Raw genomic sequence first — 69,549 nt, forward strand, 5'->3', positions numbered from 1 at the left:
GCTCCATCTCAGGGTTTGGCCCCAGATAGTCATTTGAAGCTCTGTTCTCCCCTTTCCCCCTATCCATATGGATGGTGTCCCCTTCTGTCCAGCGAGGCCACCACCCCGGGGTTCAGGCAGCTGCCCTCTTTTGCCTAGATCTCTGCAGCTCCTGCCAACTGCTGCCCTTGCCTCCAACTTTCCCCTTTCCCCCTCCCTTCTTCTACTGCTAGCCAACTAGAGTTTCTGAATCAGAAATCTGGTCCTGTCACTTCCTTGATTAATATCTTTCAAAGATTTTTTTTTTTTTTTTTTTTTTTTTTTTTTTTTTTTTTTATGATCAAGATGAACAGCCAGACCTTGGCTGAGGACTTAGAAGGCTTTTCACCACTTAACCCCATCTCCTTCACACAGGCCAGCTGTCAGTTCTTCACACATCCCTGCTGGCGCTCACCAAGAGGCCTTCCCACCTGCTGTTCCTTTCTCCTGGAACACTCTTCCTTGCTGTTCTCAAGACTCAGGCTGGCAGAAACTCTGCTCCTTGGGAGGCCATTCCAGGCCCCCTCTCAGAATGAGTTTGGTGCCCCTTGTCTGAGCTCCCACAGTCCTGGGTGCCTCCCTGCCCCTCTCAGAGCAGTCACTGCCTGGGTCTCAACACTTATGCACTCCTGTGACAGGATAATTTATAGAGATGTTCATTGTTTTGCTCCCCTCCCAGTTTCATGCTGATAGCCCAGCCCTTTGGTTTTCCTAGCCTCAGGGAAGTGTGCAGGGCTGAACACAAAAGTTGTTTGAAGTCTGATGGCTCATCCTGACTTTGGAAAAAGCTAACCTTCTGGAAGTGACTGTGCTGGGTATTCCCAAGGGATGGGGAGAAGAGAAGGGCCAGTGAGGGCAGAGAACGGAGGCAGAGCAGCTAGCTGCAGAGTGGGCAGAAGGGGGAATCCTAGGAGTGGTAGGGATGTGTGTCACAGCAGCCCCACCCCTGACTGGTGGCAGGAGCTGTGGAGGACAGAGAGTGGTGCACGGGGTTGGGGGGGGAGGGAGAGGGCACAGAGAAGGAGCCCAGGCACTAGGGTTCTAGCCTCAGTGCTCCAAAGTGGCAGAGGAACAGCTGAGTTGCCAAGCCTCGAACCTTGAGCGACCACATGAACTGAGACAATGGGCATCTCTGTGATCGAGGTTGCCGGAAGACAGGTGCTGCCTCCTCCATGCTTAGCCCCAGTGGGACAACAGGCCCTTGTGCAAGACTCTGGAGGAGGTAGCAAGGGGACTCCAGGGATGGTTGAGATTGCATTTGCTGCCAACTTGTAGGACAGGGCTTAGCGTGGGTCAGATTGGAGCTGACTTAACAAGAATACAGAAATGGAGTGTTTTCTTGAGTTTCTGTACCAAGATTTCTCCCTGGCGCACCTGTCTGTTGTATCTGCACCATGGGGCTGGGACTGTGCCTCATCCTGAACTGAATTGTTGGGACTTAGCGGGGTGCCTGGCACATAGTAAGTGCTCAGAATACATATGCTGACTTCACTTTTCCTTGGTAGCTACAGAGATCTAAAACCTATGTCTGTTTCAGTGATTCCCCTGCAACCCTCAGAATAAAATCCAAACTCCTATCCTGTCCAGCAAGGCCCACTGTGATCAGAACCCGCCCCCCCTCACAGCCTCGTCAAGGCAGCCCATCTCCTCCCCTCACTCCACCCCTACTCTGCACTCTCCTGTCCTCTCCAGCCAAACCACATGATTCATAGCTTCCCAGACTTGCCAGCCTGTTTCAGGCCCGTGCCTCCTTTGGTTACCTGGCCCCTGCCCCTTTCTTCACCTACTAAGTTTTCAATTAGTCTTCAAAGCTGAGCACAAGTGTTTGCTTCCTTAAAGAAGACTTCCCTAATGTCTTCCCCACAAAGGCAGAGGAGACCCCTCCGGCTTTGGAGCCAACTGCTCACATCCAGGTCAGACTCCCTCTTCCCCCTAGCCCTGGCTCCGAGGTAGTGGTTTCTTTAGTGCCCCATACCCTGCCACGTACACTGTAGGCTTTCCAGAAATGCTCACTGTTCACTGAACCTTAGTCCTAACCCTCCGTGGACTCACGATGTGATCTCGAGCGACCTCTCCCCTCTGTGGGCCTCGCTTTTCCTCACTGCCCTATGGGGGTGGGAGTGGAACTCAATGGTCTCTCATGGCCCTTCTTTCTCTCAGCTGGACGGGCAGTGATGGTGCACAGAAGACCATTCACCTGTGTGCCCTGCAGGCCCGCCAAGGGCAGAGCTCGCTCAGGTGTGTAGCTGCACCTGTATCTCCCCATGCAGGGCCACCTGAGAGCAAGTCCTTGCCTATATGGGGGCACGTGAGCAAAGGCGTGCGTGGTCTTCTGGATGTTGATGCTCTCTGTCCACCCAACCCCTCCTCCCCAATCAACCACTGGCCCTGACAGTGAGAAATTCAGCAGGAGCCAGAGATGCCAGTCCAGCAGCAAGTTAATATGCAAGGAATGAGCCTCCTGCAATATGCATGGCCTGAGGCTGGTGTCCCATGGGGCTTTGTCCTTCCCAGGCTTGCGCATGCAATACCCTCCCTCCACCCCCAGGTCTAGACACAGACACGGCCAGCCTGTGGTAAAAAGAGCCAGAGATTTAGCTCCAGGTGTCCCCCACTTGACATCCTATGGGAACCTTAAACTCCACATTCATTCCTTCATCCATGGCTCTTAAGTTCACATCATGTGCCAGGCGGTGGCATATATGTCAGTGAATATCACCCTGTCCTGTGCTCAGAGGTTCACAGTCTAGTGGGGGAGACAGACAACAAACAGGAAACAGGTGCTGTAGTTTCAGAAAAGCAGTACTAAGGAAAGATTAGGCTGATGGGATACAAAATGACTCAGAGGAGCAAAGTGTATGTAAGGAAGGCCTTTCTGAGGGGATGGCTTCAATCAAAAGATGAGGAGCCAGCAAAGCAGATAACTAGGAAAGAATGTTTCAAGCAGAGGGTATAGCACATGCAAAGGCCCTGGGGTAGGAGAAAGCATGAAATGTATTTGAGGAGCAGAAAGGAGGCCACATAGCTGGAGCTCCATCAGTGAGGAGAGAGTGGCAGGGGACACATCAGAGCTTTGGACACAGTAGGGAGCCTTAACTTTATTCTGAGAGCAAGGGAATGCCCCTAGAAGTTTCTGGGCACAGGGAAACCAAATCTATCCCTTCTCTCTGTGCCTCTTCTCCTTGGTATCCTTTTTTTTTTTTTTATTTTTTTTTTTTTTAGAGATTTTATTATTTGACAGAGAGAGTGCACAGTAGGGGGAACAGCAGAGGGAGAGGGAGAAGCAGGCTCCCCGCTGAGCAGGGAGCCCAATGCAGGACTCAATCTGGGGACTCTGGGATCATGACCTGAGCCGAAGGCAGACACTTAGCGACTGAGCCACCTAGGCGCCCTCTTGGTATCCTTCTTAAGGACTATGTCTTCCTCATCATCATATCATCGGTTCCCAGCACAGGGCTTGGCATGAGCTGGCATCAGACAATGTTGGCTGAATGAATGAATGAATGGCCGATTCAGGCTGTCCTGGCTCAAGGTTTGAATGAGTGAGTGGCTCAGAGTAGATAAGCTGGGCCACTGGGGAGTCCTCCGGCAGCTCAGATGGGAGTCATCTGAGCAAGATTAATATATTTAGGTGCCCTGCCCACTGAAAAGAATCTGGTGTTCTTCATACATAATTCATAATAGAAATAATACTATTCTGTGAAGCATAATACTTACAAGCATGCTGAAATGGAAACAACTTCTTTTTGGGGATTTTTCAATTGCAAAATTCTGGATTAGTTCATCGAAGCAGAATTTCTTCTGTGTGTGTGTGTGTGTGTGTGTGTGTGTGTGTGTGTGTGTTGCTGCCGGCTTGCAGGTGCCCCAAGCTCGATTATCTGACCCTTGGGTCAACCATGCTAGAAGACAGGCCTGACCCAATGGTCCCCTCAGTGATATGGTCTTGGCTTTGAGCTCAGGACAACGTCAAATGCCAAAGTGGCCCCAGTGGCCCAGGCCTGATAGCAAGTGGCCCACTGAAGCACTGTTGGCAGTTCCTCAAGGCTGCGCCCGATGTGGCAGGGGCTCAGTGCAAGAACCCATGCAACCCCCTGGGCCACCAAGGCTTTGAAGCCCCTGCCCATCTCTGGCCCTCTGAAAACTGTACAAAGTAACCAAGGCACCGAGAGACTTCTCAGAGGAAGAATCTAGGGCTCAGAAAGGTTGTTTAACTTGCAGTCACTCAGCAAGTGGAGATCAAGTTGCAATTTAAGCATGAGACTGGCCCCCAAGCTGACTTTATTCTCCTCCTCCTCTGGGTGGGCCAGACAAGGCAAGAGCACCAAGAGGCACAGCCTATTTGATCTGATTCCCAGAGATGAAAAGAATGAACTGTGACGCTGAACCCAGCTCAGCCTTGCGGTAGGCTCTATGGTGGGCTTAGCCTCTTTGGATGCCCAGCTGATCTCTAACCTCAAAGCACTCCTAAGCCATTCCCAGGGCTTACCCTTGTCTCCAGGTCTCCATGTGGGTCCCACAGCGTTATATAGACACAGTGCTAGAGAGCTAGAGGGGCTCCAAAAGCTTGAACAGAAGCTCTGGGCTTGGGCTCTGGGTCCCAGGATTCACTCTCACTTCTTACTTACTCCCACAGTGGCGGACTTCACAGTTTCTATCCATCATTCAATGCCAACCACACCTGCTCTGCTTATGGACCCTGTAGGGAATTAGACTCAGTCCCCGAGGGGGAGGAAGGTTGACCTCCCTTCCCCACCTCAATGCGCTCCCTGGAGACAGGGCTCTGGAAACTCAAACAAAGCAGATCAGAGATTCTCAGGGAGAATGGGAAGGCGGGTGGCTCAGGGCAGCACCCCCACGTGCAGTCCAGTTTCCCCAAGGCAACCCCGGAATAAGCTCTGCCTCCACTGGGCTCTAGCACACTCCACCCCCCGCAACCCCCAGTGGGTGGGAAGTGACAAATGAGCCTGAGGAAGCGGAGAAGGGGAGGCAGCGATCAATAGCATTAACATGATGCCCAAATTAAATATTGACTTTCCTGGTTGACTCTAGGGATGCCTGGATTGATGGCTGGGGCTCTGCCATGCACCGCAGGGAATGGGGACATACCAGCCTGGAGCAAGCCCAGTGGGGAGGCTTGGGGGAAGGGCTCCTCACTGCTCTCCCTGACCAGGCAGAGAGGGCTGCAGAGAGCCCTGGGCACATGCCTGTATCTCCATCTTGTACCCTGGGAACTCCCCGGGAATCCAAAGTTTCCTCCTCCCAGAGGTCTTAGAGCTGAGGTTTTGTTGAACACCCACCTCTACCCTCCATCTGCTCTGCAGGACTTGCCGCTGGCCTGCAGCCCAATAAATGAGTAGAATCAATCTCCATGATGATATCCATTCCCAGGTCTCAGGACCCTGCCTTCCTGAATGGCAGAGCTGGTTATTTTTGGTCTGTCATTATGTAGGAACTTGGGGACAGGGTAAGGATGACCTCTTCATTGTATGGAAATAGTCTATCATCCTTGCCAGCTAATTTACCTTCACACCCTACAGCAGACCCTAAGCTTCCTGTCCCTTTTCGTGGCCCCACTGCAAGACTGCAAGAGTTGTCTATACCGTCTTCATTTCTTTACCTCCTGCTCACTCTACAGCCTACTCCAATATGGCCTCTTGCCGCATCCAAGACCCTAGTACAGCTCTGGTTCCACTTCCGTGAGTCTGACCACCTACTTCCTACTTGAAATTCCCCTTTAACTACCTCCAAGGTATTTCCAGGTTAACACACTCAAAGCCAAAGTCATAATGTGTCTCCCCCAAAGCTGGTTCTCTTCTGGTGCTCCAAATCTAATGGCACAATTGTCCATAATAAGAAAGAAGCCCATGAGTTGTCCTTGGCTCCTTCCCATACTGCCTTATCAGGGGCCGACAACTCCACCCACTACATACATATAAATTCCATGCCCCCTCTACTCTAAGTTCCCTTCGTGGATGGTCCCCTCACTGGTCTCTCTGCATCCATCCTTACTCTTCGTTAATAACCCACCCCCATCCATTTCCCATCCACTCAGTGCAATCCTGTTAATAAATAAATCCGAGATCGTGCCAGTCACCGGCTCGACACCCTTCTTGACTTCCCACTAGCCTGCATGCCAAAGCCCTTGTGGGAGGCTCCCCTGTCCTGGACATTAAGATATATGTTGAGGGCCTGAGAAGATAGGGGTCTTCCTGGGGTTGGTGGCCTTGGAGAAGTGCAGGGAAGAAAAATAGGAGGTGCTAGGGACTGGCCCTAAAAAGCCCAACTGTGAGACCCCATGAACTGCCATGGTAGGCAAGAAGCCTTGAGGGAACTAAGTCCAGAGAGGCAGAAGTTCACAGCATCCTGCACCCAGGGTCTCCCTCAGGCCTCCTTGGTCACCTAATTTCTTTTTAATTGGTGCCTAATGGAAACGAATTAAACCCTACTGAGTTTTATTATATCTGTTCAAGTGCCAGTCCTAACCTGCCTCCCTTCTCCCAGGGTCTGGGGCTGCAGGTAGAAGGAAGGAAGACAGGCTGTGGGGTGAGGGAAAGGTCTCCTTGGGACAGCCCCCTTCTTGTCCATCTATCCTCCCTGAATACCTAGATTCTAGGAACACTGACTTAGGACCCACTTCACTGTGGTACTGTGCTGAGACTCTTCCCTGCGTCACCTTCTTGAACCCTCACCATGACCCAGTGAAGCAAGTGGTACTTGTGACCTCCTTTCAACAGATGACACTAAACTGACTTGTCCAAGGTCACTGTCTTTATTCTGTCTAGAGCTGTGCCATCCAGTATGGTAGCCACTAGCCACATATGGTTACTGAAGACTCAGAATGTCACCAGGCTGAATTGAGATGTGCTGTTCGTGTGAAACAAACACTAGATTTCAAAGACTTAAGTATGAAAAAGAACATAAAGTATGTCGTTGGTAATTTATGGAGTATGTGTTGAAAAATGATGTTTTCTATATATTGGACTACATATATTATTTTTTAAAAATCTTGAGTGCCTGGGTGGCTTAGTTTGTTAAGCATCTCCCTTTGGCTCAGGTCGTGATCCCCGGGTCCTGGGACTGAGTCCCCCATCAGGCTCCCTGCTCAGCAAGGAACCTGCTTCTCCTTCTGCCTGATGCTCCCCTTGCTTGTGCTCTCTCTCTCTTTGACAAATAGGTAATAAAATCTTTAAAAACAAATAAACAAACAAAATATATCTCACCTTTCTCTTTTTAAAAATGGCTACTAGAGAATTTGAAATTTACAATTGCATATGTAAATTTCATTTTCTTGTTGGACATTGTCCCAGGGTCTGTTCTTACAAAGGTAGGGCTGGTCTGCTCACCCATGACCCTGCCATGGCCCAGAAGGCAAGGGAAGCTGCAGCTGAACTTGGCTGAGCCTCTGGGGCTGTTCTATTTCTTGGGAGGCGGCATGTCCCTTTCAGCACCCTGGACAGCACCCCGGCTCCCCTCTGGGCCTGGTACTGTGTACATGTCACCGGCAAATGCTCCCCAGGAATAATACCAGCGAGGAAGGCTGGGTAGGGATTATCGATATCTCCATTCTGCAGATTAGGAAACCAACACTGGTTTATGCATTCCCTCTGTTCAGTCAGTAAAGATCTGCTGATGCCTACTCTGGAGCCCTCGACTGAGCTCACAAACACGAACCACATCAACATAAATATCACCAGTTCTGTGAGCAATGTGACAGTGAAAGTGTGTGCCAGGGCTGAGATGGGGAGATCAGGGATGGCTTCATAGATGGGCCACTTGGGCTGGATCTAGAAGGGTGAAGGGATTTGCCAGTGCGAGCAGGAGGGAGTTCTCTGTGCCTAGGCACAGAGGTGAGAGGTTAGGAGAGGTAGACAAGGGTCACATCACCCAGAGCCTTGCATTCTAGGCTAATTCTAGGATCTCCAGGAGGCTTCTGGGCAGGGCAATGGGCAGGCCAGATGGACAAAATCCTGGAGACAGGAGGCAGAGAGAATAAGGAGGATGATGAGCAGAGAGATTCAAGTACAGGAAAGAAACGACAGGTTGATTGCTATCAGCCCTAAAAGAAGGGCTAACAGCCTACAGATAAGGAAACTCAAGGCTGGTAGGGCCTGGTCACACCTGCCGCTGCTAGGCAGTGCCTGGGGGAGTGAGGACTGTGGGGCCAAGAAGCACAGAGCCTCAGCCCAGGAAAGCTCACAGATGTGAGTCTCCTGCCTCAGGAGCTTCTTCGCTGCAGCTGTGGTTGCTGCTTGAGCAGAATCAACAAGGTGAATACTAAGCTGCCTTAATCCAGATGCACATCAAGAAACCACACGAGGGGAGGGGAAAGTGCACGGCAGCTCAGCCCCAGAGAAACCCCTGGTGGCCAGTGAAGCCCAGGGCCAGGAAGAAAGGAGATAGGAATATAGGAAAGACACTGAGAAGGCACTAGGTGGTAGCTCAAAGGAAAGCCTGGCCCATGGCTGTGGGCAGGGGGTGGTGTTTGGCACTGCTGGTCCAAGGTCAAGACCAGGGCCTTTGTTTATGCCAACCGCTTCCATCACAGCACCCCAACCTCTACCTGGGCCATACACAGCCCTTCCTTGAGGAGATTCTGATTGGAATTTAAAAGAAAGTTTCATCCTCTCTGGGGGCAAAGCCAGTGACGGGAGCTAGGAAGCCTAGTTGGGGGCAGTGAGGATGCTTGCCTAAAAGAATGAAGCTGACACAGAGCAGCTATAAGGGACAGAACATCTGGAAGCACTCTCACCCTGGGTCCCAAGACCTATGGACAGCCACACATGCCCACCGCTATCTTCCCTGCAGCTTGCAACTCCTGAGTGAACAAAGTTCCCTTTTATGCAGGCTGGCTGGGATCAAAAGTCTGCCCCTCACAGCCACAGGCCCCAGTATAGTCACTTACAAGATCTATGTTTGGGAAAGTCATGTCCCCTCTCTGAGCCCTGATTTTCTTATCTGTCAAATGGGGGAGTCACGGTACCTACCTTGAAGTCTCAAATGAGGTCGTTCCTGAGAGAACCTTGTGCCCTGTGCGTGCCTGGGCTGCCGGGGGCGGGGGTGGCAGGGAGGCCTGGAAAAGCCCAGGGCCTAGAGGCACAGGTCTGAGGGCTCTGCTGCTGCTCCTCTGACCAGGCCCACAGCAGGAAAGATTCAGAGAAGACTGGGGGAGCCTGGACCTTGTGGCCAGCCCCTCCTCCAGAGGCTTTTAGCTGTGACCCCTGCCGCAGCAGCCAGTCCCTTCCCCCTTCTCCCCCCCTTCCCCCTAGGCTCCCACAGCACCTAACCCCTCCCTCTGAAGGGTCAACCATCCTGAGACTGGGTCCCTGGAGAGTGGCCCAGGAGTGCCTGTGCTGCTGAATGACCAGGCCAGCAGCCACCCCTGCGGCCCCTGCTCACAATGCTGCCTGACCATCGGAGCACCAATGCCCACCCTCTAAGACATTTCCATGTGCCAATCCTACAACTCTTCTTCCTGGGTGCCACCATCCACTCCGGTGTGAGAGGAATACACCCCAGCACAAGCCTCCCACCCCGGACCTCGGGCCCCTCCCCTCTACACCCACCCTGAGCCCTAGACCCTGAGGCTCCATGGCCATCCAGCGCCCTGCCGCGCCCCCAGCCAGGAAGCTCAGGTCCCAGGGAGCTGAGCTCTAGCTTCCTGTCCTGTCAGGGGGAGGCTGATAAAGATGGAGGCAGGCGGCTCCACTGCCCACCGAGCCTGGGCTGCAACTCCCAGCTCTGACTCTGATAGTGGCCTTGAGCAAGTCACTTCCCAATTCTGACCTCGTATTCCCACCCACAGACCTAAAACCTTCCAGTTATTCTGAGGGATCAGGGGTTGTGTGTCCGAAGCTCCTAGCACAGAGCACAGCTCGAGACCAAGTGCCAAGAGATAATAGATAAAAGCCTTTAGAAGTGTCTCCCACGCCAGGCACTCGCTCAGTGCTTTGCTCGGGTTAAGATGCCTCATCCTCTCAACAACCCTGTGAGGTGGGTACTATTACCAGCCCTATTTCACAGAAACCAAGGTCACTAAGCTCTGTCTTGGCTCCAGCCCTGGCAGTCTGGCCTGTGAGTCCCAGGGAATAGCAACCATGACCATCACAGCCAAGGGGGAAGGCCAGCTGCCAGGGGCCCCCTCCCACATTCCCAATCTGCTTACCCCAACCCAGGCCCTGACAGGAGACAGGATGTGCCCAAGGTCACCCAGGGCGTCAGGGGCAAAGACAGAGTCAGAGCCCAGGTGCCCCCTCCCAGTCAGGGTAGGCCTGACCCCATTATACAATTTGAAAAGACCCAGTGAGGTGAACCAAGGAGACAGGGGAATAAAATTGGGGTCCCAGGGCTGGGCCTTCAGCCGCGGGAAGCAAACAGCTCAGCAGCAAAATCCACAGAGTGAAGTTTATTCCCGACAAAGTTTCCCTCCCCCCTCCCCAGCCCGGGACAGGGACAGACAGCTGGGGTGATGATGGGGGGCCTCTGAGAAACAGGGAAGGGCCCTGGCCCCCCCCCAGGCCATGCCGTGTCTGGCTCCCCCAGCCTGGCTGAGTCCACTGCGCCTCCCTGCCCAGCCCTCGGGAGAGGGGAGGGGGCGCCGGCTCCTGGGTGGTTCCAAAGTGGAGTGTGAAAATAGAGAGATATATATATTTATACGCAGTGGGCAGTCCGGTGTGCACTCACACCTCTGTCTGGAAGTCACCATCAGGTGGCTCTGCGGGCTCCCAGGCGGCTGCTCGGTGCAGGCCCAGCCGTTCTCGGGGCTTGGGGGGAAGTGAGCCCAACGTCATCGACTTGAAGGTGCTCCAGCTCTGGTGTCTCCGCTGTTGGGACAGGCCGGGATGCTCCCCAGGACTGGGCTTTTCCTGTGAGAGGCAGTGGGAAGGACCCTTGGAGATGGGCCCATACCCTCTCGCTCGTCATTGGGCAGGACAAGTGGAGGAGGCCCAGAGAGGGCCAGAAAAGCCCAAAGTTTCCCAGCATCCAGGCGCCTGAGTAGAGTTCCGACCCAGATCTGCTTGGCTCCAGGGCTGGAGGAATGAGCCCTGTGCACTGAGAGGCCCCTAGGGTCATGTCTTCTGTGTTCCCATCCTCCTCGAGATCCTGCCGGAGCCCCAGCAAGGCTCCCCATGCCCAGGCAGCCCCAGAACTTTCACTTATGCCATGGGTAGGCCCTTGGTGGGGCGGGCTGAAGTTGCCCAGGAAGGGGAGGAGGGCTGGGAGGGAAGAAGCTCCTCAGAGCCCGCCTGACCCTGACTCTGACCCAGCCTGGGGACTTATACTAGACATGCTCCACTCGGCTGTCCCACCTGAGGACGCACTCCACCGCTTCTCCCTCTGCAACGGGGGCCACGGGTCCAGGTCTGACCCTGGGGGGCCCTGTGTCGGGATGGGCCCGGAGCTGTGGACAGGGAACACTCAGGAGGAGCCCTCACCTTGGCTGTGGACTGGCTGCGGTAACGGTCGAAAGTGTGGAATTTCTGGTTGAGCTCGTGGTAGAGTTCCGAGTGCCGCTTCCGGGTGTGCATCACCTTCTGGGAGCCACAGGGGGTCAGAGGAGGGGGAAGGGACTGCACCGGGCGGCACGGTGAACTAGCCCCTACCCCTGCTCCCCAGCATCCTGGCACTCCACATCTCTGCCTGCCGCTGGCCCCCTAGGACAAGGCCCCGCTCTCCCTCAACTTCTCAGCTCTGAGCTTGGGCTCGGATTGGGGGATGGTAGGAAGATGCCCACGGAAGCCATGTGCTTGGGGTCCTTGGGTCAGGCTCTGCAGTGAGACTTTGGCTCATGTTAGGAATGGACCCTCTGGGGACAGACACCATGGACAGATGCCCCCCAACACACTCACATGCACACACTCACACACACTCACACATACACATGCACCACTTACCTCAAAGTCCAGGTCTGAATATCGTAACTTCTTTCGCTGGGAGGGAGCAACAAGGAGACAGTGAAGGAGAAGAAAGTGTTTTAACGGCACGCGGGGGCTTTAGAGCAGGAGCCCTGGTACTCCACATCTGCCCTCACACCCCCCTGCCAGCCCGGGGCCCAGGAGCCAGGAGCTCTTACGGGGAGCCCTTGGGACTAGAGCAACAGGACAGAGGCCTAGGGGATGAGGAGCTGAGGTGTGACCCCACCGCAGCCTCGTACTCCCACCGCTCCTGCAAGGCCCGCACACACCCAGACCTGCAGGCAGACACACCCCAGACACCCCAGCCCAGTGTCACCGAGACATGGATTTTTACATGGGATCACAAAGCAGACCATCCTCCTCTGGGCCCCAGACTCTACCTTTCACCCCATCTTGCCCCATTCTCTGCCAGCTGCAGGCACCCCCACTCTTGGAACCTTCCACTTGCCCCGTGAACACAAGGACTCAGTATTCAGTTCTTCCTTGGACCCCGCCTTGCTGACAAACCAGGTCTTACCCCCCTGGCCTCTGCACCCCTCCAGCCCCTCGCTTGCCCAAGAGCACGTTCAAGGCCCTATGGATCTATGCAGTGTACAATGCTGTTCAAGGATGAGGCCTTAGAGTCTTAGTGTTGGCACCAGGAGGACTCATGAGAGTAGGTAAACTGTCCCGGGTTACCCTGGGGAAACTGGGGTCTGGGGAGGGGAAGGGACTTCCCCCAAGGCCCTCAGGGATGATGCTAAGACCACCAGCTAAGATTTCCTAAGTCCTGGGCCCAGCAGACATGATCATCGCTACTGGCCTCCATGACACCACGCCCTCCTGGTCTTCCCACCATCCCTGGCTTCCCCCGCATGAGGCCCTCCATGCTCAGCCCTAGACCTTCTCGTGACCTTGACCAAGCACCACCACGTGTGTGCCCTCCCCGTTCTGGCCACGTCTCTCTTTCTGGAGGCAGCAGGACATCTCTTCCTGTCCCCTGTTGCCCACAGGCACCACACACACAGCTGTGCCCAACTAAAAAAACTCCAAATTCCCCACCCTAAACCCATTCCTCCGCCTCCACTCCACTGCAGTTGTCTGCACCAGAATCCTGGACGTCATCCTTGACCCCTCAAGACACCGCCACATTTATTGCTACCTCCCACACACAGAGCCCAAAACTGGCCCCTCCTCCGTGGCCCAGCCCTGGGCAGGTGTCCACAGAACAAAACCTGCCGTGATGCCGACCGAGCTCCTCCCTGGCTCTGGTGTCGTTTTGTCTTTGTTATGCCTTCCTGTTTCTGCCATCTGCAGCAGGAGCGGGCACCAAATGTTCAAGAAACATTTTTGGGAGAGAAACTAAACTTGCAAACCTCTAGCTGCTAACTTAATTTCCTTTGTGCGGAGGATGAGGAGAGATGTCGGAGGCCAAACACGAGCAGCCTACGGTGTCTGAGCTGTGACTCCGGCCCGTCCTTATCTGTGTTTCCATCATCCCTCCGGAGTTCTAGAATGTCCTAGAGTTCTACAGTGGCTCACTGCTTGTCACCTGCTTGTTCCCAGTAATTCCCTGAGGAAGCTGGAGGGAAGGTGGGGCATCCACAGAAAACACACAGGCAGGGAGACAAAGGGGCTTTTCTCAGGAAGAGAGGCTTTTCTCAGGGGCTTTTTTCAGGAAGGGTCAAGGACCAGAGGCCTAGGGCCAGTGCCTGAGGCTGATTTCAGGGATGTTAACAGCATCAGTTTCCAATTATCTAGCACTTTCTACTTGCTCCACACAGAGACAAACGTTTATACCACTCAGTTAGTCCTCAGAACAACTCTACAAAGAGGCTGCCCTCTTTACAAATAAGGAGACTGAGGCTCAGAGAGAGATGACACTCGGGACCTCACGGCTGATTGGTAGTGCCTGGATCCAAACTCAAACCTGCCAGACTCAGCGACCTGGGCTCCCAGTCCCTGATGTGGCTTCCCTAACAACCCAACACTGCACCCCTCCAAGGAAGACCCATCCTAATTGGTCACCCCAAAGGAGGAACTGAAGCAATCAGGAAAGCATGAAAGGTGCGCCCTCCGCACACGGAGTCCCAGCCCATCTGAGTCCAGAGAAGCCAGGATTCCCTTGTACCGGTGGGAGCACACACCGAGGAAGAAAGGCATGGTGTACACACTCCCAGCCACTTGGTACAAAGGAGCCGCTTGGCAGGGGGCAGTGCCTGCTGTCCCTCCCTGGCTGCTACCTGCTACTTAGACGTCATCTGGGGCACATGGGGGCAGGCCTCCTCCAACCCACCCCACGCCCTACGGCCCCTCACCTCCAAGGAGCCCAGCTTCATGGTGGAGCCTGGCACAGTACGGGGCATGGTCCGGCTGCGCTCCCCTGGCTCAGGTATTTGGCGGGCACTGGGCGTCGGTGGGGGTGGCTGGAAGGTCATCCCGTAGGGGTTCTGTAGGGACCCATAGGCAGGGCCCAGCCCCAGGCCTGAGTGGTCCACAGACAGGAAGCTGGGGTAGCCTTCAGGGTGGGGCAGCGTCTTGGCAGCGCGCCGAGGGGTGCCCTCGGGCCGGGCCCTTGGGGGTTCTTCGCCAGCTCCGCCCCCGCTGCCGGGCTGCAGGCTCAGAGTCCGCCGGGGCAGCACCATGTAGTCCCCCTCGGAGCCCGGCTCGGGCCGCAGCCATGTGAGGTCCAGCTGCCGCAGGCCACCTTCACCACACATGTACACGGGGTTGGCCTCCTGCGGGGGCGGGGGCTCCCCCAGCCCTGGCGAGGCCGCCATGGGCACCAGGATATTCCCGGGAAGCGGTGAGAAGCTGAGGCCGCCCTCAGGACCCACGAGGCAGGACTTGGGCTCCTCATCCTCGTCCAAGGACAGGCGGGAGAGTGTGCCCGTGATGGTAGATGGGTTGCAAGTGTTGACCTCCTTGAACAGAACTGAGGGCAGGAGTGGGAGAGAGGTAAGTCCTAAGGAGGAGGGGTCCCCGATGCCCTGGCCCAGGTTGAGTGGGTTCCAAGCCCCTGAGCTTGGACTGAGTCCAAGGAGAGGAAACTGGGTCCTGGAGAGATGGCTAGGCAGGAAGCGCTCTCTCACATACCAGATGGGTTATGAAGAGGGGTCAGACCGGCCCAGGGCCCCACAGCAAGGCAGGGCAAGGGATGAAGCCAAGACCTAGCTCCCACAGGTCAGCTCCCAGTGCAAGTCCTGACCTCTGACCCCCATAGCCCCAAGACTGTCAAAATGGCCTTGCTCCTTTCCCTGCCTTGGCCTGGTAGCTCCTCCCCAGGAGCCAGAAGTGGAAAGTGGATTCTGGTACGAAGCATGGAAATGATACAACGTGACAACCACTGCATACCAACCATCCTGCTGGGCATTTGATGTCCCCTAATTCAGTTAAGGCTCCAAGAAGTAAGCCCTTTGCCCAAAGTCACACAGTAAGTGGTGTTCACAGCTTTGACTCCAACTTCAGGCTCTCTAACTAAACTCCACAACAAGACCGTTAACAGGCCCTCCCTTCCTGCCCACTCTCAGGGGCCATTCTCGGTTCTCAGGCAGACTCACCTGTCTGACAGGCCAGATCCACATCCTTTTCAAAGTCTGACTATAGGCAGAGAGGAACAGAGCAGATGGGCGGAGAGAGGATCCATGTATCAGGGTGGGGGGAGAGGGGACTCGCCCCTCCCCAGCCACCCAGAGGGGCTGCCCTTGGCACACTGCCTGACAGAGCCCAGAGGGGCCCCAGACAGGGTCTTCTCCAGCCTCACCCAACAGGTGGGAAAACTGAGAGGGGAAAAGACCTGCCCGATGCCACCAAGCTGTCAGTGACTGGGCCTGACTCAGACCGGGTCTCTGTTCCCTCCCTGTCTCTCATCCCCGGGCAGGAGGACAGGAGCGGGGAGCATCCTCAGAACCCACCCACAGCCTGCTTTGCTCGGCCTCCTCGCTCACCAGGATCTGCAGCTGCCCGTTCTTACAGGAGTCCGGGGAGTCTTCACTTTCATCCGCCCGGCACACGCCCATCTGGCACTTCACCACGTCCTGGACCTGGGGGCAGCGGGCGCCCGCTGGGCTTCAGGCCACCACAGGCCCCCTGGCCACAGTTGGCTGTGCCTCCCACCCCAGGCACCCAGGTGGGTGTGGAAGAAAAGAAGTACACCCAGGGTAGGGGAAGGTCAGAGGGGAGAAGGAGCCTCAAAGGCCCAAAGGCCAAGGTCAAGACCTCCTCAGGAAACCGACTTCCGCACCCAGCTAGGAGCGACCCCCTCCCCAAACCTTGGGGCTTGGCTCCGCCCCGTCCGCACAGGTGAGGCGGATGGGAAGGGGCGGGGAGAAGCCCAGCCCCACCTCCCGGCGCAGGAAGCAGTGCACCGCAGTGATGACGAAACCCTGCGCGGAGTTGAAGACCGCGAAGAGAGCCTGGAAGAGGACGGAGCGCCGGTCTGTCATGGCCAGGACGGCCGACATCCAGGTGAGCGCCAGCAGCGGCAGCACCACGCAGGAGCTCCAGAGCGAGGCCCTGAGAACGGCAGCAGAGGGCCCATCAGAGTGACCCTCCGGGGACGGGGTTGCTGAGTCCAGGTCCGCACTCGGCCTGGGGCCCGTAAAACGCCCAAGATTGGCAGAGGGCCAAACTCCAAGACCTCAGCCATGTCCCCAAGCAGACAGAGGCCAGGAGCCCACGGCAGAGAGACAGAGACCAGAGACAGAGCGAAGGGCTGCAGCGGGTGCCAGAGCGCGGCGGAGGAGAGGTGGGAGGGGTGGAGAAGGCGGGCTCAGCCAGAGCCAGGGCCAGCGTCCGGGCATGGAGACCGAGCAAGTGGACAAAGCTGGATGGGAGAAAAGACCGGGAGGGAGGCAAATGCAGATGCTGTTGACTTTCAGCCCCAATCTGCGCGGAATCACAGGCCTGGGATGCACCCCCAGAGATTCCAGGAGAGGCGGGAGGGGGCCGGACGCGGAGAGACAGCAGACGCAGGAGGGAGAGAGCATGAGACAGGCCGACACAGAGATCCAGCAGTCAGAGCACGGAGGACATGAGCGCACACATCTTTGGGGATGGGCCCAGGCCCGGGGCAGCAGAGCCTCTTCCCCCTCAAGGAGGCTGTGCCGGGCTCTAGGGTGGGGGTGGGGGGGGGTGCTCAGAGCCCTGGGCAGAAAGTGCATAGCTGGGGCTGGCCGGAAAAGCTGGGGTCATGACCAAACCCACACACACACACCCCACTCCTTGAGCAGGGATGGCCAAGGAAAGAGGCAGACGCGCCCTGGCATCCCTGCCCCAGAGCCAGCCCACCCTCACCAGCTAGGGCCCACGTGGGCACAGCAGGGCAAGATTGCCCTACTGGGCCAGGTGCCACGCCCAGCCTACTCTGCCTCGTGAACACCCCGGCAGGAGAGTCAGGCAGGGGTGGGAACAGCCCCGGACAAGGCAGAGAGATGGGCAGGGGGCCAAGACCTGTCCTAGGAAGAAAAGCTGGGGGCTATTCAGCCTGGCAGGGGGCGGGCACAGTGGTCTCCACAGCCCCCGGGGGCGCAGCCAAGACTCAGAAAGGGCCTAATCACAGTCATAAGAGCTACCATTGATTAACCACCAATCCTCTGCCAGGCCCTACACTGAACAATTTACATACATTAGTTCACACTGTGATCAAAACAACGCCAGTAAACAGGCATGGGGATTATTATCCCAATTTACAGATGAGGAAACTGGAGTGTGCCCAACTGGGAGAGAGAGACAGAGCTGGAATGCAGACCCAGCCTGGCCGCCTCCAAAGCCCAGACTTTTAACTGCTAGTTCTGAGAGACTGGGTCAGGGAGGCAGACGGAAGCCCGAGGGAGAGGGAGCTTTCTACCACGCACAGCTTCCCAGAGATGGTGCCAGCTGCTTCCAGAAGCCGTGAGCTTCCCTGACCCAGGAGGTGTGCAAGATAAGGCTGGACCCCCACTGGTCAGGGAAGCTCCGATGGATTTCTGGCCCTGGGTAGGAGGAGGTTGGGCCCAAGGCCCCTGTGGATTCATTCATTCATTCACTCATTCTGCTCTTAAGTGGCTCTGATTTTAGGATTCTCCGCCTCCGGGGGTTATGTTGGTGAAATAGTTCTCCGTCTGTTAGATTCTCTGTCCCCCCAACTGATTGTGAGATTCAATGCCTCTAAAATTCTAAACCTCAGATTCTGTGACAAATGATAAGACTATGATTCACTCATTCTAACATTCTTAGCTTCTGATTGTCTTACTCTAAGATTCTATCATTCTAAGGTTCTATGAGCTCAAGAATTCTAAGGGCCTAAGATTCTAAAAGCCTCTGTAGGTTGGGGGGGTGTAAGGAGGGCTCTGCAGCTGTGCCTGGATAATACATAAGCTGGGAGTGGGGGGCAGGGGTGGGAGCAAGGGGTGGGCACAGGAACCCAGCATTTTCCAAGAGGCACAGACATTCATTCCCCGTTGCCCTTTGCTGCATCAGTGCCAAGCCCTTGAGAGTGTGTGGCAGTTGGCAGGGCAGGGCAAGCTTTTCAGGGCACTGGGCTGATATCCCTCCTCCCCCCAACCATGGGCACTGCCCCCCATTTCTTTTGCCCCCGCCCGCCCCCACCCCCTCCCCCCCGGGGGGCACAACTAACATGGCGTTCCTGGCCGAGGCTGAGCTGAGCAGGGGGCTGGGGACCGCTCCACACGCTGAGCAGGGGAGGAGCAGGCTGGCCCAGGGGCACCGCTCCGACCTCGGGGGCGGCACAGACACGGGAGAGGGGGGAAGACACATGGGAAGCGGGAGGAGACGGGGCAGCATGAGCCCCAAGTGGGGTGGGAGGGGGAGGGCAGACGAGAGAGAAAGAGGTGGGTTAGGGTGGGCGAGGGGATGCAGTGGAGCACTCCAGGTGCCCACCTTGCCTGCACCCTTGATGCACCAAGGTCAGGGAGCCCCGGCTGCATCGGCAAGCCCTGAGTCTCCGAGAGGCCCGGCCTGCCCTCCCTGCACCGTTTCCCACAAGGCCAAGTCGCAGCCCCCTTACCCGGCCCTCTGCTTCTTGGACTTGTCGGAGATGCCATCACGTGCCATGAGTTTGTTGAAGACGATGATCCCAATGAGCATATTCACCTGGGGGCCCAGTGAGGGGTGGGGGGAGAGACGGGATCACCAGGTGCCCTCCTGGTAGGGAAACCCCCAGGTGGGAGCTGGAGTGCAGGGAGAAGGTAGAGCCCCTAAGGCCACACCCTTCCCGGGATGCTAACGGGGCACATACCAGGACAATGACAGCTGCAGGGCCCACAAAGGCATAGAGCAGGCCGCCCTCCAGGGAGAGCCAGCAGCTGGGGTGGAGGGAAAAGAGGGGGCGTCAGACACACCACCGCTCAGTGCCCCCTGGGCTGTCGGTGGGGCAGAGCCTCCAGCTGGGTGACAGTGAGCCTTGGGCTCCTGCTGAGCCTGTTTCCGCTCTAACAAAGACCCAGCCCTGAGCCCACCATGGTCTGACCCCTGAGCTAAACAGTTCTTAGCGATTATCCCCAATCCCAGCATATCCTTCTACAGTCAGGGATACAGAGGCTCAGAGGCAACATTTTGCCCCAGGCACAGCAGGCAGGGGCTAGGACCGCGGCCTGAGTATACCCCACGCCCAGTGTGATGCGCAAACAGGTCCACTCATCGCCCTGCTGCCCACCGCAGGAAGCCCACGTACTAGCTGGATGTACCGTATCCTTTGGTGCGGGTAAAGCCGACAGACACAGCCACCACCAGGGCCGGCAGACCTGGAGGAGCAGGGGAGGGCCACAGAGAGATGGCTGCGGGTTCTCGGCGTCCTCTCAGCCTCCCAGCCCCAACACAGCTGACCCTGAGCCCAGAGAGCAGGGCCAGGGCCAAAGCTGACCCCGTCCCGTTGCTCCTGCCCCCAAAGCCCAGCAACAGAGGCACAGGCCCTGCTCACCCCAGCCCAGGCAGAGGAAGCGCTTGCGAACGAGGCGGGTACGCATCCGTCCAATGACAGCCAGGTAGGACTGCCAGGCCTCCGTGAGCACCCAGCAGAAGGAGGAGAGGAAGAAGAAGTGCAAGAAGGCGGCAGTCATGGTGCAGACACCCTGCAGGGAGACGGGAGGGAGTGAGTGGCCCTGAGCAGCCACCAGGGCGGGAGGTGCCCGGCTTCCCACATCCACCACTGGGCGCTGCCATGGCCGCCCACCCGAGTTCCACCCCCCCCCCACAGAGCCCTGTCAGGCACCCCCGCCTCTCTGCACCCACACACAGCACGACACGGGCCTGGTGACATGCACACAGCACTCGACATCCGGGAGGCGGGCGGGCAGGCCACCCACACGCAGACAGGGCTGGCAGGGAGGGGACAGACAGGAGCCACTGCCACGTCACAGCCAGACGGGCCTGCGCCTGGTGCTTCGTAGAGCCGGTCAAGGGGGCAGAGAGGACAGCCAGCCAAGGTCACCCACAGGCAGGTGGCATGAAAAGCCCTGCTTGGGCTCCCGCAGACCCAAGGCGGCCCAATGCATGAGCACGGGAGCTCAGCTCACAGACGTGCTCCCAGAGGCACAGGGACAGTCACCCTGCAGGTACATACCCCTCTCCAATGGCCCCACGTGCACTCACACACACTCCTTCCCACTCAGTCCCTCCCCCAGCACAGGGCTTGGGTGTTCACAAACCGCTGCCACACACTGTCCCCAGCAAGCGCTCTCTGCCCTCAGCCCTTTCACTCCTCCCTCACCCTGGCACCCGTGACCTGCACCTGCCTTGCTCAGCACCCGGGACTGGCCCACGAGGATCAGGATGTTGGAAGCCAGGATGGACAGGCAGAAGTTCAGCAAGATGATGGAGCGCTCGGATTTTATGAACCTGAGAAGGCACAGCAGGCAGGGACAGAGGAGCTAGCCACCGCGCCCAAGTCAGGGCTGGCCACCCCCCACCGCCTCACCCCGCCCAGCGTCCCACCTACCTCCAGAAGGCTGCGTAGATGGCAAGGAGGGTGAGCAGCGCCATGCAGGACACGGCACAGCCGATCACGAGGGGGACTGAAGGGGAGCCTGCCAGCTCCAGGGTCTAGGGAAGATGAGTAGGTGGTCCATGAGGGCACAGGGCTGGGCAGCTGCAGGGGAGCCCGCCCCCTCCCCACACCCTGTCTGGCACCAACGGGCTCCTACACCTTCACCCACACTCACACACGGGATGGAACTCCCCGCAGCATCTATGTGTGTACGGGCAGACACAGTCACACACGCGGACATGCATTTAGGCTGGGTCACCCACGCTCTACTACATACAACCAGACATGTACATGTGTGTACACACATGAAGTTGCCCCCAGGCACATGTCATCCCTGTGAGCACCCTCCCAGTGGCACGGACTTATGTGTGAAGTTCCCCAAGTGCATCTGCTTGGACCCATGTGCAGGATCACCCAGGTCCCCGCCGACACCGCCACATATGGTTCCTGGCAACCCGGGAGCATCCCCTGCCACCCATCCAGCCCAGGCAACTCCCTCCTGCTCACCAGGTCCTTGGGCGGCTGGGCCAACACAGCAAAGGTGGACAGGTGCTGGCACTGGCAGCGAGTGTGGGCTGCTTGTGTCTCCAGCGTCTGGCAGCTCTCGGTGTCCCAGTCCCCTGAGCTGGCATCTCTGGAGTCAGGGGAGAGGTGGAGTGATACCCAGCCCAATTCTGCAGCCCCACCCCCGGAGCTAGAGGAAATCCAGGGTGAGGCCAGTGGCTGGGAGCCCCAGGATGAACCCTGGACCCCTCCAGCCAAAGACAGCCCCAGCGAACTCTCTTGCCTTCCAGGTGAGACAGCCCCCTGACAGAGAGGTGCCAGAGCTGCACCCCCGACCCCAGCAGAGCCCCCACCCAACTCACGCTCTGGAGTAGTCCCAGCTGGCGCAGTGGGGATCCGTGGTGCCCTGGGAGCAGAAGTCACGAGTGTAGCATGGGGTGGGGAGCCCCCCCAGACTACTACCCATCCTGCCACAGCAGACCCCCCACAGGCCAGAGGTTCAGCCTGCCATCGGACAGGGCTTTGGCTACCTGCGATGGGGTACCCCGAGGTTACTGTCTGGACCCCCACTCACGTTGATGATGTAGGAGAGCTCCACTGTGATTAGGGGCTCAGCTGGTGGCTGGGTGGGTGGCCGCACTGTCACTGTCATCACCCTGGATGTGACGGCTAGTGGGGGTCTGGGGACAGGTACTGAGGTCAGCTCGTGCCAATGGGGCCCAGACCCAGGCAAAAAACCCCGGAGGTGCTCTAGATCAGGGGCAGGGGGCCACCAGGGAGCCATAGCCCGGGAAAGGCCTAGAGTTCAGTGGGGCCCGGGACTTCATATGAGCTCTAGAGCTCAGTCCAACAGCCCCAGTCCCCATAAAGCCGCTGGGAGCCCCTATGTCCCTAGCCAGGCAACAGTGACCAAGGTCCAGGAGGCTTCGGAGGGAGCTCCCCGTGGCCAGCACAGGCTCAGTCCTTCTCTCACCTGCGAGTCCACAGCCATCCTTCCCCGGGGACTCACCTCGGGGGAGGCAGGATGAGGCCGAGCGTGCGGTAGAGCACAGCACCGATCACAAAGTAGGAGGACGACTCCTCGGGGTCTGCCGGCAGGAGGCGCTGGTGGGAGTGGCCGGGGCCAGGGGGCACGGTTCCTGGGCCCCTCCCCCTGCCAGGGCTGCCCGCTGGGCCAGAGGCAGCTGGCTTCCCCGGGGAGGAGAGGCTGAGCACCTCCTTGGGTAGGAAAAGGCGGTCCTCCGAGTGCCGCACCCAGTCCTTCATGCCCCTGCGGCCGCGCATGGGGAATGTGATGTCACTGGACACTGCCGAGACCGGTTCACGCTGAATGCTGATCACTGCGACCGGCACCAGAGATGGAGGGACAGAGGCGGCCGGGAGAGTCACAGGAGAAGAAACAGAAAGGGGAGAGACAGATGCCAGGAAGGCAGACGCAGACACCAAGGTTGGTACAAACACGCGGGTGGGGGACACACGCACAGAGAAACAACCGGGTCGGGGTAGGGAGAAGGGGAGAAAAGACAGGGACAGAGATACAAAGAAGGGGTTAAATGAAGGAAAGAGAGGACCCAGAGAGACAGAAAAGTAGCAAGAGCCCCGCAGAAACCATCCCTCCCCCAGAGCAGCCTGGGTTCTGCCTTCTCCAGCCCGGGCTCCCTAGCCTGCCTCCTGGTACCCAGGTTGTCTGTGACAATCAGAGAGCTCTGGAAGGCCTTGAGGGCATCGCCCACCAGGTGAATGAAGTCCTCCACGACACGCAGCAGGTGCACAGAGCCAGGGGATACCTGGAGACAGAGAATATATAAGGGTCCCAGGCAGGGGTGGGTCCTGGGTGGGGTGGGGGGAGGGGGGCTGCAAGCCCCGCCCCTCACCTGCTGAGCGTCATCCCACTTCTCCTTGTTCTCTGCGTCCACCATGAAGCTCACCACCTGGAAGAAGCGCTGGGGGCAAAAGCCACAGGAGTCAGGAGGTACCAGCCTCAGGGACAGTGGCTTCCCCTGCCACCCCAAACACACACTCTGCCATGGGGTCCCAACCCCCCACTTTAGTCTAGGGTGCCCTCCTTTCTTTTGGTGGGGCAGGGTGGCACCTGCACGTCGTCTGCCGAGGGCACATAGGTGGCCCTCTTGAAGGTGTCCGTGACGTTCCGGAGAATGTCCACGGAGAAGAGCAGGTCCCCGCTGTAGTAAGTGCGCCGGGCCAGCAGCTCCTGCAGGCTGCGCACCACCTGTGACATGCCCTCGCCCGCCAGCATGCGCTGCCCCTTGGCCAGGTGCTCCCGAAGCTGCAGGGGACAAGCAGGCTGCTGTCACCAGGGGGTCAGGAGCTGGGACCGGCCACGGGCCCATCCCACTCAGGTCCACCCACTGCTTGCATCCAAGAGGGAGAGAGAGGGGGAAAAGGTCAGAGAGAGCTGCTCAAAGGGGCTCATAGGAGACAGAGTCCAAGAAAAAGACCTAAAGATACTTGAAAAAGACAGAAATAGAAATAGCTAGAAAATGGAGGTGCTCAGATGTGCACAGAAAAGATGACAAGCATGGCACAGGGATGAGGCACCTCCCCATCTCAGAGGGGTCAGGCATGCTCCCAAGCGTAACGCACCCTCACTATCACTCTCTCTCTCAAACACGAGCTCTGAGTGCAAACACACAGGTACCAAATACAGTCAGACACATGCAACACAGAGGCCACATTCGCTATCCACATTCTTACCCCCCCAGCAGGCCCTCCTGGGCTGGGCACTGGGGACACAAAAATAAATCCAACTTTGTGCCTGCCTTTAAGGAGCCCTCAGTCTAAGGGGACACAGACACTTCGATGAACATTCACGACACCTCATGACCAGGAGGCTCGGGGGACCAGAGGAGCACAGAAGGAGGTGCCAGGAACAAGGGAAGACACTTGATGGTTGGGCCTTAAGATGTGAGTAGGAGTGTTCTGGGCAAGGAGGGGCACAACCAGGCAGAGGTACAGCCAGACAGCATATGTCTGCCAAGGCACATGGGCCAGAGCAGGAGGCAAGCTCCCTCCACCCCCAGCCTGAGCCTGGGACAGATCCTGTGCACCACCCAGCCCCACAGGGCACACTCACAGACAGGTACAGGTAGCGGTATTCGTGGGAGATGCAGCGGGCGAAGCTGGGCAGACCCCAGTATGCCACGCCTTGGGCACTGAGGAGACAGCGGCGGCTGGCAGACCCTGCAGGGGGGATAGGACGGGACACGGGGTTGGGCATGGGGGCTGGACTCCTACCCACTTCACTCCACACCCGAGCACCTAGGCTCAAACGGGCAGGGGGTGGGAGCAGCAAAAGGGGGTGAGCAGGAAGGGCAGGGGTGGGGGCTTTGGGGAGAGCCACCGCAGCCCTCACCTGAGGCGTTGGGGGGGCACTTGTTGTAAATGATCTCGCCAGCAGCTGCCTTCTTCCATGTCATCAGCATCACATACTCGTCCCTGCACATCTCGTGGAAGGCTGTGGGGGCAGTGTAGGGGCTCAGCCAGGCCCACAGGCTTGCCCCTCAGCCTCCCGGGGGGCCTGCGACCAATACCTGGACACCTCTTCTCGCTGCAAGGCTTCACCTCCTCTCCAGTGCCCTCACAGGGGTAGCCCTGTGCACCTGAGGCCTGGCACATGCGAAAGCGGCGCTGCCAGCCCGTGTCGCACGTCTTGGAGCACAGGCTCCATGCATTCCACGGCCCCCACTTGCCATCCGCGGCTGCGGGAGGAGGAGGGGCATGAGTGGCCCCAGTCGCCCCCCCGGAGGCGGGGTTGCCACCTGCCCCCGGCCCTGGCAGTGAGCACTCACCCGGGCATTCGAGGTTGCTGCACTCGCGGGTGTCTGTGAGTGCCCCTGTACACGTGGCCCAGGCTGGGCCTGCCACACTGCACTTCCGGCTGCGCTGCTGGGTCCCATTGGCACAGGAGGTGGAGCATGGGCCCCAGGGACCCCATTCTAGCCACTGGCCTTCCACTGCATGGGGAGACACAAGCAGGGGTGGCCGTTGAGCAAGGGGCGTGGCGAACAGTGGGGGCAAGGAGGAGGCAGATCCTGCTAAGCATTCCAATTTGAACCAGGCCAGACCCAGGGGAGAGGGGTGGATGCAGGGGGGCTGCAGTGAATAGGTGGTGCCTGGGCCTGGGCCTGCCTGCCTGTCACCAGCTCCAGGAACACAGGATCCCTCTGCACTCAGCACCAAGGTGGCACCTGCCCTCTCCTGGTTAGGGAAATGGGCCCCAGGGATACCTCTGGATCTCTGCCCACTCTTAAGCCCATATTTGTGTCGCCTCACAGCCAGGCTAGCCATGAGCACCAAAGGGTGACGAACAGCAAGGGTATCCCGGGACTTAGGGAAAGGGGCAGCCTTCTTTCCATGGAGTTGCAGTGTGCCAACTCCAAGTCTGGGCCGGGCCACATCACCTCCCACGCTGGCCAGTACACTTCGCCAGTCTCCCCATGCTTGGTTCAAGTTCATGGGCCCCTAGGGGCAGGGCACTGGACCTGACTGCCTCCCCTCGGTCTCCCGACCCCCACCCGGCTGGGCAGCGCCCGCCTGGCAGCCCACGGGCGCTACTGACCCGGGCAGGCAGCCATACTGCAGAGCTTAGTCTGCAGCTCGGGACCCTCGCAGGCCTTGCCGCCGTGCTGGGGGGGCACGCAGGTCCGCATCCGGCTCCGGGACCCCCGCCCGCAGCTGCGGGAGCACAGGCTCCAGGAGCCCCACTCCTCCCACACGCCGTGCACTGCAAGGAAGCACGTGGCCGGTGGCTGGGCAGCACCTTGGCCCCGCCCACTGCCCATCCGCCCACTGCCCATCCGCCCACCAATCAGGAGCTCTGGCAGCTCTGCGACAGCTCCTCATTGGCTCTACAATGGGCCCCAGGACTCCGCCCTTGGAGGAGGGGAGTCAAAGACTCAGGCTTCTAGTCCCAACTCACACAGGATACCTCCTGCGACTAGGAGACTAGGACTGACCCAGGAGAGGAGGAGCAGGGGCTCCTCCTCTCCTGGGGGCACAGGAGAGCCCAGGAAAAGTCTCCATATCCGTCCCAGCCTATCCCACCCCAGCCCTCCCGATCCCCAGACCCAAAGCAAGAATCCAACATGACAGGCCTGGGGCAAGAGTAGTGCCCCTCCCGAACCCAAGCGCATGGACACACAAAGAGACACAAACCTCTACACGGACACTGACACAGAGAGCTCACACTCTGGAACACAGCTTGGCCCCAGCCTTCCGCAAGCTCTTGCCACACCCCGGGTGCCAAGACCCCTTCCCAGATAGCCCTATTCTAAATCCCTGGCCAGGAGCTGGTCATGGCCTAGGCACCGCCGCGCTCCCTCGGGGAACAAGGAACAGGACTGGCGGAAGCGGTTCCCCACCTCCCCCTGGCGGACCACCTGTCGCAGGCAGGCGCATGCAACATTCTCAGTATTCCATGCTGGACTGAGGAGGCTCCCTGGGGACTGGGATGGGGAGTCAGAGGAGAGAGGGGATGGTCAGGCAAGGTTTCATTTAGAAAAAAAAAAAAAAGAAGAAGAAGAAGTGGCATTTGTCTTAGATCTTAAAGGGCAGGCTGAATTGTAACAGCCCAGGTGGGGATAGGATGAGAATAAGCCAATGCTGGGAGACCAGAGAGTGCAAGAGGCACTGGTATGGCCAGAGCGCAGGGAACACAGAGGGCAATGAGGGTAAAAAGATGAGCCTTGATTACCGGGACACAGGCATCAGGAGAGTGCGGGGCCCAGAACGGAGCCCACCAGTGTGGGCCCTGGTCTGATTTACCTGTGTCCCCAGTGCCCTGTGTAGGGCTGGGCATGGTGTGGGGGACAATCAAGTTTGCTGAATTAAAAAAGGAGGCGACCCACCATCTTTGGCAGATAAATCTGCCCGAGCCCCAGGCCGGACCTACCCCTGCAGGCCGAGCGGGTGGGAGGACGGGCATACCTGGGCAGGTGGCCGAATTGTTGCAGGGCCGGGTCTCCCGCAGGGGCCCGCTGCACAGGGTCCCATAGGGGGAAGACACACAGGAGCGGGTCCGCACCTGCAGACCCTGCCCACACGTCAGAGAACACACGCTCCACGGGGACCACTCCTCGGCCGCCGGGTCGCCTACGAGAGAGGGACAGCGTCGGCGGCAGGGGGCACCTCCCAAGCACTCAGCCTCCTAGGGATCCTCCTGCCCTGACCCCAGGGGACAGGCTCATAAGGAGGCCGCCCAGCCCTACCCACAGGCCTCACGTGGCAGAGATGTGACTGAGCTCTAGGACACAGACACAGACGGGCACACGCCAAGCACACATGCCACCAGACGCCACACCATCGGGCCCCCGCCGCAGAGGAAGGGAGGCGGGCCCGAGTTACCTGTCTGTGCCATGTATAGCCCAGGCTCATCTGCAGACCTTGGCCACTGGGTTTTCACCTTGGGTTCCTCTTCCGGCTCCTCACCTGGAACACGGAGAGGGTGGCAGGGGCTCAGCAAAGGGAGCTCTGTCCTGCCAGAGAGGCGCAAAGAGGGTGGCCTGGCTTGCCCTCAGCCCGAGGGTCTGGAACCGACAACAGGCGATGCAAGTCATGGCCCCTGCCCTGCCCCCCCACCATTTAACAGACAAGGCAGCTCAGAAGGCCACGCGGGACTCGCCCACAGCCTTACACCTCCTCTCGCCTCAGCTGGACTGAGGGAGACCGGAGAGGAGTGGCTGCTCACATCAACAGGCTCCAGGAGGCTTCAGGACCATGTGCTACCCACACCTAGCTCCCCCAATCCTCCTCCGGGACGCAGGGACCACCGTCTCTGTTTAAAGATGAGGACACTGAGGACCAGAGAAGGGACGTGACTTGTCTAAGAGCACACAGCTGACGGAGCCTGAGGCCCAGGTGGTTTCCCCTCGGAGTCCTCAGGCTGACAAACAGACCACCGCCACCACCCCACCCCCACCGCCACCAGTCCCTGGGACATGATTCATACCAAGCCAGGGGCTGAGTGTTAGGCTTGGATTATTCTCCCATGCGGCCCTGGACTGGGACCCGTAGGCCCAGGTCAGAATGCTGCTCCGCCAAGACCCCAGGGCCTCAGGCAGGGGCCTACAACCCCCAGTAAACCCTCCTCCCCACTTCCCCTGCAGTTGGGAGAACAGCAGGTGCTCTTGGAGGCTGCTGCCAACTCGGCCCCAGCCTCACCAGGCTCTCAGCTGACCACCCTGATTTATGTGTCTGGTCTGGGCCTTGGAAGCCGGAGGAGGGGCCGGGAGCTCCCATTCTCCAAAGCTGGCCCCTCCTGCTCAGACATGAGCTCATCTAGGCCCTCTCCCACAGGCTAGGCAGCGCGGATGGGGGCTGACACAAACACAGAGGGGCAAGACCCAGCCCCTGTAGAGGCTACTGAGCAGGAAGGAGCAGCATTTGGGATAAGACTCAGCCCAAGCTGTCACTGGACTAGAAGGTACTGCTGGCCCCAGCCCCAGACCCTCCTCTATATCCCAAAGCCAGGTCAGCACCAAGAAGGCCTGGTGTCTGAAGAAACCCAGGAGGGCTATTCTCTTCCTGCCCCCTGCTGCCCAGTCCAGGCTCTGCGTCTGAGAGAAAGCTCTATATCCAACCAGGCAGGAAGAGGGCCACATTGAGCAAACCCACTGGGCAGGGGGCCTTGAAGTGCCACTCAGCCCAGCTTCTGGTCTCATCAGCTCCGGGGCCCCTACCTCCATTTCAGCCACAAGTACCAGAACTCTATCTACACCTTCCCCAAAACTTCTCCACCAGCTCAGAAACCTGGGCCCCCAGGACAACTCTGGAGTCAGACAATCCTGGATCCCAACTGCGGCATGGCCCTGACTTGCTGTGTGACCTTGGGCAAGTGTCTTTGCCTCTCTGACTCTGTTTTCACCTCCTTAGAACAGTTCTCGGAATACCGCCTCCCTTGAAGGCTGACTTGAGGACTCCCTGAGAGGGGGCCATGAAGCCTTTAGCACCCTGCTTGGCATGGGGTGAGCACTCCAGAAGGCAGGACCCATCTGGCTTATTTTTACCATCTTCCCTCCCCTCATGACCTGCCTCTCTTCTGCACCCTCGCTTGCCACCCTTTCGGCCCCCGGGCCTCCTCCCTTCAAACAGCATCTGTGACTCCTTCCGGCCTCACTTTGCGCCCTGCCTCCAGTGGGACCACAGAGAAGGTGCCCGTGCCATGCTTGCGCACTCCCAAATTCCCTCACCCAGCCCTTCCACCACACCCGCTCAGCCAGTCCCCAGCCCGGGAGCCTTGTGACAAGCCGCCTTCTCCACGCCCACCCCCAGGCTGCTGAAGAAATCCACAGCTGTGCCAACTGGCACCAGGACAGATTCAGGGCTGCATATCCGCCCGGGCGCCTGGGGCTTCTCAGCAGCACTCCCCAGCTCCCTGCCTTCCCCTTTCCCACCTTAGCTGTGCCAGACCTTGACCTCTCTCCTTGAGCTCATCTCTGCCCCCATGCTCTCTCCAAGGAGTTCCTTTACAGAGAAAGCAGGCGCTGTGACCTAGGAACCCCTCTCCCAACCCTGGGCCCTGACTTTTTGTCCTACCCCTCCAACTCCCAAATTCCCTGCAGTCCCTCTTACAAAGGCCAGCCCCCCACCCTGGCCTGGCCCAGCATTCCCCGCTCCTACCCCATCCCACCCACCGTCCAGGAGGGCTCCACCTGTGACCCTCTGGCTCAGCATTTGGTCAGCGCGGGCTTCTCACGGCAGCCCCCAAATGGACCTCCATTCTGGGAGAGCCGCACTTCAACCCTCCTTCCTCTACTAGCCACTGTCCCCCACCCCATTCCTCCTCCCCATCCGTAAGTGTTCCACAGCTGGCACTCTGGTTTCTCACCTGCCACTCTCATGCTGGCGCAAATGTCACCTCGCCTGGTAATCCACCGCAGTCTGGCTTCTGACCACATCTTTATGCTGAAACTGTTCCTGACAAAGGCATCAGCGCCCTCCTTATTGCTCAGTCCTATGGCCGCTCTCTTCGTCCTTGACCCCATGCCAGCATGGGGCCCCATCGACTCTTCCTGCCTGGGAACACTCCCCTCTTCCCCGACTCTCCTGGTTCTCTCCTACCTGTCCGGCCTCCGTCCGTCCTAGTCTCCCTGACCGCTCTGTCTTCCTGCTGCTTCCCACATGGGGCAGCCATGCTTTGTCGGGTTTCCACTGCACCCCCCAGGTTTGACTTAGCCCCTCTGAGTGGCTGCTCCCTGGGCACCCCTGCAGCACCCCCACGCTGGGCTTCGCTCCCCTGTTGCCTCCTGCCTCCTGAACAGGTCTCCTGAGGAGGGATCCTCCAATTCAGCCCATCCAGAATCGGACCACCGTTTCTTCTCAAATATCTACCTGCTGGTTTCCCACCTTTTCACCTCGAAAGCTCCTACCTGAGATTCAAAACCCAGCTCATGCGGCCTCTCATATGTGAAGCCTTCCTCATCCCCCAGCCCTGGGCAGCGTCAGCTGAACCCTCCACTGTGGGCCCTGTCCCCATGGAGGATTTCGCCTTCCAACTATCCGAACCTCCCTGCGCCTGTGGACCCCTTTGAAGGAAGGTCATGGAAGCCGTCTCCCCGAGCACAGTGCACGCTGGCCCCGGAGCAGGCCCAGAAGCATACTAATGAACACGCTGCTCCCAGCTTCTCCCCCCAACCCCACAGGGGTCGCTGGAAATGGTCCCTTGTAAGCCTTGAGTATCAGCCCCGCCCAGCACTCCTCTGCTTAGACCAGCCCCCAACCTGACACCCATGTCCTAGTAAATACTGCAGATGCTGCCCACCCTATCACCAATCCAGCTGAGAATCCCCTCATTCAGCTCCTGCTTTGGCGTCTAGACCATCCCTCTGGGGCCAGCAAACCCGGACGCAATGAGAGAGCTGTCTGACCCGCTTGCTGTGGACCCCCACCACTGTCCAGGGTCTCCACGGCCTCTACAAACCGGGCACCAACCCTTTGCTGGCCAGCCCCAAGAAAGAACCAGAGGTGACAGTGGTGGTTTCTAGAATGCACTCGATTTGACAATCAGAACATGTCCCAGGCCCAGCTCTTGAGTCCCTCTTGTGGCCTCCTGCGCTGGACCAGAGAAGGGAGGGGACAACCCTTAGGCCACGGGGCCTACGTGGATTGCCCTCCCTTGCATCCCCACCCCACTTCCCTCCGAAGGGAAGCCAGCAATTCATGTCCCCACAGGTGAGAGGCAGTTCTAACCGGAAGGGGAGGAACACAGGTAAGACCAGAGAAGTCACTACCCAAACCGTGTTTACTCAGCCTATACCGTGGGCAGGCCCAGCCGGCTCGGGGCCCACCACTGGGGGAATCTAAGAGGCCGCTGAGCCAACAGCACAAGAAGGGGTCCAGGAGGAGGTATGAGTGCCCTCCCGGAACTCCCAAGTGTCTCATCCATGGAGCAGCACGAGCTTGGAGGATCCGGGGCTCAGATGCTCACAGTCCTGCAATCTGTGAGCTTTGTCATCCAGGAGCCCGCCCTGGGCAGGAGGGACCTACTGCCCAGAACCCACATCCCTACTCAACCCCTGATGGGCTCTTAACTGTTGTGTTTGGTTCTGAATGAGGCAACGTTTACTACACAACCCCTCCCGGCCAGTCGCTGTGCACCTGTGGACCCTCGCCTCATCTCATGCTCACGAGCGTGGGTTCTCCCATGTTATTGACCAGGACCGCGGCTCTGAGGTCCCATGCCACAGAGAGCCTGAGTGCCATTCGAACCCAGGCCCGCCTGACTCCTCTGGCAGCCACGCTCTTTCTTCTGAACCATGCTGGTTCTAACACAATGAAGTCCAACTGGGACCTCTTCAGAGATGCCTTTCTTAATTCCCAAGGGACCTCGAGTCACTTCTGTCCACCTGCTCGCTCCCCAAAGCCCTCACACTTGCTACTGTGATCCAGTCTTCACACCACCTTCTAATTGTTCCTTTGCACATCCACTCCCCACCTTCGAGCCTGATTCTCTTCTGTAGCCTCCAAAGTGATCCTCTGGGAGCCCAGCTCAAACCACCCCCACCGCTAAGGAATCTTCTGTGGCTCTGTACTGCTACCAGCGTAAACCTCGGGGCCCGGCACATGCTGGCCCCTGCTGACCTGCCCAGTCCTATTTTCCTCTCCCCACCAGGCAGCCAAGCACACTGCAAGGTCATGTGGGCCAGTGTGAAGGACACAGCTTTAAGAGCCAGACCGACAGATGCAGATTTGATTCCCAAATTCACCCCAGAGGCTTGCTGTGTGCCCTTGGGCAAGTTGCCTCACTTCTCTGAGCTTAAACATCTTCGACTGAAAATTGAAATGATACATCCTATCACAGTTCAGAATTAAAAGAAACAAGAAATATGGACTGCCTGGGTGGCTCAGTGGGTTAAAGCCTCTGCCTTAGGCTCAGATCATGATCCCAGCGTCCTGGGATGGAGCCCTGCATTCCCCTCTCTGCTCAGCATGGAGCCTGCTTTCCCCCACCCCACACCTGCCTCTCTGCCTTCTTGTGATCTCTGTCAAAAAATAAATAAAATCTTTTAAAAAAAAAAAAAAAAAGAGAGAGAGAGAGAGATGGACTGCCTGCCCTTTCCATGAGCTACATGGAAAAGGAGTGCCACCTTCTTGTCATCCACATGCTTTCCTCTCTGCGATTGGTGTTTCCTCCCCTTGGGATGCCTCTCCACCTCAATCTGCCAACATTTTCTACATGTTAAATGCTGCCTCCTCCAGGAAGCCTTCCTAGGTTGACTACACAGGAGGTTGGCTACCCTGGTCCCTTCTGTGGCTGAGACCCTAGATTGGTGCCCCCTGCAGCTGTGAGTATCCTGGACTTGTGCCTCTTGTGAGCTCTACAGGAGGGTCTCAATCTCCCTCGCTCCTCTCGCATTGAGGGCCTAGCTCTGAGCCACTCAACAGAAGACAGGCCTTCGGGAAACCCAGGCCAGATATCTCTGAGTGTTCCCCCAGCCCAGTGATACAGGAGCAGCTCTTGTTTCCCCCCTGGTGCTGGCAGGCAGGGTGGGTGCAGGCTCTCTGCCACATGAGCAGGACTGCAGACACCTGCTCCCCCCATGCTCTGCAGACCCTGCCCCCAAACCCTACACAGTGCAGCCCCCTCAGCCTCCTTTGTCATGAATGTGTTAAAAATAACCACGATAATCATCACTTCCACGGGGAGAGCAGTGCGATTTACAAAGCGGTCCTCCCTCCCAGGGCTCTCTACATCCTCCCTGAGGCTGGCCCTGGGTCCCTGAGTAGGCACCAACAGATCCCCTTGAAACAGGGCTCTGTCATGTCCCTCCATGGCTTCCCACCACCAGCAGTGCCTCCCAGCCCTGCAGGGAGGTTGCACTGGAAGATGGCTTTGAGAGCCCCAAGCTCTTCCTCTGCAGTCCAATTCAACTGGGTATCCCCATGAGAGCAGATGCCCAGCCACAATGCCAGCTCCCCGCCGATGACTCCCTCCCCCGAGCTGTGGGCCTGTCTGCCCAGCCTCTCACCAGAGCAAGCTGGGGCACTGCCACCTCCCCCACGTGGCCAGCGGCTCCTGGAGAGCAGGGACCACATCTGACTCATCCAGCCTCATCCAGCCTCCTGGCCTCCCCCATGACACCCAACTTCTTGCTGCCTTACCACCCTCGGCCAGTCGGGGCAGGGTCCCAGGGTCTGGGGATGGCAGTCAGAGCCTGGCCCCCATCTCCCATACCTCCAAGGCTACTGCCCAGTAGCGCCAGTCTACTAGGCCCCGGGACCCACATGCCCACCCCTCCACGTTCTCGCATGGGCTGCTTCCTCCTGCAGAGCTGCCCCAAAGCATGCAGTAGGAAATGACTTGGGGTGGCTCGCAAATGTTCCATTAAACAACGCTAGATCGTGGACTAAGGCAGTTCCCCCTTCCGGGTCTCTTTTAATTAGGGTGACTTCCTACCAATCTGCCTGGGGTGGTGTATTTTGTGCCTGCCCTGATGCCAGGAATAGGACCCCTTCCCCTACTTTAAAACCTCAGAAATGTCCCAGTTAAATGATAAATTATAGGGTTGCTTTACTTTTAATCCTTCCAAACGCACACAAGATAAAAGTCCCCAGCACGTGCTCATTTCTCTTTCTAACAAATCGAGAGGAAAGACAAGCAGCTAGTTAGAATTTACTATCGTCGCTTTGTTTTCACTACGGTTGTCTCTTCCGTTATCTTCTCCTTCAAATAACTGATACTCCCTTTCTGGTTATGATGTGAAATTTCTTCCTAATACATTTGATTTTAAAAGTGATTCAATTAAAAAAAAATTTCACGGGCTAGTGGATTCCTATTCAGTCCTCAAAACCCAACTCCAAATCACCTTCTCTAGACTGCCTTCCCCCCACTTTGTGGTTGAATCCCTCACTTTCTCCTCCCTTGACCTCTGGTCCATGTACATCACACCTACTGAACTAAATTAGGACACCAAGCGGCGATTTACTAGGGATTTACCATGTGTGAGACACTGGGCTAAGCACTGATCCATAGTCTCTTGCTTGATCTTCACTGTTACTCCGTGAATAGGCTCTACTAGCCCCATTTTACAGGTGGTAAAGTGAAGGTGAAGAAACTGGCCCATAGTCACACAGCTTGTTGGGGTTGGGAACTGAACGGGGGACTGGGCAACTTCAGCCTGTGATTGCTGTCCCCTAGTGGTGGCTCTCCCCCATCAGAGGGCAGGTATGTCTGGCTCATCTCGGATCTCATCCACTCAGAGATGCCCCGAGGCCTGGCACACACTCCACTCTGATATGATAAAGACATGAAGATGTGAGTGTTGGACAGGCTGGGACTCGATCCCTGCTGAGATGTCTCAGGAATCTGTCCCCCACCATCCTGTAACGGAGCACACAGAGCTCCAGCGGCGTGGGTCTGGACTGGAAGGACCTTCTCTAGGTCTCCCTGCCTTCCCGCTCCTGCCCTGAGAGAGGCCCAGCCTCCCCAGTGTCTGAGCCCCAAACAAGCAATGAAGGCTGCGTTTCCTGCCACCAAACGAGCCTGGCCAAAAGAGGACAGCAGGGCGTGGAGCGCCGGGAGGAGAAAGAAACAATCGAGGGCTGGGTTGGGCAGGTAGAAGTAGCTTCCCAGAAGAAACAGGGCTTGAGCAGCTTTGGGAAGAATGAGGAAGATCTGGATAACTGAGGGCAAGGGGCATTCTAGGAAACAGCCTAAGCACAGGTGGGGAGTCCAGCAAGCAGGGACTCAGGGGCCAGTGAGGAGCCCCAGTCAAGAGCAGGATAGAATCAGAGGGAAGGCTGAATAGCAGGGGACAGTGGGGTCTGGGGTGGGGCCAGAATGCCAGATTCAAGAGTCTAGGACGCGACAGGGAGTCAGGGGGTTGGATTAGGGAAGCAATGCACAGAGGACGAGAGGTCCTGAGGCCCCCAGGGGCAGCCCCTTGTCCAAGCCACCCTGCAGAAATGGCAGAGTGGGGATGTGAACTTTTGCTGCAGGAATGGAGCCAGGATGATGGGGAGGTGGGTGAGTGGTAACCAGCCAAGGATGGAACAGTGGCTCTGGGGAGGGCAGAGTGTGTGAGAAAGGAGGGGGAGGGCTGCCAGAGGGAAAGACATCTTCTCCCGGGTATCACTCCACACAGCCCTCCCCACTGGCCTGTGCCTCCTCAGGTCACGAGGGTCTGCGGGCAGGAACTGCAGGGTGGCAGCTCTCTCTTCCACCCCCCAACCCCGCCCCCGATTCCTGCCCCGGCCTCAGCCGGCATCCGCTGAGCTCCTTCCTGCCTGCCTTCCCTTTCTTCCTCTCTCCCCACTTAACAGATTGCGGCAGCAAGATGGCACAAATTTATGGCTCAACTCACCAAAAATAACAAGAGATCTATCAAAGGCAGTTTGCGTGAAATTAACAGGCGCCTGTACCCTCTTGTCAAGTGCACTCAGCTCTGAGGCGGGCCCCGGCACTCCGCTCCAGCGCTGCCCACCAGCGCCCCTGCCCCACTCTACTTGGCCTTGCCATGCATTCCACTCAGGGTCTCCCAGGGAAAGGGAGCACTGCTCCCCTGCTGCAGTACTTGGCAGAGGGGCCAGGCCAAGGGTCTTACTCTCCCTGCTCGCCACCATCCCCACCAATCTTGTCCTCAAATCTGGCAGTTCCACGTGCGAGCCGGTTCTCCCCAGGCTGGTACGTGTGTCCAGCTGGCCCGGTGGGGAAGGGGTGGTGCTACCACCAGGCCAAAGTGCCCTGAGCCCTGATGATGTCCTGGCCCTCCGACGCCCCCTGCCACATGGAACAAACCAAGCCATATGTCCATTGTCTCTTGCCCCAAAGAGATTGAGCAGAAGGGAGGAGATGGCAGAGAGGGAAAGTCTCCTGCCTGCCTGCCGAGGAGAGGAAGGAAGTCTGGGCAGCAGTGTCCTGTGCCAGCCCACTTAGGAAGACAGACGCCACCTCAGCCCTGGAAACTCCCCCCAAGGGCCCTCCCTGCAGGCAACCCAAGGATCATCCTGAAAACAGGCCAAGCAGGACAAGGAGCATGAGCTGAGGTCAGGCGTAGAACAGCTGGGAGCCTGAGGCTCAGAGCTCAGAGATGATACCAGGCCTCGTGCCCAGGGACAGGGAGCATCCAATCTCCACGCATCCCCAGTCCCAGAGGCCCCTGCAGAGGCTGTGATGATGATGGCAACCACGGTGGCCTTCCCATAAGCAGCCCTCTCTGACCCCCAAAGACACCCCAACTATCAACCAACTCCTGCTTCCGGCTTCCCCCACCCCAGCTGGCTGCTCCTGGCTCCGGGCTCCACATGGCAGCCTGCCCAGATGCTGCTAGCCCATGAGGGGAGAGCCTTGCTCCGTCCACTGCGGACCACTGGGCCAATGGACCACAGGGAGATCCAGACAAAAGAGCCTGCCCTCTGCTGAGCATGATGGGGGAGGCCCCCACAGAGTCCTAGGCAGTGACCGCCAGGCAGGAAGAGCCATAAACCTCCTGATATACGCCTGGCACTCTCCGCCGATGTTCGACAAAGAAGCGAAATTCAATTTCTTCCTGCAGGCACTAAATCCCAGGCCGGCCTCCAGGGCCCGTAACCTGCCCACGGCCTGGCTGTCACTCGGACGGCTTCATCGACCAATGTTAAAGGCCAAGCTGGCCACGGGGAGAGGCCAGAGAAAGGCCACTGGGCACTTGCCATGGATAGGCATGGTGCCAGATGTCTCCTGGGGGAGGCTGAGGAGCCCCCCCCCCACCGCATTGGGAGAGGCACGGTCACAATAACTAGCCCCTCTAATAGAGAGATATCTCCCCATTTTACAGATGAAGAAACTGATGCCAAAAAATGGGATCCACTGAAGGGGACGGTCTAAGGTGGTGCCCAACTCCAGGGCTCTGGCCTCCAAAGTAGGGGTGGCGACAGGTCATACTCCAACATTCCTAGAGGCCCTCACACAAGACCCCTTGCCTCCCTGTAAATACTCGCAGGCAGATCTAGATGCTTCTTCTGACTTCCAGCCCTGCATGACATCCTCATACTGGTAGGCCAGGACCTGTTACCCCAAATGGGGAAACCGAGGCCCGGAGAGGGAGGGAACTCCCTCAAGTACCAGAGCTGGGGACCAGATCCCAATCTGCCTTCCTCCCACCCCACTCCCTGCCAGGCCCCCTGGGATCCAGACGAGGGGCTGGGGGTCCTTGAAGCTGCAGGAAGGAGGGTGGGCTGAAGGTGGCTGTGCTGAGGGAGCTGCGGTGGGAGCAGGAGCCGCCAGGACTCGAGGGCTCGAAGAGCTTTTGCCCAGTCAGCAGGAAGCTCTAGCAGCTGGCAGCCTCGGTCCCAGAAGACATGGGCCCAGAGGGGGAGAGAGGGGATGCTGGGAGCTGAGCCAGTCCAGCCCTCCAAGGCAGCCTCGAAGACCGGGCCTCTTCACCCAGGCACATTCTTCTGCACCTCCCTCTGCCCTGACCCTGGGGCCACTGCCAAAAATCACTGACCCCTATGGACAGGAACACGTCCCTGCTCCCTGCTGACTCTCCAGCCTCCAGGCAAACTTGTCAACTTGCAGTGCCAGAACCTGCCACGCTCAAGCTCAGCTTGGTGCCTTTGTTCGCACCGCTCCCTCTGCCTGGAATGCCCTCACCGCTTCTTTGGCTTGGCTGGCTTCCACTCGTCCTTCAGATCTCTGCTCCTGTATCACTTCCTTCAGGAAGCCTTCCTTGATTGCCCAGTGTGGAGAGTCCTCTCCCCAGATTCACCACACCACACTGGCCGATCTCTGCCCCCCATTCACCCTGCCCAGACTGGAACCTCTTCGAGAACAAGGTCTAACCCAAATTCATTTCAGGGACCCTAACATTGGAACAAGGCCGGACACAGAGGGGACGAGGGAGAAGGACCACACGAATGGCCTGGGAGATCTGTCCAGATAGGCACCAGAGAGCCCCCTGAGCCGCCTTGACACACCCACCCCACCAGGGCCCTGCTCAGACTCACCATATCTCATCTCGGTGGTAAACAGGTCATTGCTGCTCCCTGAATGCAAATCGGCCTCAGCGGGTGGGGCCGGGCCCCCGGGCACCAGGGCATTGGACAGAGTGTGGGCAGCAGGAGGGCCTGGAGGCGTGGTGGTGGTGGCGGGAGCAGCCCCCGCCTCCCCAGGGCAGCTGCAGCCGGGCTGGGCAAAGCCACAGGCCCGGCCGGCCGCGCGGCCACACTCCTCACTCCAGCGGCAGAGGACACCGCAGGTGAACTGGCTGGAGTTGTTGTTGTTGATGAGCAAGACCTCGACGAAGCGGAAGGCCAGGGCGGCAGGCGCTAGCAGACGTGGGGCCTCCGAGGGCTCTGCCGACAGGCACAGCTGCACGAAGTTCTTGTCGAAGTGCAGGAAGGTGAAGGGGCCCGAGCCGCCGCACAGCTCCAGCCCCGCTGCCGCCTCCTCTTCCTCCTCTGGCCGCCCCGCCTCTGCCTCTGCCTCGGCCCGGGCCCCTGCAGCCGCCTCCTCAGGGCTAGGCCGCAGGCAGGTGAAGTTGACCAGATAGTGGTCCAGGGGCAGCAGACGGGGGGCGAAGTGAGCGCACACCTGCTCCTGGCGGTTGAAGCGCAGGTAGAGGGAGTACTTGGTGGGGTCGGGGTTCTCCAGGGTCCAGGAGCAGCCCGAGGCGATGGTGGGGAAGAGGTCCTGCAGTGAGAAGGCCCCGTAGAGCACGCCCGAGGCCAGAGCAGAGCAGGCGCTGGGGGCAGGGTCGAAGGCAGCGGCCAGGCGCAGGGACAGAATCACAGATAGTAAGAGGGGACAGGCTGGGGTCATCCTATGTCCCTTGCCCTGTGGAGAGAGACGGTGGTCAGCGGTCCCAGGCACGGACAGCATGTTCTCTCAGTCTCCTGTGGCTCACTGCCAGGAGGGGGCCTCCTGGTGACGACTCTGAAGTCACCCACGTCCACCTGTGTGGTCTTAGATGGGGGGGACTCCATTGCGTGGAGCCTCAGTCACCTTACCTGTGAAATGAAAGCATTTTGGGAGAGTGCCTGACTCTGGCAGTCCTTAAGAAAACGCATCAGTTGTTGTCTCTGTGATTGTCTCTGTTGTCTCTGTCACCCTGTGATTCCTCGGTCAGTCCGGTCAGTCCCACCAGCCACAGGCACCTGGCCTGACTCTTGGATCTAGCCCCATCCCCGCCACCCAACCAGAACTCTCCAGAACCCTTGCTCTCAGTCGCAGTGTATCGTGATCAGCTGTGAGGCGTGTCACGCATAATCCAGTGGCAACTGTCAAAGGAGCAATGTTTCACAACAATTTGTTTTTTTATAAATCAGAGCAATTCAAGGTTATTCCCGGAACAATGTCATTCTCACTTGCTTTACTGAGTGGGTGGGGAAAGGGGAGGAGTTACTGGCAAGCCAGGGGCTGCGCACAACCTGAGCCACGCCCATGGAGGGGATCATGGCAAGGATGAATGTCATGAGTACCTATGGGGTAGGTTTCCTATGGGGTGGAAACAATGGGGGGAGGCATCTGCAAAATGGGTGCACTCTTCCCCTTACCCTTTCTTCCCTTCCTGCCATGGGGTTATCTTCCCAGGCCTGGCTCAGGGCCGCTACTCCCAGTGAGACCACGAAGCCATCTCCCAGCTTGCAGCTCCTATAGCCCTTGCCTGTGAGTCCATAGCCCCGGTCATCACCTCTATCCCCTGCTGTCTCCCCAAGGCTAGCTCCTTCATCTCAAGGAGTCTTCAATCTCCTAGGAGTGGAGACAACAGTTCACCGATTTCTCCCTCCCAGCCAAGTGCTGCATGGAGCTGAATGCCCAGCAGGTGTGGAATGTACTCCTGGTGTGGGCAGGCAACCAGGACCTAGGCCACACCCTGACAGATACGCAGGGTGGCCAGGCCCAAGTGGACAAAAGCTGGTAGGCAGGGCGCCTGCAGGTACCCTCCCACCCCCCCAGGCCAGGCCAGAGCCACTGCCCACAGCCCACCCAGCCTCCACCCTAGCTGTCCAGAAAACAGAGTCTGGCACCTAGGCTGGCTCAGTCCTGCTTCCAGCCCTGCTCCTGAGGTGATCCACGCTGCCTCCCTCCTCCGTGCCAGCAGCATAGCTCACAGCACTGGATGGGCCCCTAGAGCCTGGTTGCTCCACATTAGAGGAGAAAAGATGAGGCTCCAAAAGGGGCGGTGACCTGCTCAAGATCACACAAGAGAGATCCAGCTGGGACTAGAAGCCCGGACCTGAAGCCTCCGGCCTGCCGTTCCCTCTGGTCCACCAACAACCTCTTGCTCCATCCCCTTCCTTGCCCAGGCTTCAGGCCCGAAGGACAACCCATTAGCTCTGGGAGCTTGAGTCACAAACAGAGGATAATTCACAGGTGTGGCCAGATGTTCCCCCAAGACCCGGAGGCTCCTCAGGCACAGATTTCCCCTTGGCTTTTTGGGAGCCTCAACAGAGGCGGGCAGGGCAGGGGTGGGCGGGCAGGAATTAGCACCCTAGAATTCCAATCCCTGTGCAGCATCCAAGGAACGCCTCACTGCCCCAGATCCCGCACCTGCCCCTCCCCAGTCATGGGAGGGGGGGAGTGGAGGGGACCAGATCAGGCAGGCTCATTTACTGGGGAGGAGCCACCCCACCCTCTTCCAGAGACCCGGGTGGAGTTATTCAGCATAAGTCAGAACAGGCTGCATCTCCACTCCTCCCGCCAGAACTGACAAAGGGACGCAGGAGCCCTGCCATCCCTGCCCCACATCATGCCTGTCCCAAACCGTGCAGCCCGCCCCGCCCGCTGCAGCACCAGCAAAGCCAGGAGCTGATGATGAGTGACATCCGATCCCCCCCGCTGCCCCCAATTATTTTTAAGCAGGCTGCAAAATTCAGGCCATAGCTGCAGCTCAGCAGAGGGAAGGTGGGGGCTCATTATAACTGGCCTCGCCTCCCCCACTTAAAGCAGGGTAGGGAATCTACACACACACACACACGCACATGCACGCACACACAAGCTTGAACATTGCTTTGCCGTGTGCACCAAGGCACATATGCACAGACTAATGAAAAGACAGGTGTTCACAGGCATTCTGCATGTGAACAGATACACATGCACACAAACACGCATACAGATCAGCGAAGCCACTGTAAATTCACACGCACACTAGGGTACAAGCACCCACATGTACAAGGCCTAAAGAGCCAACCACTTAAACACTTGCACAGAGAGGCAAATGTACTCTGCTCACGTGAACACATCCAGGTAGCTGGTTCTTTGAGGCTTTAGCACATGACAGCTAAGTGTCAGGCAGGATCTGACTTGTAGCTCCTTCCTTTGTGTGCAGTTCCTGAAGCTGGGGGCTCAGACCCCGCCCCCCAACCCTGCCTCCTGGGCCTCAGCCACTCCCTCCTCCATAGCCCTGACCCATCAAGAAGTCCTAGGTTTAGACCCTCCGAGGTGCAGCCCAGCTTCTGCACAACTGAGCCACCTTGAAATCCTGCCTAAGCCCCCTCCTCCGCTCAGTCTCCTTCAAACAAATTTCACCTGGGGTCTCTATGACCCTCGTGGTTCCTGCAGTGACATAAGACCTCTGGGGGCCCTTTATTTTAACATCATTCACCACCCATTTAAAAAAAAGGCAAAAAGCCCAATTCCAAGCTAAGTCAGAGAGAGCCTCTCCTGGGAGGGGACCTAGAAGAATCCTTACGTCACAGGCAGCCCGGGTGGTTATGGGCCATGATCACCCTCCCTGAGCCTCAGTTTCCCCCTCTGTGGAATGGAGACCATGATCCCTGCCCTCAGGACTGGGCCACCTTTCTCATTCAGCCTCCCGGTGAGTTCCTAGCACCAAGCCTGGCCCAGGCTGAGGACTCACGTGCTCACTTCCCCTTCTTCCCTCCTTTTTCTTTTTCTTTTTTTTTTTTTTTTAAAGATTTTATTTATTTATTTGATAGAGACACAGCAAGAGAGGGAACACAAGCAGAGGGAGTGGGAGGAGGAGAAGCAGGCTTCCCACAGAGCCAGGAGCCCAACATGGGGCTCGATCCCAGGACCCCGGGATCAGGACTCAGGACCCCGGGATCAGGACTCCAGCCAAAGGCAGATGCCCTACAACTAAGACACCCAGGCGCCCCCCCTTCTTCCCTCCTTCTGAGAATCTCACAAACTCCCTGATTCCCTACTGAGGTCCACCACTATCTCTGGGAAGGCCCTTTGGGCTGAAACACGGAAATGACTTTGCCACCTCCAAGTCCAGCACGATCACAAACGTGCCTAAGAGCTGTAGAGGACAGGTATGGAGCTCAGCTCTGAGGAAGAACTTCCTGGGTCAGGAGGTTAATGGAGAGGATAATCAGAAGTCCTCCTCCCTCACTCAGGACTTCAGTGGGCTGAGATGGGTGAGCTGCCAGTTGGCATAATGTCAGTCTCCCTTGGGAGACTTGGGCTACCCCCTTGGGCTACTTCCACCACATGCCTGTCGCCCATCAGCAGAGAATCCCACCCTCTGCCCAAGCACACTGAGACCCTGTTCCTCCCCAACCCGATAGGCCGCCGGCCTCGGGCTTCCCCTTCTGTACCCAAGAGGGAATCGGAGGCTTTTTCGCAGCAGCTGGCAGGGACAAGACTGGAGGCGGGGGGCACCTCAGGGCAAGGGCTGGGACTCTGGGATCCCCAGGATCGACCCCCTTGCGCCCTGCGGGCTGAGAGCAGCAATGCTGGGCAGCCGAGCACGGGGAGGCCGGGCCCCGGGCGGGGGAGGGGCGGCGGTGGGGGAGGGGGCGCGGCGGTGCGCGCATCGGTCGCGTTTATCCACCTGGCAGCTCCAATTCGCCGGCCCGTCACTCACCCTCGCCTCCCAGGCACTCGCTGCGGGGCCGAGCCCAGGCCGACACGCGGGCGGGGACCCCCCACTCAGGGCCTTCGGGTCCCCTGCCCATGCACCGGCCGGGTGGCAGGGTCCTTAAGACCCTGGGGGGTCTCCCGGAGCTCTGATACCCAGGAAGGCACACACCTCCATCCAGTTTCTGGAGCTGGTGGGCAGGACCGAGGGGAGGGGGCTCTCCGAGTGCAGCGCCGCCTTCTCCACAGGGCAAAGAGGGCCACTCCTCCTCTAGCTCTGGGGTCTTTCGGCTGGGGGAGGGGCCCTTCCGCACGACACTTCTGGGGGGGGGGCCGCGAGGGCGGCGGGGTGGGGGGGAGGGGGCGGTGACTCAGCCGCCCTCCGCCCGCCTCCCCGGAACTTTGCAGCAGCTGGAGCCACCGTTGCTACAGGAACCGAAAGCTTTTGTTCCCCAATGTCAGGGCTGCCCGGGCGGACTGGAGGCTGGGAGGCTGCTACTCCCCGGTGGGACCCAGACCCAACCACACTGCCCGGAGGGCTTCCAGCAGCCAAACGCCACGGATTCGAGCGTTCTCTCTCCCCCTCACCCGCCCTTCCTGCCGGCAAAGCCAGGTTTCTTCGAACTCTAGGGGTCCTCAGGCCGGGTCGCCCCCTAACTCTGACCTGGAGCATTAACTGTCCTGGAAAGTTCCTGATGGCATCTGACCCCCTGGGTAGAGGTAAGAGGTTCCTCTGTGCACCATGTACTCTTCTGTAGCTGATTTCCCACGTGGCCCCCCCCTAACAAGCAAGCCTACCTTTGGAGACCTTGTCTTGGGTCTCTTCCTTGCATTTATCCTACCTCCCCAGACCCTACACTTGAACCAGAACCACTTAAACCAGAACCTCAGAAGCCTTGGCCTGGCTTTCACTGATCTGAAAAGAAGCCTGTGGCCAGAGCTGATCCCAGAGCAGTGCAATGGGATGGTGAAGGATGGGTGAGGGAGGGGAGAGGCTGACAGTCACAGGCTCCCTGGACCCTCTCTGGGAGCTGGGTGGTTTCTGGCTTTATGATCCTGGGGGTTAGAGTGAAGTCACTAGAACCTGTTCTGCACTTTTCCTCTGGGAATAGGAATGGTGTGGAGAGGTGCCTGACCTTGCTCTTGAAGACGGCCCAATAAACCAATAGTTGTTGAGCATTACTAGGTGCCAGACATTCTATACAATCTAATTTCATTCTCCCAGCAACTCTATGAGGCATTTATCACTGACCCATTTTATAGAGGGCCACCTGAGGCTCAGAAATGTTACACAGCCTGCCCAGGTCACAAAGCTTTTTGAACCCAGGTCATCTGGTCAAAAGCTGACTTACTATCTACTTACTCAGTTCCATTACCTGGGTGTTGGGAGGGAGAGAAGAGGGCTGAGACTTTACTTGGGGTTACAGAAATGCCTAACACACACACACACACACACACACACCCCAGGCTAGACCTCTCCCTTTCTCAAGAGTGATGGCGGAAGGGGGATAGAAGAGGGGAGAAGAGAAAGCAGAGAAGAAGGGGGGAGGGGGTCTGTCAATCTCAGTCCAGGGAAGACCCTCCCTCAAGCCTCACCACCACCATCATCAAGGCATAATCCATCCAGAGTCCCCACTGACCCCTATGGCAGCAGGGCGACAGTCCCCAGGTGACTGCTCTTAGGGCCAGGTGGACTTCCCCCACCGCCTTTGCCATGCCCAAACACCTTTGCCCCCTCCCACCACCTAGTGGGGACTGCCTTGGGGTAGAAAGAGGCTCCCTGGGGACACCTGCCCAAGCCCAAAAGAGCCCATCCAGACCATCTCAAATCCAGCGCCCAGTCCTGCTGGTCTGTCCCTGCTAGCTCAAAGGGCTCCTGAATTCCTGCTGGGATGAGCCTTCTACCCCACCCCACCCCACCTCACCCCACCCCATCCCCAGAGCAGAGGATCTGACAACCAGAACTGTTCCCACACGGCTAGCACAAGGGGGCACCCGGCCTTGCCCGCCAACCTCTTCTTCCCCAGGGACTTCCCAGAGCCAGTCCCGCAGCCACCACTGCTGCTCCGGCTGCGGAAACCTGGGGCTGCCCGCGGAAGGAAAAGGGGCGGCGGGTCCAGGACTGCGGGCAGGGGGCGCCAGAGAACGCCCAGGGGCCCGGCCGGCAGCTGGCGAGGCGGGCAGGCGGACAGTATCTCTGGCCCGGGAGCCCCTCCCCCCGCGGGCACCAGACCCTTCACCCGCTCTGCACCCGCCGCGGCGCAGAGGACTTCCCTCGGACCGAGCTGACTGCGGGAGTGGCCGCCAACTTCACAACCTACAACCCCCCGGCCCCCACCCCATCATGCCAGTCCCCGGGGCTGCGGGAGGGTGCGTTTGGTGCCCGGCTCTATGCCCCAGGGGTGGGAAGAGAAGAATGGGGGATGGACAGACTCCGACCAAAGATGGACACGGGAGCCAGGGATGCAGGGCCAGTAGAGATTCCGGCCGGGGAGGAGGGGGCTCGAAGCAGACATGGGGTACACGGCCCCAAGTCCAGGCTGAGGGGGAGGAGACCTGCAGCAGAGACTGGCGAGGGATAGACAGACTCCAGGCAGATATGGGGGAGGAGGCATCGGGACAGAAATAAGAAGGGAAGCATGGTCGGGGTACTGGCGCGGGGAAAGGCAGTAACTATGGGCAGACATGGATGGGAATAGGAAGGACTCTGGGCAGAGATGAAGTGGAGGGGAGGAGCAGGGTCCGGCATCCAGACGAGGAGGGGCAATTAAGGGGGAATACACAGTCGAGCTGCAGGTTGGAGAAAGGGGCTCTAATCAAGGTGGGGGGCGCACTGCCAGGATCCAGGCTAAGATAGGAAGGGACTCCAGACAGCAATGGGGGTAAGGTTTGGGTCAGGATTGTGGGGGAGGGCTTTAGCAGAAATGGGTAAGGGGAAGAGGGTGGAAAAGGGACTTACCAGAGATGAAAGGGGCCTCGGCCCCAGGCTTGGAAGTTCCCAAAGAGATGGGAGTGGGTAGATGCAGAAAGAACTCAGTTCGGGAGGGGGAGGATTCAACAGAGATGGGGCAGGGGAGCGCCCCGAGTCCGGGCCGGTGCGGAAACTCGGGACCGCGCCGGGAGGGCTCAGTGCGGGGCCGCGTCGAGGTCTGGGACCGAGCACTCACCTGGGCGCCGTCAGCAGCAGGAGCGGGGGCCGGCGCTGGCGGAGGCAGCCACGGGGCGCAAGTTTGCCATCCCTAAGGCGGGGGCCTGGCCGGGCGCGGGGCAGCTCGCGGCAGCGGCGCGGAGGGGCCGAGGCTCCCGCTCCGCGGAGCGGCGGGTGCAGAAAAGGCGCCGCGGAGCAGCGCGGGGCGGGCGGGCGCCGGGCCGGGCGCGGGCTCCTGCCGCCGCCTCCTCGCCGCGCCGCCCCCCCCACCCCGCTCCCCGCTCCCCCGCCCTGAGCACCGCCCGCGCCGCGCGCCGCCTCCTATTCGCGGGCGGCGGCCGCAGCCCCGGACTCCAAAAGCCGGCGCCGCATCCTCGGTCTCCGAGCGCCGCCGCCGCCGCTGCCGCCGCCAAACCCGGTTCCTCCGGCCGCTCCGGCCGCTGCCCGCAGCGCGCGCCGGGCCGAGTGACGGCCGAGGCGGGACGCGGCGCCTGCGCGGGCTGGGCCCGGGAGGGGGCGCGCTCCAGGCCGGGCGCGAGGAGCCGCGGGAGAAGGGGCGGGGGGCGGGGGCGACGCGCGCCGCCTCCTGTTAAAGGGGGAGCAGCGCCAGCCGAGCCAAGCGCACCCTCCTCCTCCCCGCCCTGGGCCCCAGGCGCCGGCGCGGGAGAAGCCCCGGGTAAGCCCCCGCCCCGCCCGCGGCCTCCTGGACCGCAGGATGCGGCGATCCGCGACGCCCCTCCGGCGATACCCCAGGCCGGAGGCAGCTCGAGCAACCAGAGTCTCCGGAGCCCCGGGGGGCTGAAACATTCGCCCCCTCCCCCGTGTGCTTTGCAAATTGCATATCCCTGTGCATGCAGGTGCCACTCCCGTGCGCTGAACTTTGCATATGCTTGTGCACACAGGTGCCTGTGTGTGCACTGCAATGTTGTCTGGCTCTGTGCATGTAATTGCTACACACGTACACGGTGTATTAACATGTGTTCAGGTCTTGAATGTATGTTGGCCGTTCATGCGGGTAGGGATGCTATATGTGGACAAGCTTACAAGTGCCACCTATGTGCTGAGAGTGCTCTGGGTCACTTGTATGTAGGAGCCACATATGGACACTGCAGTGTGGTCCCCTTGGTGCATGAAACTCTAGTGTAAACTGCAATGTCGCATGTCCCAAGGCACGAGGATGCTACACGTGTGCAGTGTGTTACATGTTTTCCCGAGTGCCTGTCTAGTCCCACAAGTGCCTTTTCCTGTGCCAGGGGCGCCCCCATGTTGCATCTGTTTGCGTAGAAGCAGCCGGAATGTAGGGACCTGCCCCCTCCCCAGCCTGGCACTGTGCAGTTGGGTGGGGCCAGAGCCCACATGGTGGAGGTGGTTCCCAGGGAGATGCCTATGGCTCAGGGCCCTGGTCCGGTGGTTTTGTGGCCTGGGGCATGTTGCCACCAGGAAGGTGGGCAGACCAGGGACACACCACTTCGGCCAAAGACAAGTAGGTTAATCGGATGACTCTGGTCAGAGGAGGAGCCAGCAGGGGGCAGCTTTGCAGCGAGGGTTGGGATGGTTTCCGGAACCCTACTTTTTGAAGGTTCTATGGCCAGGAGGGGGCTAAGCCTGGGAAGCAAGGAAGTCCCCAGTCCACCCAACCCCAAGCCCACCTCTCCACTGAAGCCTCTTGAGTTGTCACTCCGGAGACCATGAGAGGACGAGAAGATTCCGCGTCCCCCCAGGAGCAGTACCAGGAAGAGGCAGAGAGAAAAGCCCCCTGTTCACTTCCTCTGTCTCCCCCCCACCCCCAGTAGTCTCGATGACGTTTGTTGTGAGTGATTGTGAGAGATTATCGACTTTAATGGAAGGAGGTAATAAGGGGCAATGAAGGAATCTCACCCGTCACCTTAAGGGAATTTATGAGGCTGTATAAGGCAGGGAGGAGGGCTGGCACCTTTCCTTTCCCAGCGGGAGCCCAAGGAGGCCTGTGCCTTAAGCCTGTCACTGGCAGGCAGGGCTCCTGGGTTCCTGCTGGGCAATCTCAAGCAAACCCCGGTTCTCTGGGTTTGGAGGCTCAGCCGCTACTGTGAAATCCAAGGCAGGCCTTGCCATCTACAGAGTGTGTCGAGCCACCCCAAGGGCAGTGGGAGATCCCAGGCTGCCTTCCTTGGGCATTGCAAAGGGCAGTGGGGGGAGTGTGTGTGCTAGAGTTCAGCCCTTAAGGAGGTGGGCAAAGGTGGGGAGAGTGGTCAGGACAGGAGGTACGCACAAGGATGTAAGGACAGGTGCTCAGAAGCTTCCAGGACCCAATACTCCAGAGAGCTTCAGCCACTTCCACTCCCACAGGGAGCCTGCCTCCTTCTTTATGAATATTCATTGCATTAGCATACTAGAGACCCAGAGCCCAGAGAAACCCAGGCAGGTCTCTCTCGCAGATGTAATGCAGCTGGATCCTTGAGGCCCTCCCTCTCCCCCCAGGATCCAGCTGGGTACAGGGGTAATGGGAGGGGCTGGCTCTGGAAAGACAGCAGCATTTTGTCTGTCTATGTGTTCCTCGGTAGCCCTCTGACTTCTCAGCCCCACTCTTTCAGCCACAAAAATGTATGCCCGGGGAAAGACAGGCGGTCAGACAGAGTGAGGGACTGACAGAGATGGTACCCCGTCCCTGGGGGCTCACGGGGCGCTGTGTTGAGGTCATCAAGGCAGCAAGGGCTGTGGGAGCTGGGTGGAGAGAACAGACCTCCAGGGGATGTGCAGCAACAGCCTAGATTAGGGCCAACCTCTAGAAGGCTCTCCCGGAGGTGCCTCCCTGCATGAGGGCTTCCCCACCTCCTTTCCCAAGAGCCCCTGCCCTTCCAGACTCACTCTGGTGATAATGCCGCCCCGGGAGGACTTGGAGTAATTACAAATCCTTTCCATATTCAAATCCAGCTGGTTGAAGAGAAATTACTTCTCTGACAGCCCGGGCGGGGGTGGGAAGAACAAGTCTAAGCCCCAGGAGGGGCCTCTAGGGAGCCTTGGGCAGAGACTGGGCAAGGGAACAGGCCCCAGCCAGAGCCTGAGCACCGAGGGGTTAGGCAGAAGATAGGGATACCGCCCTCCCCCGACCCTGCTGAAACACAAAGACTGGGCAAAGGACAATGACCCCCAGCCTTTTAGCCTCATTTGGGGCTCCCTCTGGGAACCTCTGATGGGAGGTAGGGGACCCATCCCCCAAGGGCAACTAAGAAGTCAAGCTCTCTACCGTGCTCTCACGCTGCCTCCCTAGGTGACCTTGAGAAAATTCCTCCAGCTTTCTGAGCCTCTGTTTGCTTACCTGTGAAATGGTATAAATGATCTCACCAGGGCTTCAGGGAGATAACGGATACCGATTAGCAAGAGCAGCATTCCTGAAACGGGCCTTTTTAAGTCATTGTTTTAGTACCAATCAATTCGTATTTTGGTTAACAATGACAACCACCAGCGGTCCATTCCGTAGGCAGCCCAGCCCTCAGCGGGGTGGTTCAGGAGAGGGTAGTGGGTCTGGGGGGGGCACAACCCTGGCCTCCCTGGCCTGGCCTCACCCGCCCCGGCCTCAGCCCTGCCTCCCACTGGGCCAGCCACTGCTGTGCTTCGTTGCCCTTTAAACAGATGAGAAAATGTTCTTCTTCTCTTCCCAGTGATTTATTTGGCCCAGAGCCTGGTCAGGTTTCCTTCCAGTCGGTGGGGCCTGGGAGTGTCCCTCAGTCAACCCCTACCCTCCCCTGACACTCAGTCAGGCACCCACTGGCAGCCCAGAACTCTGAGTACCAAGGTCCCCTTTTAGTCCCCCAGCCCCATCCCCGATACCGATCAGAAGCTCATAACATGTTCCCAAAGACACCCAAATCCATGTGGCAGTCTATCAGGGTCTGTCCTGGAGTTCATGTGACAAATACCTCACTGCTCTAGATGTCATGGATCCTGGAGCGGCATCCTGGAAAAAGCAGACAGATCCTCTCTGCCTGTGGGAAGTCCTGCATGTCCAGTTTCCATCCTTCCTGCTGCAGATGCCAAATGGGTTAGGAGCCTGAGGCAGCCCGGGCTGGGTGTTAGCTACTCTCTAGCCAGATCCTCCCAGAAGTTTAGAGTTTGGTTCCTATACAGCCCTCTGGGCAGTTCCTGCATTCTTTGGTTCCCGGGGGGCACGGGGCAAAGAAAACCATCAGGGTCCTTCGCCTTACACTGGAAGGTGCACACAAGAGCCTGCCGCAAAAAGGTACCTTTGCTCGCACATTCAACAAATATTTATTGAGTGTTTACTATGTTCTAGGCCCTGGGATCCAGGCCATCAGCAAGTTCCATTGCTTCTACCTCCCAGAATATCCCAAATCTATTCACTCTTCACATCCCCACTGCCAACATGGGAACCCAAGCCACCAACATCTGGTGCCTGAATCTCCCTTCTTTAATCTCCATGTCCCTACTTCTCCCTCCCAGCCCCAGTCCATTCTCCTGGAGCTCACTGAGCCATCTTTTTAACATGTAAATCCGAGCACCTCTTCCTAAATCCTCCAATGTCTTCCTGCTGCACTGAGCACCATGACCTTCCAAGCCCCACGTGATCTGGCCCTTACCAGCCTCTCCAGAGCCATTTCCACTACCCATCTTCACACCATCTCCACACTATATGGGAGTAACACGGGTCTTCTTGAAAAAGTCCAAATCTTTCCTCCCCCTGGCACTTGCCCCAGTTTACCAGGAAGGTTTTAGTTCCAACATCACCTCCTCTAGGAGGCCTCTGGGATTACACTTCTAAAGCAACCCTACCCACTCACCCCCCTCCAAACCATGGCCTTGCATTTCCGTCACAACATCATTATTTGAAAATATGTTGTCTGTTTACACATGTGTCATCTGTTTCCCCCTCTGGACTATGAGTTCTGTAAAGGCAGAGACCTTGTCCCTCCATTCACAGAGGGATCCCCTGGCACACAGCATTATGTCAAGTACAAGGTAGGTATTTGCCAAGGGAAAGAATGGTCAAAAGGCAAGGAAAGATCCTGCCCTCACCCAGCTTCCAGTCTGTGATCCTCGATCCATGTTTGTCCAATAAAACAGTGTTTCGTGTTTTCCCATGTGGTAAACGAGGAAGGACTTCTGCCTCTATCTCTCCCTGGTTGTGTGACCTTGGACAGGTCACATACGCTCTCCAAACCTCGGTTTTCTCTTCCGTAAAATGGAAATAATGGTCCCAAACTAGCAGAGCTGATGTGAGTCACAAGAGATGGTAAAAGATGAAGGCCTCACACCATGGCAGCCCCTGGGAGGGGTCATCCGCAGGCATGTGGCCCCTTTTGAGACCTACTGAGGGCTGCAGCTGTTCCAGGTTCTAAGGACATGAAGATGACTCAGAATGGGGCTCTGACCTTGAGACCTTCCCAGCGCCCCCTCCCTCCCACCCAGGGAGCGAGGAGTTCTTATCTGCTGAGATCAGTGCTGTGAAGGAAGCCAGCAGAGTGAACCGGGACAGTGCGAGTGTGGGATTCCCGCAGAGAAACTGAGTCTGAATCCACTTCTCTGCAGCACCTCCTCTCCTTATTTGGAAGTCCCTCCTCCTCTCCTGCCTTCCCCGTCTGTGTAAACACACGCGTGCACACGGATGCATGTGCTGACAAGCCTGTATCCACACACTTACACAGTCACTGACCCCCAGATATACATGTGCCTGGGAAACACAGGTGTATAAATAACCACATGCACACACAAACACACAACCCCAGGACTCACACCCCCCTCCATTTTTCTGGCCACTGAGAACCTGTCTGGCTCATCTATCCACCATGTCACCTCCTGCTCTAGGCTAGGGTTAGACGCGACCCTTCCAGGTTGCCAGGTGGAAGCCTACACTCTCCCCCTTGGTCAGTTCTCCCTGAGACCTAATTCCACTCTCCCCTGCTGTAGGCCTTAAGGACAAGGAGCCCCCGCAAGCGCTCTGGACACCCAGAAATGACAGCATGGTCCCCTGTACCCATACCCCTCCTCCCCCCCTCCACCGCTGGTGACAGGCAGACGGTGGAGGAAGGAGGTGCCTGAGAGGAGCTGCTTCCGGCTTCCTGCCCAGGTGGAAAGGGAAGGGGAATCCCTCAAGGAGGGTCTGGGCCACTTGGCAGGCATGGGGCACACCGGCAGTGGGGGGCCAGTGTGTCCCCACCATCTGGGATGCCCCATGTTCTCTCCCCTGGGCTCTGTGCCACCTGGATCCAGCTGGACTGGGCTCATGCCAAGCAGGACACATTGAGCGTAGCAGGCAAGGGTGGGGGTGACCTAGAGGTCTAGAGGGACCAGCTCATACTGCTGAGCCCCTCTGTGGGCCTGACGCCATGCCAGCTGCTTTTAACTTATTGTCACAACAAACCCTTCTACCGGTATGGTCACCCCCATTTCCCAGATGAGAAACATGGCTTAGAGGGAGGAAGCAGGAGAACCCAAGCCCCCCAGTCATTCAGAACGGCCCTGCCTTAGTTTTGCCTCTCTCTCTTCCCCCGGGCACCCCCTCCCCGGGGGGACAGACTAAGCACTGACTGTGGCAAACAATTTAGTTCAGGATTAGAGCTGATCTTCCGGGGAGAACCAGCCCCCTCAGGATGAGAGATCTGGAGGGCTCTGACTCCCAGGGCCTGCCCGCTCTAAGGAAAGGCTGAAACAGGACACCCAGATTTGGGGGAGGCCACCGGCGTGGCTGAGGGTGCTGGGAAGGACATCTCACAGGACCGTGGACAGGTACGCACACACCTCCCCGGCAAGCACAGCCGTGCTCCTTGCTGACACGCCCCAGGAGGACGTCTCCTTTGCTAGAACATATGTCACCTCATGCAGGCAGTCAAGTGGTCACCGCTGGGTGAGAGGGTGGGCCTTCTAGCTCTTACTGCCAAACCTGACACAACTCTGATCTCTGTGGGGGGGTCCCCGGCTTGGGGGCCAGCCCTGTGGAGGGGGCAGGGGGTTGGGGGGTAGGCTCTGAGTGTTGTGGTTGGAGGGGCGAGGCCCCGGGGTGCATCGCCAGCCGGTGTTCTGCATGTCAGAGTGGGAGTGAGTGGGGCTGAGCTCGGGTACACGTGTGGGTGGTTGTGTGCGTCAATGCGTGGGGAGAGAGTCTGTGTGTGTGTCTGTGGTGTGCCTGTGCGCAGGTTTTGTGTGTGTCTGCTTAGGCCTCGTACGTCAGAAGCCTGGGCCTGGCTCTGGGATCTCTGCTCTGTGTGTGCGTGTGTGTGTGTGTGTGTGTGTGTGTGTCTTTGCCTTTGTAAGCAGGGTGTGTGGTGTTTCACGCACAATTTTTCTGTTTGTGTATACGTATGGTATATAATGCATACAGGCACGGGACACCCGCGTCTGTATATCCGCTCGGTGTCTAGTGAATGTGGGGTGTGTCGATAGGGCTGGGTTTAGGGTTGTTGGAGTGTGTGTGCAACCAGAATGTAGTATTTCTTTGTATTCCGTGCTTGAGCCTGTGGTTGGGAGGAAGTGTTTTCAGGCGTGTTGTCTGTGCCTTTTGGCGGGGTATGAGTCAGGGCACACGGCATTTGCTGGTCTATGTGTGACTACCTCTGTGTGTCAGTGTTTGGAAGGTGTCTGTGCCAGCCTGTGGTGTTTCCCTGTGTGTATTTGGGGGGTGTTGGCAAGCACAGGTGGGGTGCGGGGTAAGCACTGTGTATGGCATTACTTAGTGCGTGGCTCTGGGTGGTTGTGGCCCTGGGTGTCCTCTCTAGGTGCCCAGATGAGGGTGTGGATAGGTGCATAGTGTGTATCTACAGATCTGTACCGATGACACTGTTGTTCTTGACTTCGGGCACTTTGTAAGCTAATGTCTCCCAGGAAGCCTCCTCCTACCCCAAGGCTGAGACCTCTGGCGGTGCTCTCCACTCCCAGCCATCTTGGCCAGCTCTGCCCTTGCCTTAGGGGGAGCAGGGGTTGGGGGTGGGGGAGCAAGGGAACCCAGAAACTGCCGGCCACAGGTCAAGGTCGCACGGCAGGAAGCGCAGGGGCTCCTCCTCCTAGGGCTAGGGCGCCCCGCTCCCCTCCTCTCTCACAAAGACCCCTACCGGCGAGGCCGCCCAGGTCTCCCCTGAAATGAATTTTAATTTCCGCTCCAGGCGGGCGGCCGTAATGAGGCTGGAGCCAGCAGGGCGGCGGCGAGGTGCAGGGCCGCGGGGTCGCGGGGCTGAGGGAGGGAGCGCGGATTTGAATTTCAAAGGCTGCTGGGGCCCAAGTGCGTCTGCGTTGTGCGATCTCCTGTGTGCCGGGCTGGTGTGTCGGCCCAGCCGCGCCTGCGTGTGTGGTGTGTGTCTGGGTGAGCGTGTTTTGTGAGTGTGCCTCTGAAGGGCGCGCGCCAGCCCCCGCGTGGGCTGCGAGTGCGAGTGCCGGGGAGCCTGAGCGGCCGGGGGCTCTGTCACCGTGAACGTCCAGAGCCGCGTGTCTGCGCGGGCTTGCGGGCCGGCGCTGCATCTGCGAGTGTGTATTTTTAGGACGAGTCTGCACGACCGTGTGTGTGTGTGTGTGTGTGTGTCCGTGCCCCAGGCCCTGCGTGTGGCTGCGAGCATGGCCACGCGTTTGGGCGCTCTTGTCTGTGTCACCGAGTGGACGTCCACAGGGCTGTGAGGGTGTGTCCGCGTGTCTGTGCCCACGTGTGGACGCGCGTTTGCACCTGTGAGTCCATGCGGGCGTCTGTCTATAGGAACGCGTGTCCATCTGAGCATGACCGCGTCCAGCCCCGCATGAGGCTGCGAGGGTGTCCGTGCCTCCGTGTGCCGGGGGGGTCTGTGTCACTGTGGGTCCCCCAGCGCTGGCGCGAACGAGAATGCGTGTCTGTGCGAGTGTGCAGCGGCCCGGCGTGGGGCAGGGGTGGGGGAGCCGGGGAGGGCTGCGAGAGCCGCGTGCGAAGGCGGCCCCAGCCTTTCCCGGCGCACCCGCCGCTGCAGCGGCCCAGCTCACCGACCCGCGGGCGCTCAATGGGCTCTAGGGAGGCAATGGCCAAAGAGGATGGGCCCTGAGCCCGAGGGGGCGGAGCGGTGGCGCCTGTTTCACGCTTTCTCTCCCCCCTCCCCCCCAGGGCTTGGGGCAGCTCCTCTGTCGTCGCTGGGCACCAGCCTGTGCCGCTGCGAGATCGTCACTGTCCTGTGGCTGCCCTGCTGACTCAGGCCAGGGCCACCAGGGACCCCCGGGCTGCCATCTAACAGGCACCAGCACACACAGACCCTAACTCGTACATTACCAGACCATGCTCTCGGGCACACTTAACACACACGGGAGTGTGGGCCAGGCCACTGACACCCACCCCAGGGTCAGGCCCACTGGTGCAAGCCAGGAAGGCACACATGTGAGTGAGCTGTGTGCACACACGTGCACACACACACACACACCCAGAGATACAGGCAAGTTCATGGGCACATCTCTTATTCACAGGAACAAACTCACCCCTCCCTGGGTTTTGGACCCTGTGGGGTGAAGAGGGCGGAAGCTCAGAAGGGAAAAGAGGCAGCCTGAAGTCACTTCGTTTTCCCTTTACTCTGTCAGGCCCTGCCTGTTGGGCCCTGACCGCGCTCACCCAGCACCCAGTCTCTCAGAAACCAGGGGTGGAGAGGCAGGCATAAAGACCCGAATCCAGTTATTCCTGGTCATTCCTATAAGGTGCCATCCTGCAGCCAGAGGCAGGCAGGAGCCAGGGACTGCCTTCTCATGAGAGGTACCCCAGCGTCCTGGCTGGAACAGGCAGGTGCTGTCAGGATGCCCAGAGGACAACAAATTAAGAACTAGGGAGGGATGCCAGTTTCAGGTCCTCCTTTTCTGCAGGACTGGGAGCGTTTTTGAGAAGGGGTACGCACTGACTCCTCCCAGGAATGCTCAGCAAGGGGCCTGGCACCAAGGGCATTCCAAAACCACTATCAACTCAATAAAAAAAGAAAGAGAAAGAAATGAGTCAGAATGTAGAGGACCACCTAAGGGCTGAAAGAGCACTATACAGAGGCAGAAATAGTATACCCAAGCTCTCTGCATGGGTGTGTGTGTGTGTGTGAGTGTGTACGCGTGTGTGTTTATGTTGTGAGGAAGGACACAGAAAGCTGGAGGTGAGGCAGGAAACACATCCCTGTGGGCCTTGTAAGCTAAACCAGAAGTAGGTTTAATTCTGAAAGCAACTGAATTCTATGGAGGGTTTCAGATAGGAAACATCATAGTCAAGTTTGTTTAAGGAGAAACAGCTGGGCAGCTGGAAGGTGGATTTGAGGAATCCAGGATTGGAGAAGAGGAATGGTGAGAGGCTCGTTCATTCTTTCTTTCATTCATTTATTCATTCAACAAATATTTATTGAGAGCTTACTAAAAGTGTCTGCCCTTGGGTGCCCGGCTGGCTCAGTTGGTGAAGCATGTGACTCTTGATCTCTGGACTGTGAGTTCAAGCCCCATATTGGGCATAGAGACTACTTAAAAAAAACAAAAAACAAAAAACAAAAAAAAACAAGAACTGTCTGGCATAGAAAGGGTGAAATGGATACAAGTTAGAACCTCAAGGAATTTCTAGAACCTGACCACTTAACTCCTGAGTTTATGTGGAGTTCACTGCCTAGTGGGGGAGGAGAGGCAGACACAAAAGCGTAAATTACACGGAAGGTTAATGTTGGTGAGTACAAAGAAGGAAAATAGTGTCCAGTAAGAAGGCAGGGGAGGAGAATGGTAGAGGAGAATGGGGTGTGTGGGGGTATTCTAGGTGAGGTGGTCAGGGAAGCTGTCCTGAGAAGGTACCATGGGAGCAGAGACCTGAAGGAGGTGAGGGATATGCAGAGGAAGAGCAGTCTGCATAGTGGCAATGGTAAGTGCAAAGGTCCTGAGGGGGAGTGCGCCATTCCCTCACACACGGAAGACTTATGGGAAGTCGATGATTTCTATTTTGGACATACTGCATTGAGGTGCCTTCAGGACATCCGGGGACAGGGCCCAGGAAACAGGAGAGATGTGGGTAAAGATAGAGATGAGGGAGAATGGAGGCACGGGAGTGGCTGCAGCAGGAGAGATTAAGGATAGATGGCAGACAGGGAGGAGAACGGGGAGGAGCCCACGGTGTGGAGTCAGTTTCTGGGAGAATGGCTGTTGGGGATGGGGAACAGGGTTGGGGACCGTATGGCCAAAATAGCATCCCCACCTCCACAATGGTCCTGGTTCTAGCTTCCCTTCCTTCCCATCCTCCTCGGGGCCACAGTCTCTCCTCACTTGCCTGTCTACCCTGCTGCCTGGGAGGGAGGCAGGCCCGTTTCCACCAGGAAGTCCTCTGGCCTCCCTCTGCCGCCTTCCTGACCATCAGAGCCAACCTGTCTACCTTCAGAGCTTCTTTCCTCTCACTTCAGCAGCTCCCACAGCAGGAATCAGTCCCAGGGAGCCGGGGAGCTGGGACTGAGAGTCTGGAAGGTTGCAGATTTCCCAGGTGGCCTCTGAGTCTCCATTTCCCCGTGTTGCGGTTTGGAGAGACAGCCCCCAGCAGGACCTAATTGGATCAGAATTTCTGAGGCTCCTTCAGCACGTTTCAGATGGTTTTGGTGGTGTATTGTTAACTGTCAAACAACTGGCCCTGGGGAGGGACAGGGGAGGCACAGCCTTGATTTGTAGCATTTGCCGCTTTCCATGGTGTAAATCCTCCCATTGGGGTCAATTTAAACAGCCCTGATGTGAAGTCCACTGGCTGGCAAATTCCCAAACATTTAACAACGGGCTCTCATAAACTTCAACCGTGTGACATTCTTCCTAGGCGTCTACGTATTGCATTTCCTACAAAAGGTGGACTAGTATCCACAACCTCACCCACTTTCCAGCCTCCTTCTCAGAGGGGGCCCGCCTTTTTTCTTTTCTTTTCTTCTCTTTTTTTGGGGGGGAGTGCTGTGCCACCGACCCGCAACTAGGCTATGGCTGTGGTCATTATAGACAGGTGACGTGGATATCTGGTCCAGCTCTGCCACCAGCTCCCAGGGGTTTCCCCTCAGTCTCCCCATCTGTGAGATAGGCAGCCACCGCTGGCTCCCCAAAGGCCCTTTGAACTGTGAGATTCTGCCATTTCTCTCATTCCTTATCTTAGCACTGATGGCAGCTCAGGGCCTCCTCTCTCAGAACATTTCCCCAGCCTCCTAGACCCTCCCTGCTCCAGCAGCCCCCCACTGCCTCTGGCTCCCCAGGCTCCCCGATAAGGGGTCCAACTAATTACATTAGGATTTCATGCCAATTAGCAAACAATTACACGGGCAAATTGGTGCCTAATTTGGAGCAATAACGACAGCTCCAGTGGCCGGGGTGGGGGGCGGGGGGAGATCACTGCACACAAGACTGTTCACCCAGCCTGGGCCTCCTGGAGCCCCTGGAGGTGGGGAGCTGCCTGCTCTCAGCCCCAGACCCGGGCCAAAGTCTGCAGTTCTCCTTTAAGGATCTTTAAGCTCTGTTTATGTTGATGACATGGTCTGCCCAGGCCTTTACTAAGAGTAGGGTAGAGAGGAGGGGGAGGAAGAGTGGTTCGTAAGGAGAGGGAAGCTGAAGCAGACAAGACCACCTTCATTGAGGAGATGGGGAGCAATGGGAGACAGGAATTCACTGGTTAAAGGCTTGGATGCTTGAGCAGGTCATTTGAGCTCAGGTCGAATGGAGAAAGCATTTAGGCCAGAGCACAGGCTCATGCAGGGGGTGGGGGGTGCCGAGGCTGCGGAGGATGCCGAGGTGGGTAATTACGGCCAGACAGGGAATGCCATTGCAGCCACAGCTGATTGAAGCATGCTCCTGGAGGCCTGGGGGCTCAGGGGAAGAGGAGGGGACTATGCAGAGACTCATGCTGTGTCCTGATCTGTGGCCACCAGCAACCACTCATCCCACCTACAGCTGCCATGGGGCCCCCTCGAGTCTCCCCTCTTAACATCACTGGAACCCGCTGCCCTTGTCCAGGACCACTGAGACTGTAGCTGTAGCTGCCAGTCCTGCCCCTCATCCCCTGTCTGTATTTTTCCCCAAGTGATCACCCTAAGGAACAAAACAAATCAGATTCCTCACTTGCTTAAACCCTCAATGGCTCCCCGGTACCCTCAGGATGAGTTCAGCACCCCACCTCACTATTCACTGCTTTTTCCTATCCAGCCTCCCTCCCTCCCTTTCTGCCCCCACAGCCACCTGGTGTGTCCTGGAAACTAGACCCCGTTTCATTCCCATCTCCCAGCCTCTGACTCTGCTGTTCCCTCTGCCTGGATTGCTGTCCCAACACCCCTTCTTTGTTACCAAATGCATCCTGCCAGGCCCCCCAACCTCTGCCTCCCAGATTCCTCCAGGAAGGACCAACTCGTCTCTCTTCCAGGTTCCCTTTGTCACCTTCTTCTGTGCCACTGTTCACTCTGCATCAAAGCTGTTGGTATCAGTGTTGGCCTGTCCCACCGGGCTTGGAGCTGCTCACGGGTAGGGCCTGGAGCTGATTTATTCTGCGTCTCCTTCATCCAGCACAGAAAGCAAAGGAACAGAGAAGACGAAGGGATGAGATAAAAAAAAAAAAATTACCCTCGAGGATAGCAGGGAAACTGAGGCAGAGACCCAGAGAAATATTCATGAATCAGGTGGATGCTGCACTTAGAAAGGAAAGCTGAGCCTGCTTTCAGCCCCCTGTTCATCAGTGCCAAGCCCAGATCCAATCCCTCCGGGTTTTCTTCCCGAACACCCACCCAAATCTTGGATGACCTCTCTTCAACCCATTCTTATCAAGCTGTTTTCACCTCTGCTTTCAGCAAATGACATAGAGGAAACCCCTACGAAGCTAAGGTTACCCCCTTAAAAAAAAAAAAAAAAAGGCGGCTCTCATGATGGCAATGGCACAGCAAATAGAACTGCAGCATGATGGCTTATGGGCAGACTCAAGGAGGGAGCTGCTGACCATCAGTGTTCAGCCCCTAAAATGATCTCTAAAGAAATATGCAACAGGGAAGGGACAGCGGCGGGAGGTGGGCGTTGACTTCTCCAAAGGAGACCGTGCAGAGGCCAGGGACGGGATTCAGATCTTCCTGGAGGCAGGGGGATGACCTGGCTGACTTTCCCTGAGAGCTTGGTTCTCTCTTGGGGGGCCGCCACTCCATCTCAAGGCCCATCACTCACGTTAATTACCAAGAAAAAGCCGATTTCTCCTCATTTCCAGACTCGAGTGACAGTATCATTAGGCTTGTAATGTGCAGAGAAATTGTGCGTGTCTGTCTTGGAACATGTCCTGAGCCAGAGTGGGTGAGGGCACCCCCAGCTAGGGTTTGTCTCCAAGACGTTCCCTGTGGCAGAGAGCCAATCTCAGAAAGAGATGCTGGGCCGCCAGGCCAAAGGTATTCTCCCTCTCTGTTTAGTGGGCATCTGCCAGGTATAAATAAACCCAGCAGTTCCTATCTCAGAGTCAAGAGCACAAACTGCTTTTGTCTCAGTCAAACTTGAACTTAGGCCTGTCTGCTATCATGACCCATCCCAGTCTTGCCCAAACACTTTGCTCTGAGCTCCCTGCCCACCTCTGAACCACCAGGCTTCTGGGTACCATCTCATCTCTGGGAGTGGGGCGTTAACTCTTCCTAAACATTCCTTCCTCCCTCAGCGAAGCCAACATCCGAAACATGAGCAGATCTCAAACAACAGCCACTGCTCACAACGCTTTACACGCCTCTTCACACTCTTCATTTGCTTAATCCTCACTCAAACCCACTTAACATAGGAAACTGAGACCCACACAAGCAAAGTGATTCACCCAAGTTCACGTCTCAGAGCTAAGCTTGACCCCAGCTCTGCCCAATGTCAAAGCTCAGGCTGAAGACAGAGTCTTCAATTCAATCCATCTAGCACTCTGGGAATGTGTCCTCTGTCTCTGCTCCTGATACAGAGAATTGGACCCAAACAGTCTCTGCCCTCAAGAGCTGAGGTTGGTGAGGGAGAGGCAGGATGTAAAAATATAATTATAGCTCAGTGTGTTCTGTGCATGACACAAAAGAGAAAATACAAAAGGTTTATCCTCACCAGTAATCAAAGACATGCAAATTAAAACAACAATACAATGCAGTTTTACCTACTGAAATTAATACTGTTGTGTGTGTGTGTGTGTGTGTGTGTGTGTGTGTGTGTCTGTTTAGAGACAGCACCAGTGTTGATGTGAACTGAAATCTGGGGCACTCTCAGACTCCGCTGACAGAGAAGTAAATTAGAACAACTTTTCTTACATTTTCTTTAAGTAAGCTCAATGTCCAATGTGGGGTTCAAACTCACAACCCTGAGATTAAGAGTTGCATGCTCTACCAACTGAGCCAGCCAGATACACCAAAAACAACTTTTCTGGAAGGCCATCCGGCTGTGCCGTCAAGAATTTTAGAAACAGACCTCTTGGGGATGCCTGGGTGGCTCAGTCAGTTAAGCATCTACCTTCAGCTCAGGTCATGATCTCAGGGTTCTGGGACTGAGCCCTGCATCATAGGGAGCCTGCTTCTCCCTCTACCTGCAGCTCCCCTTTTTTGTGCTCTCACTCTCTCTGACAAATAAATAAATAAAATCTTAAAAAAAAAAAAAAAAAAACAAGGGGCGCATGTGTGGCTCAGTGGGTTAAGCTTCTGCCTTTGGCTCAGATCATGATCTCAGGGCCCTCAGATTGAGTCCTGCATCGAACTCTCTTCTCAGGAGGGAACTTGCTTCTCCCTCTCTCTCTGCCTGCCTCTCTGCCTACTTGTGGTCTCTCTGCCTGTGTCAAATAAGTAAATAAAATCTTAAAAACAAAACAAAACAAAATAGACCTCTTAGACCTGTTAATCTGCTTTTAGGAGCTTTATCAAAGAAATAACTGAATACTGAAAAAGAACCATGCAAAGGGATACTTATTACCATTATTTATAACTGTGAAAAATCACAGCCAACATAAATGTCTAGCAGTAGAGGGTTGGTTAAATAAATTATGATATATCCATATATAAGAATATTATGCAACCATTAAAAGTCGTGTTCTTGAAGAATTTTTAATAACCTGGGAAAATGCTCACTGTGTAATGACAAGTTAAACGAATCTATACATATAGGATGCTCTTAATTCTATAAAAAAATTTAATCCATTCATTTATAGAAAGTCTGGAAGGAAATAAGCTGAGAGTTAATCTGAGAGGATTGTGGGTAATTTTTTGGTTTCAATCGGTACTTTTCTGTTTCTTCTAAATCTCCACATTTGTGGAGAGAAGTCAAAAATACATGCAATGTGGGGGGGTGGGGGAGGGAGAATGTCACAGGAGCATAGAGAGACTCCTAAGCCCAGTCAGGGAAGACTTCCTGGTAGAGATGATGTCCGTGCTGACTCTCCAAATGCCTTACTCAAAGGAAGGTGGACTGGTTCTAGCTTAGGAAACCACATTTAAAGGCACAGAGGCAAGAGATAACCTGAGCTCTTGTGGAAACTCTTAGTCATTTGTGTGGCTGGGTGAAGGGGGCACAGGTAAACCCCCAGGCAGTGAACAGAGACCAGATTGGGGAAGGCATAGAAGACCAGGCTGAGGAGCTGGTGCTTTGCCCAGAGAACACAGTCAGTGGATGGTCCCAAGCAGGGGGCCTCCCAGGATCCAAGTTGGGCTTTTGAAGGACCATCCCCGGGGCTGCAGAATGGAGGAGGGAATGGGGCACCAGAGGGAGGGTGAGGCTCAACCTTGGCCGGGAAGGCAGGGAGTGCTGGGAGGCTGTGGCAGTGCCTGAGTGAGGGAGGGGTTGGCCTGGGCTTCCTGAGGGTGGCAGAGAAGAAGAGAGGAGGAGCCAGCCGGAGCAGTGATGATGAGGACATCTGACAGGACTTGGTGATTGATTGGAGAGGGGAAGCCAGGTGGGGGAGGGAAGGCTCTGCCTCTGACCGTCACTAGAGCACACACTGGCACACACTCAGAAATTTAGATCACACAGTTTCAGGAGTGCCTTCCCCCACCCCGTCTCCCAAAGGGGCAGATTTGGACCTTATTTGATCTTTAGCTGCCCACCCTGGAAGAGGCTGACCTTGGCCAGGTCACCACACTTGACCTCTGGCTCAACTGGGTGCCCCTACTCCCAGCCTGCATCCCCGGTGGGGGGGGACAGGGTTAAGGGAAAGCCCACAGGGAGTGGGGGAGGGGATGGGCAGGAGCAGACAGGAATGGCCACCCCTAGATCTTTCCTCAGGACCTGATACTCCACATCGTCACACACATGGACTTGGATACACAAAGAGAGAGCCCAGTCACCCTCTGGGATTCTGAGAGTCAAGTCACAGGCGGAGACATACACAGAAACAGCCTGACGCAGCTGTTCAACACAGGCCTATCGTGCAGACAGTCACACACCCACCACCAGACAGCCACCGACACAGCCCCACACAGGTCTCACACTCAGGCCATTGTGCTCTGCTGGAGCCTCCAGGTCCCCCGGGTGCTCTTCCCGCCCCAGAAGGACAGGCAGAGGGCTGGCAGAGGGGCCAGCACGGGGGACTGGCACAGGGACCAACAGCCAAACGGGGCAGCCGGGAGGAAGGGGTTGCCAAGGCAACAGGCTCCTGCGGAACCAACCAGGAGCTTAGATTCTTGACTCTTATTTTTAGAAGTTGGGCCTGGGCTGCTTGGGCCGGCCAGCGGGCCCAGCTCCCTTGGGCGGTGCCTGAAGACACAGACACCAGCCTCAGCCCCGCTGGGGGGGTTCCGCTGGGCACTACCCATGCCAGTCTTCTCCCACATGGCCCCAGCCTCCTTCCCCAGGTCACGCCCTGAGTAGTATCTTCTACTCCCTTCTATCTTCACACAGACCTGGGGTCCCGCCTGCAGTGCCCGTCACCCTGCAGTGCCCGTCAACCTCCAGGCCCCAGGGATCACGGACACAGTCTACCCCCCCACTATGAGCTATTGATGTCAGTGGTTTAATTTACAGTATGTTGGGGGGAAAAGGGGAGGGTGGACTTTGGCCAGATTTGTGAGGTGGTAGGTATGATGCTTGTGTCTGAAAGAGTGTGTGTGTGTTTGTGTGTGTGTGCATGTGTGTGCCTCTTAGAGGTGATACTCACATCAGCTCTGCAGGTGTGTGTTCGTGTGTGTGTGTGTGTGTGTGTGTGTGTGAATTCTCCCTTCCAGGGGGTAAACTAGAGTTCTCCCTCTTCCCCAGCTCCCCTCGCCGCCCTTACCCCTAATCTCTACCCCTGTCTGGCTCTCTTAAAAATGGGGGGGAAGGGCAGAGATCTCAAGCTGGAGATCATGTTTGGGCCTGGGCCTTGCTGTCCCCCCTTGGCCAGACCCTCCCTGTGTCGGAGCACCGAGCTCCTGATCAGGCGGAAGAGTGGTAGCCCTGGGCAGGGAGGGGCCAGACAGATCCAGGTGGACCGAGACTGGGAAAGGAGGGGGTTGGGGGAAGCGTGCTCCAGTGAGCTGACTTTATGGTGACTCCTCCAGCTGCTGGGGATTTCTCTGTTAATCTGGGACTGCTCTGTTTGCATCTCATTTGCCTATATTTGCATAACAAGGGTCTGGCTGGCACCAGAGATCGAAATTCCTAGCCTGAGTAATTGTGTGAAAAAGCCTCTGGAGATAGAGCAGTAATTTGGGGGTCAGGGAAACAGAGGCAGGGAGCTGGACGCACTGAGGTTGCTGGTCTCCATTCAATCCCAGAAGCCTCCATTTCTTCCCGAATACCAGAGCAGGAGGGGTGGGGATGTCAGTGAATCCCCATGGGAATGAGGATGGAGGGGCAACAAGATTGAGAGCCCTGGGCTCCCACGTGGACCTGGGCACAGAGCAGTCCCTTTGGTGGAAATGGCCTGAATTTGGTAAGAGCAGAACTGAGGGTGGGTGGGGAAGGACAACTCGGCTAGTTCTGCGCCCCCCACGCCCCATCAGCCTCCAGGCTTCCTCAGCCCCCACCACCTAGTTAAAAGCTGATCTAGCCAGAGTTCTTGGGATGGTCTCCTGGATCTGTCACTTAGCAGCCCCCATAATCTCAGCCCTGGGCAACGGCCACCGCTGCCCTGGGCCTCTACTTCAGACAGCCCTCTTCTGCATGGGATGAAGAATTTCAAGGTCCACAGGCCCACAGGGTTGTGCCCACCTGAAACTCCACCCCCTTCTAGACCACACCCCAACCCAGGACCCCAGAATTCCCTGCCCCAGCAGCACTAAGCCCACAGCCAAGCCCCGGATGTCCTCTTCCCCACATCCCTTCTCCTCAGACTTGATGGGTGGCAGAGGGTGGCCTTTTCCAGGAGTGTGGGGCATCCACAGATCTGCACAGGAAGCCCCTCGCACTGTTGTCTAGAGCCCCCTGGGTGAAGAGGAGAGAGAGGTCTAGGGGGAGGTCTAGGGGGTCTCCTGTTATATTCTTGTCCTAGGCTTTTTAAACATTTGGGGTGGTTCCAATAAGTTGTTTGATCTTGGGCAACCTACCTAACCTCCCTGTGCCCCCAAGTGGGGTTAATAATAGTACCTGCCTCATGCAGTTGTTAGGAGGAAGAACTGACTTAATTCACGTAAAGCACTTAGAGCGGCGCCTGGCACAGAGAAAGGGCTTGCAAGCGTTCGCTATTATTGTCTATATTACCCTGGGATTTGGCTTTTTTCCCTCCAGCTGCAGAAGAAGCACCTTCTCTTTCACTTTGAGAGATGGAAGAAGTAGGGATGGGGACATCGCTTCCACTCCTCTACCTCATCCCTCCAAGCCCAGCCCCTGCTTTGTTTGCCTCCCCAGCTCCACCCCCTGAGGCCAGGCTGCCGCCGCCGCTGCCGGGACACTCAGGTCATTGGACAGGATAGAATGGCTTGTTTAATCTCCTTACTGGTTGAATGAATGAGTGAACAAATGAATGAATGAAAAACAAAAATTAAATGACTAAAAGTCATACAGAAGGCTGGAATCACTAACAGAAGGACAGACCTATAGAAGACATCTTGGCTTTGGAGGCCCACGGATCTGTTTCCTGTTGGCTTTCATTAGATGGTAGGCGGCAGAGGGGGGCTTAGGGGTCTGGACAGGCTTTCTGCAAAGTCAGCCCAGGGTTTGGTGAGTGGCTCATGCCTGGGGAGGGGGGTAGCTGTATCTGCGGGCGCGAGATGGGGATGGGGCATCTGCTTGTGTCTGGGTTGTTCTGTGTCCTGCGGAAGCCCAAGCATGTGGGGATGGCTCTGTATGAACCCCTGTATCTCTGTGTCTGTGTGTCCCAGCTCCGAAGCCCCTCCCAGCTCAACAATGAGAGGCCCTGGGGCAGGCCTCATCCTGGTGTGTGTGTGTAGCGGGGTCGGTGAGCTTCATTACCTCCTTATTTCCACCTCTGTCCCCCTCTGGCAGAGCCAGGCCTCAGTGCTCCCGCCTGTCAGCTGGCGGGTTAGCAGTGATAGAGAGCTCTCCTGGGGCCTGGCAGCCTCCACCATCTGGCCAGGCTGGTGTTGGGGGAGGTGGGGGAACCTGTCCCAGGACACCCCTCTGGGCCCTCAGGCTTAGCACTGGTCTCGTCTTAGAGAGTGCCGGGCGTAGGGGCACGTGGGAGTGCAGGTGTGTGTGAGCAGTGCTGCACATGTGCCCATGTACACGTGATTTCATGTGTGGCAAGACTGCGCGTGGATGGCTGGGTCTGGGTGTGACCGTGAGTGGAGTTTTATGTTTGTATTCATGACTGTCCACGTTTGTGTGTCCGCATGGCTGGATCCTTGTGGTCTGGGGTTTCTGTGTATGACGACCTATGTCACAGACCATAGGTGAGGTGCTTGGGTCTTGGCTCTGCAGGTTTTCCATGGAAAGGCCCCAGACACAGGTGGGAGAGGGACAGGGACCTATTCTCAGCTTTCAGTAGGGAGAAATTAAGCTCCATGTCCATTTCTTGATGATTCTCATCTCTCTCCCTTGGCCTGGGTGAGGCTCAATGGTGCCAAGTCCCCCTAGAGGGGCCGGAAGTCCCTGTGAAGGAAACCACATCGCCCCAGGAGCCCTAGAGCCCTGTTCCCTAGAGGCGGCACCTGGTACCCCCCAGGCTCTCCAGGGAGCTCCTGTAGGGACTCCCCTCACCAGCCACAACACAGAAAGGACACTCATAGAGCCACTCGGAAGTAGTCACCCGATTAGCCGGTCATGAGGGGTGGCACAGCCTCACACATGAACCAGAAACCCACATGGTGGTCACAGCTCCACTGAACACGGGCACATGGACACACACCCATGCACCCATCTTGCCGCACAACAAACATTCACACAGGCACACAGATGGAAGGCATGTGCGTTTCCACACAAGCACATGCCCGTGAGTCACGAGGACATGCATGCTTTGAGTTACACGCATGCAGACGTGCTTGCGTGTGTGTTCCCAAGTGTTCTGTCCCTTCCCACCCTGGTTCTAGTTCTCAGTCTGATACCCCGCTGCAGCTCTCCAGGGATGACCCTTTGCAAGACAGGCATCAAAGGAGGGCAAGTGCCACGTGCATATGGGACCCCCTGGGAACACAGCTGCGTCTGTGTACATGTCCAGATTTGTGCACGTGCCACTGTATGTCTTGTAGTCTGTGTGGTTGTAGCTCTCTGTTAAACAGGGAAGCGTCTCTATGTGACACTGGATATTTTTCTGGATCTATGTGTATTTCTGGCAGGACTTCCATGTATCTCCATGAACACATTTTTTTGTGAGGGTGGATGACAGTAGGGGACTTGTGTATTGTGTGACTAGACCATGTGGACTGTCTTGCTGCAAATGTATGTCTATATATGTCTGTGTGTGTGTTTGCACATGTGTACATTTCTCATGTGTATATGGGTCTGGGGTCTGGAGTCCACAGGCTGGCTGGGCTGGCTCCCATCCCTGCAGAGGCTGTGGCCTGGGGTGGGGCTGGGTGGGACTCGACTGCATCCCTCAGCCACTGACAGTCGTATTTACAGAACTCCGAGTAGGACGTAATTGCTTCTATTAATCTTTCTCTGGTTGTTAATTGCTCACTTATCGGGTTGTGTATTATGCCGACTGTTGCTCTTAATTCGCCTCTGTAGCTGCAGGTGTTTGCTGCCTTATTAACTGTTAATCGGCGCGGCTAGGGATGGAGACTTAATTGGCCCCCAGAGTGGGACACAGGCGGGCCAGCCGGGCACTGCCAGGCTCTCAGCCTGTCCCTGGAACCCTTACCTGTGGAGCACAGGTGGCTACAAGGGAAGGAGTTGGCCCACTGCCATCCGCAGGCGGACAGCAGTCTTGCATCCAGCGGTCAGAGTGACAACTGTAGGGTATAGCCCCCATGTACTCCTACCTCCTCCCCGAAGCCAATCAACCAATCAGAATCCAGCTCCAACCCTCTCTCTCCATCACCAACAAACTTCATCTACCCAGGAGAGGAGCCAACCTCATTTATCTTAATTATGTGAACCTAATTGAGAACGAAGGGACCAACAGAGAGTGGAACTGATTCTCCTCCTTTACCACCTCCTCTGCCTCCCCTCTGACCCTAGCAGTCAAGGCTAAGGTTACGGGGACTCTGGGAAAAAGGAAGGCAAGAAGGCCAGAGCAGGTAGGGCTGAAGTCAGACCCAGGAGGGACGTTCCAGGTTTTGAAGAGGCTATACAGAACAAATGGAGGCTGGAGGGGAAGGGGTGTAAGGACGTGCATGAGTGTGGGGGGGTGGTGATGGGTGGGGGATGGGGGTCCATGCTTCACCAACCTGGCCTCCAGCCTCCAAGGACAAACAGGCAAACCAATAGTCCTCATCCTGTGCCTTGAATCCTGACATCTGGAAGTCCTTGCTGGCGTTTAGTTGTCAAGTCTGGCGCTGCAAAGGAA

At 57.4% G+C, this 69,549-nt stretch overlaps 1 protein-coding gene across 10 annotated transcripts; it reads right to left on the reverse strand.

Annotated features, from left to right (window-relative positions):
* Nucleotides 1–10,405: 10,405 nt before the first annotated feature.
* ADGRB2 (adhesion G protein-coupled receptor B2) lies at nucleotides 10,406–46,994 on the reverse strand. 10 transcript variants are annotated; one of them, XM_004740941.3, is made up of 30 exons: nucleotides 46,825–46,987; nucleotides 38,839–39,667; nucleotides 27,760–27,843; nucleotides 27,343–27,507; nucleotides 25,976–26,140; nucleotides 25,206–25,370; nucleotides 24,948–25,115; nucleotides 24,770–24,871; nucleotides 24,491–24,597; nucleotides 23,489–23,683; nucleotides 23,271–23,339; nucleotides 23,075–23,183; nucleotides 22,406–22,736; nucleotides 21,971–22,076; nucleotides 21,759–21,802; nucleotides 21,400–21,526; nucleotides 20,845–20,948; nucleotides 20,642–20,744; nucleotides 19,828–19,978; nucleotides 19,582–19,651; nucleotides 19,147–19,213; nucleotides 18,916–19,001; nucleotides 18,526–18,624; nucleotides 16,253–16,424; nucleotides 15,857–15,952; nucleotides 15,470–15,509; nucleotides 14,228–14,844; nucleotides 11,910–11,945; nucleotides 11,451–11,546; nucleotides 10,406–10,880 (listed from the first exon to the last, which is right to left on the reverse strand). In XM_004740941.3, exons 2-30 carry the CDS (start codon nucleotides 39,650–39,652, stop codon nucleotides 10,695–10,697), a joined length of 4,674 nt encoding a protein of 1,557 aa, XP_004740998.2. In that variant the 5' UTR covers nucleotides 39,653–39,667; nucleotides 46,825–46,987; the 3' UTR covers nucleotides 10,406–10,694. The 10 variants fall into 10 exon arrangements, with proteins under 10 accessions (XP_004740998.2, XP_004740997.2, XP_004741002.2 ...); XM_004740940.3 differs by having other exon boundaries at nucleotides 11,451–11,549; nucleotides 46,825–46,986; XM_004740945.3 differs by lacking the exon at nucleotides 24,948–25,115 and having other exon boundaries at nucleotides 11,451–11,549.
* Nucleotides 46,995–69,549: the final 22,555 nt, after the last annotated feature.

The sequence above is a fragment of the Mustela putorius genome, unplaced genomic scaffold (genome assembly GCF_011764305.1).
Source record: "Mustela putorius furo isolate JIRA1106 unplaced genomic scaffold, ASM1176430v1.1 tig00003853_pilon_pilon_pilon, whole genome shotgun sequence".
Taxonomy (NCBI): Eukaryota; Metazoa; Chordata; class Mammalia; order Carnivora; family Mustelidae; genus Mustela; species Mustela putorius.

Coding starts and splice junctions, on each gene's coding strand:
- ADGRB2 (XM_004740940.3), bottom strand. CDS start 39,652: ATGACCCCAGCCTGTCCCCTCTTACTATCTGTGATTCTGTCCCTGCGC. Junction 25,116..25,205: donor CAGCAACCTCGAATGCCCGG/GTGAGTGCTCAC, acceptor CTCCTCCCGCAG/CCGCGGATGGCAAGTGGGGG. Junction 23,184..23,270: donor AGTGGGATGACGCTCAGCAG/GTGAGGGGCGGG, acceptor CTCTGTCTCCAG/GTATCCCCTGGCTCTGTGCA.